Source organism: Notechis scutatus, chromosome 1 (assembly GCF_049901735.1).
Source record: "Notechis scutatus isolate UNSWTSFEM ecotype Mainland chromosome 1, rNotScu1.2, whole genome shotgun sequence".
Taxonomy (NCBI): Eukaryota; Metazoa; Chordata; class Lepidosauria; order Squamata; family Elapidae; genus Notechis; species Notechis scutatus.
Genome location: NC_142009.1, coordinates 228,248,727 through 228,320,815, shown reverse-complemented (window position 1 = coordinate 228,320,815; position 72,089 = coordinate 228,248,727). Strand labels below are relative to the sequence as shown.

The following is a 72,089-nucleotide window of genomic DNA, read 5'->3' as shown; positions in this document are numbered from 1 at the left end:
TGTTCTGTGAAACTGGTAAGATTGTGAGTTTGAACCATTTGTATTCCTGGGGAGATCATTGCTCAAGGATAATGCAACTGAGTCTTTAAAACCTAGTAGAGAAATTCTCCACCACAATTCATACTTGGGTTAAATGGAATTACTCTGATCTCTTTCTCTTGCTTCCCCCATGGATTTAAGTATCTGTTCTGTAGCAGCCCTGTTGCCCCACTTAACTGCCTTGCTGTTTCCTCTGTTTTCCCATGGTCTGTTAGGCATTCCTCCAGGTGTATGTAGAACTCTCCATAGATTGTATCATAATCCTGCCCTGAAAAGTGAGCAAGTTGTGATGGAATCACCTGCAATTCTTTAAAATACACAAATTGCATCAGTGGTGGGATTCATTTTTTTTTTACTACTGGTTCTGTGGGTGTGGTTTGGTGAGCGCGGCATGACTTGGTGGGTGTGGTGTGACTTGGTGGGCGTGGCAGGGGAAGGTTACTGCGAAATCCCCATTCACTCCCCACCCCACTAACCTGCTTTCCAGCTCCGTTCTCCTGGGCAAGGCAACAAAAGAAGACCCAGCCGATCAGCTGGGACTCAAGAGGCAGAGAATAGATGGGGGCAGGGCCAGTCAGGGGTGGTATTTGCCGGTTCTCTGAACTACTCAAAATTTCTGCTACCGGTTCTCCAGAACTGGTCACAACCTGCTGAATACCACCTCTGAGCTGCATGAATATCAACAAGAAACAGTTAAAAATAAAACCAAAGTCAAACCATCTTTTTATTTCAGTCAAGTATTTATAAAGCCATGTCACTCAATCTATTTCAGTTTCATAGAACAAAACTGAACAATAAAAAAAGACCCTATGCATCATTAAAAAATAAGCCAATACATAAAAAGGGCAACCTGAACAAGACAAGTCAAACATTGACAGAGAAATGCCATTCAACTGAACCTGAAGGCTTTGTCTTCACTGATTTTCTAAAGCCTTGTCGCATTTTGGGGAGAGTTTCTTCCAGAGCTGAATGTGACCCTAGGCTGGATGTTGTGCACATCATGGAAGTATAGATGTCATCTATATGTATGCTCCATTATTGTCTTCCTATGGAATTAATCTTTTATTCAAATCCAGGAATAGCTGCAGTCTAAAACACACTCAAGTCTGAAGAGTATCACAGCCTCTCTGGAGACTGGGAGGGATACTAGGATCCTTCAAACACCCAGAGACTGGAGAGATGAGGTTGGTGCTATGGGGAAAGACAATTCTGCTTGGATTTACATATAAACCAGACATTTGATGACTCCAGTTCATGTATCTGATAGTGAGCTTCAGGGTAAGAATGTTTTTGCTCTGAGAAATGATATGGCTGTCTCCTTGAAATTCTGTTGCATCATACAATTTCACTCAGTGTCTATTTCATCAGATTTGCTGTCACTTCATTTTCTGTTTTGGGTAAGTACTGATGTTTTTAAATGATATAACAGTCATGTAGTTGTGTTCACTCCACACACACACACACACACACACACACCAGGCCACCACTCCAAACCAAAATAAGTCTCACTAGCCCTTACATTTCTATTTGGTATATAAAAAAATGTATGGGCTTGTCTTGAATTCTGGAACTATTTTGAGCTCTGAAGTATTTGGCAGTCTGTTCATCCCTGTGTTCATTGATTTTATACACGTTTTATACAGAGATACTGACTCCCTATTGGATGAGGATTAGGATATTTCTATCTAAGAAAAGCCTTTGTTCTGAAGTTGAGAACGAGCTTTGAATGGAGAAGAGATTATGCTTCCCAGTGGTTCAGTCATCCAACAAGCAGGATTCTCTATAGTGAATTCAAAATGGCAGAGTAGGAATTCTGCCTATAAAAAAGATCTGCCAGAAGCTAAGAGCTAAGCTAAACTTGGATTTCATATGAACTGTGCAGGGGCTTCCTTTTTATCTACTCAGTCGCCCAGATCAGACCGGGATCCTCAGGAGAGCTCTCTACTCTCAGTAAAATGATCGTGTATTCAATTATCTGGAACACCAAAATATTGTTTATCAGATTATTATTTCCTTTAGTCCTTTGCATTGTAGAAAGTCTCATCTCTATAAATTTTAAAAAGTGAAAAGAGAATATTACTTTACAAAGACAATATTTATGTACAAATATTTGACAGCTGTCAAAGCAACATTTAAATGTCTATCAAAACAGGTGTATGATAAATAGCTTGATCATGTAGCTTGAATTGTAAAAAAAATATGGAGAAGGTTTTGAACTGGAATTCAAAGACAAATAATTGGAATGGCTAAATTCCTACCTTCCTTCCTGTTTAAAAAGCACAGTGATATTCATACAGCTGAATAATTACTGGTATATAAAAAGTAACAGTGAATTATTACCATTTCCCACTATGGCCAATTTTTTTTCCACTGACAATATTTTTGAAAATCTCCTTCCAAACATACATTTAGCTTAAACATGGATGCTTCTTCCACCAAAGCTTTCATACCCTCTCCAGCTACTCCAATCTTTACAAACCTGATGGCTTTTGCAAGTTTTTACTTTTTACTTTCACTATCCCCAAAGAGTATGCCAATTTCCTTGCACTTCTATATAACTCAAGCCCATGCTCATCCCTACATTTAGAATCCATGAATTCCCTAAATCACTCATATAAATTATTTAAAAAAATATTGCTTTTTCTTTGTCTGCCATATTTTTTGCAAACCTTGCAGGTGTGGAAGGAAAATGACAGAAGAAAACAGCACCACAAAAGTCAAGGATTTTGTCTTTGTAAGCTTCATCAACAAGCCTGCCCTGAAGATCATCCTTTTTTTGGTGTTCCTGATCTTTTACATGGCTACATTGGTGGGCAACATAGGAATGATTGCTTTAATAAGGATCAGCCCCCAACTGCACACTCCAATGTACTTCTTCCTCAGCAATCTGTCCTTTATAGATTCATTATTCTCCTCTGTGGTTGCCTGTAAGTCTTTGGCGAATTTCCTGGAAGATGAAAAATCCATTTCCTTTATTGGATGTGCCATGCAGATGTACTTTGTCATAGGCTTGGCGAGTGCAGAGTGCTTTCTCCTTGCGGCAATGGCCTATGACCGATACGTGGCTATCTGCAAACCCTTGCTGTACCCAGTCCTCATGTCTCCCAGAGTCTGCCTTCTTCTGATGGCAGGTTCCTATCTCCTGGGATTTTTGCATTCCCTTCTGCATACCATTTTCACTTTCAGATTGTCCTTCTGTCGGTCTGAGATCAATCATGTATATTGTGACATCACAGCCCTTTTATTGCTCTCCTGTACTGACACTCACCTAAATGAACTTCTCATTTTTTATGTGGCTGGACTTGTAGAAGCAACTACCTTGCTGAGTGTTTTTCTTTCATATATATGTATTCTGGCCAACATTGTGAGGATCAGTTCAGTTTCAGGCAGGCTGAAAGCCTTCTCCACTTGCACTTCACACCTAATTGCAGTTGCTATCTTCCACGGGGCAATCCTTATTTTACATTTCCGACCAAAATCAAGCAATGGAACCCCCATCCAGGACGTGAGTGACAAAATTCTGGCTGTTTTCTACACAATTGTTATCCCCCTGCTGAACCCTTTGATTTACAGTCTGAGAAATAAGGAGGTGAAGGATGCTTTAAGAGGTCTTTTTTTTAAAAAGTCTCAGTCTGAATTAGTAGATTTTAAAAAAAGATTTCCTGATTTTTTGGCGGGGGTGGTGGTGAAGAGTATAAGCAACTTTTTCCAAATATTGAAATGGAATATTCTTTCCTGTAATTAATATATGTTCTTTAAAATGCTGCAATATATTCTCAATATTCTGCTTTACATGTACTTGGCAAAAGACTAAAATATAATGGAATTCTATTTAAGTGTATTTTTGCAGTTAAATGTTTGTGGCAGAATTATTTCTATGGATTTCTTATTCTTATTCTGTAAGCACACAATGGCTCAGTGACTAAGGTGCTGTGCTTGTCAATCATAAAGGTCAGCAGTTCAGTGGTTTGAATTTCTAGCGCTGCATAACGGAGTGAGCTCCCGTTACTTGTCCCAGCTTTTGCCAACCCAGCAGTTCGAAAGCATGTAAAAATGCAAGTAGAAAAATAGAGACCACTTTGGTGGGAAGGTAACAGCATTCTGTGCACCTTCAGTGTTTAGTCATGTGCCAAAGGTTTAATCATGCCAGCCACACAACGACAGAGACATCTTTGGACAGCGCTGGCCCTTCTGTTTTGAAATGGAGATGAGCACTGCTCCCTAGAGTCAGAAACAACTAGCACGTATGTGCAGGGGAACCTTTACCTTTACCTTTATTCTGTATCCTGTTTTGGTCCTACATACGTTGTTTAAAGTCACTTGATCAATGGGCACAGTGGCTCACATGGTTAAGATGCTGGGCAGATGATTGGCAGGCTTGTGTTTGAGACCCATTGCTGCCATGTGACATGTGAGCTCCCATCATTTGGTCCAGCTCCTGCCAGCCTAGCAATTCGAAAGTGGGCCACCATGAGTAGATAGATGTGTACCACTTCAGTGGGCAGCTTAATGGGGACACGAAAGGAGCTCCCAACTGGGCTTCTCCCTGGCAGCAGTAATGTCACCAGCTGATCCCTTCAACCCAGAAGATCTTCAGCGCTCCTGACGTGGCTGCAGTAGTAATATCAATGGGCAGCATTAAAAAAAATAAATCTATTTATTTACATCATTGTGAGTTAAAAAATTATCTGATGGATCCTTTAAGAACTATGTCTATGCTTCAGAGCGCTGATGATGTTACCTAGTCGGGTAATGAAGTGTTTGTAAGAAAACAACCAAGGTCAGAGAACACCAAGAACCCCACAGTTCAACCCTGAGCTGCAAATATTATCTTCTATTGGTATGAATGAATTAAGGATTTACCCTTCATACCTCTGTACATTATAATGCCTGTATTTGCTTAACATGAACTCTGGGTAGATACTTCCTTCTGCCTTTCTTACCAAGCACATAGGCATAGAGCACATGCTCTTGGACTCTTCTTCTCATAAAATGTAGCTAGCAATGTGCCAATCTTTGCCTATCTCTATATTATATTGCCTGTAAATTACTGGACTATTGAAAAAGCCTCAGGGGCACAGCTATTATAATCATGTCTCTGGGTTTGCAAGTTTTTCATGGTGTCTTTGGCATGCTTGATTCCTGGTACATATGATTCTTTATATTGCATATTTTTGGTTTTCATTTTGTTTTTTTACTGTTATGCATTTGTTTTAACTCACAATGGACTTGGGGAATTGCACATTCCTCAGTGTCAGTTAATTATAACAATCGATAAGTCCTGTAGGCCAGGGGTCCCCAACCACCGGTCCGCGGACCGGTACCGGTCCGTGGAACAAGTCCTACCGGGCCGCTGGCTTGCTGGGCGCCGCCATCTTGTTTTGATGAAAAAGTGAGCTTTTCCGGGTAGAAAGCTCACCGGAAGCACTTTTTCATCAAAACAAGATGGCGGCGCCCAGCTGATGTCGGTACCGGGCCGCGCCATAAAAAAGGTTGGGGATACCAGGCTGCGGCGTAAAAAAGGTTGGGGATCACTGCTGTAGGCAGATAAATTTTAAAAAATAACTCTGTATATTATAGTTAAAAATATTTCAGTACTCGTTGTTTAGGCTCAACTCTCAAAAACACTCACATGCAGAAGCAGCATACTTCAACCTCCAGTAACAAACACATAAACAAATGCAACATGTTACTTCTTTTGTGTAACTGTGCCTTTGACTTGGTCTTGACTCCTAAGGACTGCCTGGACAAGTCTGTGCAATTTTTTGGGCAGCATTTTTGGATGTGGTTTGCCATCCTAGAGCTGAGAGAGAAGGACTGGCCCAAGGTTACCAGCTGGTTTTGTGCCTAAGGCATGATAGAGCTCATGGTCTCCTGCTTTCTTTCGCCTTTACACTGAACTGGCTGTCTTCAAAATGCATTAACAGCATCTAAATCTCCCGAATTATTATGAGTATCGAAATGGCTTCTGACTCATGTAATTTTATATTAAAAAAACAAAAAAATATTACCAAGATGAATATTATAGTGGTTGTTTGCAAGAATTTGAGAAAAAAGGTTAGGAATACTCCACATTAACAAAGCAATCACTGAAGATCTTAAATATTTCCTAGAACCTTCCAAGCCCATTTCCTTTGAGTTTAAAATGAGATTAAGATTTTTTTTTTCCAAGTACATTGGATACCTCAAAGAACGTTCAGAAAGGTTGGCTGTCATTTTTCTTATCTTGGAAATGTAAAATCATGAAGGGCATCCTTATGCATAAGATATTGACTTGCCTTACTTTCACCCTGTTTAATTTAATATCCCTCCATTCGTTAATCTGGTTTTGTGAAGAATATCAAGTTTTAAAAGATAAATGTCATTTTGAATAGCATATCAAAAATGTAGAATCTGTTATTATATGAAGAACTGTGAAAAATATTGTACAATGAAAAAAAAAACCATATTATCCCAGATTTACAATCTTGGCTTAATTAAATGTGTTCACTCTCTGTTTATGAACTGGCTTTGCATTTAGGATAAAGGAAAGACTATCTGTGTTTATTTCATGAAATTAAGGTTTATTGCTAGGTTTAAAATCAACCAGGAAATGTTCTAAGCTTTGGCTAGAGGTTCTAGAGTTTGGAGGGACTTAACATTGGATTGAAACATTTTTCTCCTATCTTTGTATAAAACTATTTAATTCTTTCTTGAACTGGTGTCTTGTACTGGCCAGGGATGTGATGTCACAGTAGCCAATCCAAATCCCACCCCATCATTATACCATTATAATTATAATTCATTATTAAACAGATTAATGCAGTGTGAAATAAGCACGGGGTTGGTTATATGCTATGTTTTGTAATTGGTCGGGTACACGGGATATTCAGGGTTTCTGAGAAGTGGAACCATTGAATATGGTGATATACAGTACCTTCCATTGAAATTCTGATCAATAGGAGTTGGATAGGGGATATTTAAGTATGAAATAATGATGATGAGCCATGGTGGTGCAGTGCTTAGAGTACAGTACTGCAGGCTACTTTTGCTACTTTCCGGCTGCCTGCAATTTGGCGGTTTAAATCTCACCAGGCTCAAGGTTTACTTAGCCTTCCATCCCTCTGAGGTGGGTAAAATAAGGACCCAAATTGTTGGGGGCAATATGCTGACTCTGTAAACTGCTTAGAGAGGGCTGTAAAGCACTGTGAATCAGTATATAAGTCTAAGTGCTATTGCTATTGCTAATACTAAGTAAATGAATATTTTAAAAATACTTCAATAAATATTGATAAGCACAATGAAATTTAGTTACAGTATATTGTTGTTATTTGTTATTTTTGCTTTAGTGGCAAAGAAATCATTTGTCTCCTTACAGAGAGCATCTCTGTGATGACTAGTTCTTACATAATCAAAAGTAAGAACTTGATGATACATCATGCCATTACCACAAAACCCTGTATTTCCCATCCAGGACAGAGTTACTTCTTGTTTAATTTTGGAGAAGGCAGAAGAGGCTAAAAAAAAGTTCAATGTAATTTGTTATAAATAAAGCTTCCATTTGATGTGCAATACTTGTTGAAATTCTTTCATAATTGCTTTAACTCTTTTGTGGGAAGTTTAGTGCCACAAAATGGCACTATGATCAGCAGTCTGACATATTGACTGATATTGTCCATCAAAAAGCCAACATGGTCATTCTATTTTATTTTTATTTTAACTACAAATTTCTGCTTGTCAGCTTGCTGATCATCAAAATCAGAAAGAACATTATAGATTTGAGTTAACAGAGTCAGAAGTCAATTAGGAGTACCATTCCCAAAGGTTTAAAAGCAAACAAACCCAAAATTCTCCTGATATAATCATCATTTGGGAATCCCTCATTTTAAGATGACTAAGAGAAGATGTCTATCTCCAGCCTGCAAAACCATACAACCTATATTTTTTACACCTAAACAAAGTGAGTATGGATTTACTGTTGTGCCTGTTGGCTTACAGAAATCAGGGAATGGAATTGTGGGGTAGGAATTATAATAGCCACATTTCAAGATAGCCATTTAACATCTGTTTTTTTTAATTGCTGTAGTCATGTCTCTTCTGATTTAATAAGAGAACTGAGCATGTTTTCTCTTTCTTATTGAAGTCTGTATTATTTACAGAAATGAAAGGTAGGAACTGTAATGAGCTGAATCAAATATAGTTCAGAATTTTGGTAACTGTTTAAGCCTCCTCTAATATAGGCAAAACATTCAGCAAGTTATAGTTCAAAATACATCAGGAGGGATTCAATTTCTTGTTGTTGTTTTTTTGAGGTAGACTAGAATATTGAGTCCTTTTATTTAATGTTTTGAATGACCAATATTGTTAAAATGTGTACATCACCTTTAATCAAAAACAACTTTTTGTGTCTGATTGTAGAGTAGTATGTATAGATATTGACTGACAGATTTGAAGTTGCACCAAATGTTCTTGCTTCTAAATTATTATTTCTTAAGCACTACATTTAGTAAGCCTGGTTTTCAACTAAGCTTATGGTACAGATGTCAGAATAATCAGACTTTAATATCAATTATGTTTCTTTCAAAAGTAAAAATGAAGTCTAATTACCATCTAATCCCTGGATTCATACCAACCAATCCATCTGTTCAGTAATACTGGGTGTCTTTTTTTTAGCAAAGCTGCAAGATTGTAGGGGGATCTCAAAAACAAAAATGAATGTTATATTATATGAATTAAATCTTGAATACAGTAATTTTGTACTTATTACTAAACATTTTAAACAATGAAAGTCAATACTTTAAACAAGTCAGCAATTATATTCCATTTTCTGTAGAATTGATGATTTAATGATTTGAATTGCTGCTATGATTTCAACTATTTGCATTCTGTTGGAGATCTTAATTTTATAATGCTCAAGACAAAACCAGATTGCTTTGACACTGTAGGAAGAAAACTATTTAAAAAGTGAAATTCTTATCCCAGGCTATAGAATCCAATATTTATAAATTAGTAATCTAACTACTAACTGCTTTTTATGACACAAACAAACTTTGCTTTGTAAGGCCATTTCCACATACTGTCTAATAAGAGAAAGAACATTACATTATTCAATATTTATAATGTAATAATAATTTATTGCTATGTAGTTAGAATCCTGGAGCTTATAGAATGTTGCTTTATATGGGTTTCAATTGAATAAAACATGCTAATAACCTCTTTTCTTTTCTTTTTTCCCCCCTTTTCTTTTGGAAGATTTGCAAAAGATTAGATATTTGCAAGATTGGGTGTTTATATGCTATTGTTTTGGATTGTGTTGCTTTTAATAATTGCTATAAATGTGTGCTGCTCTGAATCAGATGCTGAGTAGAACAGTCATTATAAACAATAAATAGGGCTAGTTTTGGATAAAAGTCAACAAAGGTAAATCTGATCTGGTTTCCTATAAAAAATAGATTACACAGACAATATGTGCAAAGATGTTTGTGCTTCAACATTCTGTCCTCTTTATCCAAATCTGTTTCTTATTTGTAATAGCTATCTACCCAACCATTAATAAAACCAAGTAATAGTCTATAATGTTGTTGTTGTTGTTGAAAATCAGAGGCAAATGATTCCCAAGACATGACAGGACATAATTTTATTACCCACAGAAAAATGCCTTGCAATATTGAAAACAATCTTTCTCATATTCATGAATTCCAGATTTACTGGAATAGAATTGTCATAATCTGCAGACAGGATGAGAAATGCCATGCTGGCTAGGATGATTTGAGCTGCAGTCGAACAAATTGAGAAAACATTGGGTTGCAGAAGACTAATTTAAAGTATTATTCCATGCCATGGTTCCACAGTTACTATAAGGTTCCTCTTTTACAAATAAGGAAAATAAGCACAGAGGTTCAGAGGGGGTATTCAGCAGGTTCTGACCAGTTCTAGAGAACTGGTAGCGGAAATTTTGAGTAGTTCTGAGAATCGGCAAATACCACTCTGACTGGAGATTTGACAGTATCCTTCCCCTGCCACGCCCACCAAGCCACGCCCACAGAACCGGTAGTAAAAAAAATTGAATCCAACCACTGCAGAGGTTCATTTGTCCAATCTCATATAGAGACATTCTAAGGAATTCTCAGACAGATAAGTCTCCTTTCTGTTTCCCTCTCACACATAATAACATATTTCTTCAGGTGAATACCATAACATCATTTTTCTTTTTTAGACTCCGTATTTCATAATATACATCAAATAGATGGCTGGAGAAAATTGTACTCTGATGGAAAACTTCATTCTTTTGGGATTCACGGATTGTCTTGTCCTGAAAAACATTCTCTTTGTGATCTTTTTGCTCATCTATATTATCACTGTTGTAGGAAATACTGTTATTATTTGGGTTGTGAAAATCAATTCTCACCTTCAAACCCCCATGTATTTCTTTCTCAGCAATTTGTCTTTCTTAGATCTCTGTTATTCTTCAGTTGTCACCCCCAAAATGCTTATAAACTTCCTATCACACCAAAAAATCATTTCATATACTGGGTGCATCTTGCAACTTTACTTTTATGCTGGTTTGGCAACCACAGAATGTTACCTTTTGGCTGTGATGGCTTATGACCGATACTTGGCTATCTGTAACCCATTCATGTATACATACATCATGTCTCGAAAGATCTGTATCACTTTGGTCACCTTGTCATATTTGGCTGGATTCCTGAACTCTACAATCCAGACAGGATTCAGTTTACGAGTAACATGTTGCAAAACCAATGTCATTGACCATTTCTTCTGTGATGGACCTCCTCTGAGTTATCTTTACTGTTCTGATATTTCACTCAATGAACTTTTGCTATTTACAATTGTTGGGTTTAATGAAGTCACTACCACATCATTGGTGTTTGTATCCTATTGCTGCATCCTCTTTACTATCCTCAGAATGGACTCCGTAGAGGGCAAATACAAAGCTTTCTCTACTTGCACATCTCACTTGATGGTTGTCACCCTTTTCTATGGAACTCTTCTCTTCATGTACTTGCGTCCTACAACTAGTTATTCCATGAACACCGATAAAGTAGTGTCAGTCTTCTATACAGTGATAATCCCAATGCTCAACCCAATAATATACAGCTTGAAAAACAAAGAAGTTATAACTTGCATGAAGAAAATATTAAAAGGAATGGTATTTTTTAAATGAATTTTGTTTATATTAAAAAACAGACAAGACAGGACACTACAATACATACATGTTAACAGGCTAAATTTCCATTTTTCAAAACAAAATCCATTGCTTCTTAAACACAAATAGGAATAGTTTGTGAATCATATATTTTTCAAATAGATTGTGCTTTTGAAAGTTATTATTATTATTATTATTATTATTATTATTATTATTATTATTATTATTATTATTATTAATTTCTTGAATGTCAACAAGCAAAACAGATTCTTCTTTTTTTGTGACATCTTTTATTAAGAAGCATTTGTTAACGCTGGCTGAACTTCCACATACCAGAAACTTTGAAAAAGCTTCTGACATCTTCAAATAATTATTAAGCATTCCAAGTTTTAGAAAATCAATGGATCCAGCTTTTCAGAAATAGAAATATTTATTACAATTTAAGAATGAAGTTAATTAATTGCAATTGTTTTATGTTTACTGGAGCATCAAATAATGATTTTAAAAAGTTTGAATATCTGATTTTTTTGTGTGTGTGTTGGCACTGTAAGAAAATTGAGGGGCAATGGCAGGTTGTTTCATTTTTACTCATATGATTTGATTCTATCCAGTCATAATTCCCTTTTGGTTTTAAATTACAAATTATGTTAACACAGTTCTATAGATGTGATGTTGAATTCTATATCTAAAAACAGGATTTGACATTTTATGAAGACTTTTGGTTTTACTAAGCTTTGGGTTCAGCAAAGATAATAATTTTACACAGATGAAAGAAATGTATTTTCCTGAAGTTAAAGAATGGATTCAAGATATATGTTTGCTATCAGGTTTTGAAATGCCTTTATATACTAGAAATGAAAGGATGGAGCAATGAGTTCTTATGGTCTAGATTTAATGATTAGTTAAGGGATTGAGTTAATCTTACATTGATACTATATGGATTTTATTTTTCCCTTATTTTCATTTTCATAAGTTCAATTTGTTTAAATTACTGGAAAGTATTTTTATTTTACTATGAAAGAAACATTTTGTTATTTCTGAAAGTTCACTAATTTAAAAAAATGTCTACAGGGTATCACTGAGAATGATCTTAACAGAACCACTCATTGCTGTGCAGTCAGAAGTTCAATAACATTTTTATCCCACCTTCTTGGCTTTAAAATGAATTTTCCTCAAAGTAAGGTGGCTATTTTTTATACACATTCTTTCATTTGAATGTGTTACCCTCTGCTGTTATGCAGGTAAATTCTCTGGTGCTCTATATGATGAACATCTCTGTTCATGTTTTTGTGAACCTACTGAGTCATGTTCTTTCTACAAGGACTCCTAGTGCCTCTTCTAAGAAAAAATGCAGGAAAACTAATACCTTTTTATGTTATATTAACCCTAAGTGGATTTTCTGTGAATGGGATTTTTCCACGTATTTTCATGGAAAACCTAGATAAGACAGGGTGGAACAGTATGCACCCTCCTAATCATACCAATGGCCATTGAATCCAATGGTGATGTCCATTTTGCTCTCCGACTTCACGGAGAACTAACTCTAAGTAGTTTTTCCATGAATAGGATTTTCCCATGTATTTTGAAGGAAAATGTAGATAAGACAGGGTAGAACAGTATGCACTCTACTGGATATGCTTAAGAGGGTGCATACTTTCCAAGCCTGCGTTATCTACATTTCCTGGCAAAATATATTGGAAAATCCCATTTGTGGAAAATCCACTTAGGATTAGGGTTAGTTCTCCATGAATTTGGAGAGCAAAATGGACATCGCCATTGGATTTCAAGTCCCTGTGTATGGTTAGGAGGGTGGAAACGTTTTGAGCCTGCCTCATGGACATTTCCTGGCAAAATACATGGGAAAATCCCATTTGGGGAAAATCCACTTAGGGTTAGGGTTAGTTATCCATGAAGTTGGAGAGCAAAATGGACATTGACATTGGATTCGGAGTTGCTTTGTATGGTTAGGAGGGTGAAACATTTTCAGCCTGCCTCATCTATAATTCCTGAAAAAAATACATGGGAAAATCCCATTTGCAAAAAATCCACTTAGAGATGTCCATTTTGCTGTCTGACTTCATCAAGACCTAACCCTAACCCTAAGTGGATTTTCCCCAAATGGGATTTTCCCATGCATTTTGATGGAAAACATAGATAAGACAGGATGGAACAGTTTGCACCCTACTGGGTATGGTTAGGAAGGTGCATACTTTACAAGTCTGCATTATCTACATTTCCTGGCAAAATACATGGGAAAATCCCATTTGCCAAAAAACCCACATATGGTTAGGGTTAGGTCCCCATGATGTCGGGGAGGAAAATGGACATTGCCATTCAATTTGGAGTCCCTGTATATGGTTAGAAGGGTTCATACTTTTCAACTCTGCCTCATCTACATTTTCCTTGCAAAATACATGGGAAAATTCCATTCACGGAAAATTCACTTAGGGTTAGGGTTAGTTCTCCATGAAGTTGGAGAGTAAAATGGACGTTGCCATTGGATTTTGAGTCCCTGTGTATGGTTAGGAAGGTGGAAACATTTTGAGCCTACCTCATCTATATTGCCTGGCAAAATACATATTAAAATCCCATTTGCAAAAAATCCACTTAGAGATGTCCATTTTGCTCTCAAAATTCATGGAGACCTAACCTTAACCCTAAGTGGATTTTCCATTAATGGGATTTTTCCATGTATTTTTCCAAGAAATGTAGATAACGCAGGCTTGAAAAGTATGCACCCACCTAACCATTCCCAGTTTCTCTGAATCCAATGCAATTTCCATTTTGCTCTGTTAATTCATGGAGACCTAACCCTAATTCTAAATGAATTCTCAGCGAATAGGATTTTCCATATGCATTTTTCCAGGAAATGTAGATGAGGCAGAGTTGTAAAGTATGCACCCTCCTAACCATACACAGGGATTCCAAATCCAATGGAGTGAATGGAGAGCAGAGCCTCTCCAGTGTTCCCTGGTGGAAGGCAAGTGGTGGTGGTAGGGGAAAGGTGACCGACAGCGGTGGCAAAATGCAAGTGGTGGGAGGGGGGAAGGGGCAAAACATAAGGCAAGTGGTGGTGGAGGGGAAAGGTGACCAGGGCTTGCACTCACCCAGGGAGATCATCAGATGAGGCAGGGCTGCAGTGAAAGGCAGGCAGCAATGGCTGGCCTGGCAGGCGGGCAAAAGCAGGCTGCAGGCATGTCATGCATGCACATGATGTTGTGCATGTGTGATAGGGACTGATGGGGCAGGGAGCGGAGAAGTGGGCAGAGAGGGGTGGGGCCAGCCAGAGGCCCAATTTAGCGGTTCTCCCAACTACCGAGAATTATAACAACCGGTTCTATTGAACTGGTCCGAACCGGTAATATCCCACCCCTGGTTAGATCTCCATAAAGTCGGAGAGCAAAATGGACATCGCCATTGGATTTGGAGTCCCTTGTTATGGTTAGGAGGATGCATACTTTTTGAACCTCCATTATCTACATTTACATGCGGAAATCCCATGTAAATCCCATGTATATATGGGAAAATCCCATTCGCAAAAAAATCCACATACCATTAAGGTTAGGTCTCCATTAATTTGGAGAGGAAAATTGACCTCTCCAATGGATTCGGAGTGCATCGGTATTGTTAGTGTTCCGGACTAGCAGGCTTGAAAGCCTGCAAAGCGGATTGGTCCGCTAACAGCGGGTCGTGATTGGTCACTCCAGACTGATCCAATTGGCTAGTAAACAGGCTGCCACGATTGGGCAAACCAAGCGCGGCAAGCTCAAATCACTGTCATTGGCCATTTAGCCTCAGCCAGCTCTATAAAAGGGGCTGCTGCGGCTAGGATATTTCGCTCAGATCGGCAGTCACTAATAAAGAGCTGTAGTTACTTTCTGAGTCTTGTCTCCATTCTTGGACCCATCCTTCCAGGCATAACACTGGCGACGAGGATGGGATCCGGAGACAGCAGAGCTGACTGAGCACTCAACGAAGATCAACAGAGCACGTGGCTGACAGCACGCAGACGTCGGCAGAATGGCCAGCAGTGCTATACCACCCGCCCCGTTCGATCCAGCCAGCGAAGACTGGGACTCATACATGGACAGGTTTCAAATGTTCTTAGAGTCCAACAATCTGAAGGATGCCACTCCCAGCAAAAAACGAGCAGTTTTCCTGACGCATTGCGGACCCGCCGTTTTTAAAATGGCCAAAGCGCTTGCAAAACTGGCTGAAGTCAAATCAATGGACTGGGATACCCTTGCTCCCATCCTTCGCAACCATTACGCCCCGGCAGTACCGACTCTCATCCGCAGACACGAATTTTACCAAAGGGATCAATGCGAAGGTGAGAGCATCGGGGATTTTGTAGCTGACCTAAGGAATTTAGGCGGTTTGTATGGCTTTGCAAATCTAGAAGAAGCCATGAGGGATCGAGTTGTCCTTGGCCTAAGAGACCCAACGGTCCAAAGCAAAATCATGGCCAAAGGAGACATCTCCCTCGCAGATTCCATAGCCGACACCACTGCAGCTGAAGCCACCCGTAAATCAGCAGCACGGATGCGCTGGACAAATGGGGCCAGCCGCCAACCCACCAACGATACGGCAACGCCATCAGAGAAATACACGTCAGCCACCCATCATGAAGACATCGAATCTTCATCAGATAATGAAGAGGAAGAAGTCCACAGACTCCGGTCAGAGCGCGAACAACGAGACCAGAGGGGTCGTAAATCAAATTTCCAATGCGCCGGATGTGGTGGAAACCACCCACGATCCGAATGCAGATTCCTAGATGCCATCTGTCGTTTTTGTGAGAAAAGAGGGCATATTGCTAAAGTATGCCGAAACAAAAGAGGATCCAGTCCCAAATGGAAAGAAAACAGTCTCCGACAAACAGATGGCACCCCCACCACAAATTGGGACCGCCCAAACAACCAGTGGAGCCAGTACAACAGAACCCGGAAGTTTACTGGCGCACCCAGATGGGAAGAAGCACATCAGACTATCACCATCGGCCACGCTTCATCCTTAGACAACAGAAAAATCCGTGTAGAGGTCACCATTGAAAATCGACCGTGCATCATGGAAGTGGACTCCGGGTCTTCCCTTTCCATGGTCTCCTGGAAAACCCTGAAGCAGCTGATTCCCAACATCCGCCGCCAAGACCTCAGCACTCAGAGGCTTATATTAAAGGACTACTAGGGCAACCGGATTCCGGTCGCTGGTTCCAGTCATTTCCAGGTCTCCTTCAAGGACCACACCGCAATACTACCTCTTACCATCGTTGACAGAGACCGACCCAGCCTACTGGGTCTACAGTGGTTCGCGCCATTAGGAATCGAAATGGCAGGCATCAATCAGACTGTAGACGAAGACTGGGAAGCGGCCCTCGTCCGGGACTTCCAAGAAGTCTTCAGTGAAAATCTAGGCAAGTACAAGGGGTCCCCTATCTCTTTTAATCTCCGCCCTGATATCGCGCCCATTCGCCTAAAACCATGCCGAGTCCCTTTTGCTCTCAAACCAAAAATTGACGAGCAACTGGACAAACTAATTGCACAAGGCGTGTTAGAACCCATTGATCACGCCCGATGGGAGACCCCAATTGTAACTCCCATAAAACCTGACGGATCTTTGAGAATCTGTGGGGATTACAAGGCCACCCTAAACCATGCGTTACAGCAGAGCGCCTATCCGGTACCCGTGGTCCAGCATCTCCTTCACTCACTTGGGGGTGGCAGAATATTTGCAAAGCTTGACCTGGCCCAAGCTTATCAACAGTTGCCAGTAGATGCTGAAACCGCCGAAGCCCAAACCATAGTTACGCACAGAGGCGCGTTCAAATGTAACAGACTCCAGTTTGGAGTAAGCGTAGCACCAGGCATCTTCCAAAGTCTGATGGAAAGGTTGTTGCAGGGCATTAAAGGGGTCGTGCCCTACTTCGACGACGTGTTAATAGCCGCCCCAACAAGGAGTCAGTTAGAAAAATGACTGAGAACAGTCCTACAAAAGTTCCAAGACGCTGGCCTCAAGGTAAAGAAGGAAAAGTGCCAGTTATGCACTGAAAGGGTTGAATTTCTTGGTTACCTCCTTGACAAACAAGGAATTCACCCTACAGAAAAGAAATTGGCTGCCATCAAAAATGCCCCGAGACCACAAAACAAAACAGACCTTCAAGCCTTCCTGGGACTCATTAACTTTTATAACATTTTCCTACCCCAGAAGGCGACTGTCGCTGAACCCCTTCATAGACTCCTCGATAAAAAGGCTTCCTGGATTTGGGGATGACGGGAGGAACATGCCTTTCAACAAGTAAAGGACCTTTTAACTTCGGATGCAGTGCTCATCCAATATAATGAAACACTTCCATTAACTGTGACTTGTGACGCCTTACCTTTCGGGGTAGAAGCCATCCTGAGCCATGTCCTACCAAACGGTACAGAGGCGCCTATTGCATTTTTTTCAAGAACTTTGTCAAAAACAGAAAGGAACTATAGTCACCTAGACAAGGAAGCCCTCGCTATCGTATCTGTAATCAAAAGGTTCCACGAGTATGTGTATGGGAGATCATTTTCCATCATCACAGATCATAAACCATTACTCGGCATCTTGGCAGGTGACAAACCTACTCCACATATTCTATCCCCTAGAATGACACGATGGTCGGAGTTCCTAGCCGCCTACGACTACCAATTGAGGCATCGCCCGGGGAAAACCATTCCCCACGCAGACACTTTGAGCCGCTCTCCATTGCCAGAACTCCAAGATGACCCGGCTCCCACACTATCAACACTACAAATTGAGACACTTCCCTCACCTCCACTAACAGCTCAAGACATCGCATTGGAAACCAAAAAAGACTCATGCTTGGCACGAGTTCTTGGCTGGGTGGAGAGGGGATGTCCAGAAATCGAACCCAACGAAACCTTTAAACCCTTCAAGAACAGACAAACAGAACTCTTCTCACAAAAAGGGTGCGTATTGTGGGGAGACCGAGTGGTCATACCAGCAAAACTACAAAAAAAAGTTCTACAATTACTGCACGATGGGCACCCGGGCATCGTATGTATGAAAGCGCTGGCGAGGAACTACGCCTGGTGGCCAGGTATGGACAAACAAATTGAAACCTGGGTCGCCACCTGTAGCAAATGCCAAGAGACACGCTCGGCCCCACCGAAAGCCTCACCAGCCGAATGGGAAACGCCCAGGGGTCCCTGGTCGCGCATCCATATCGATTTTGCGGGACCTACAAAAGGGCATACTTTCCTAATAACAGTAGACGCATACTCTAACTGGCTCGAGGTTAACAAAATGAAGACTACCACCACAGATGCAGTCATCAAGAAATTGAACAGACTTTTTGCAACGCACGGGTTACCAGATGTCCTGGTATCCGACAATGGCCCTCAATTTACCGCCTTAGCCTTTGAACAATACTTAGCAGACCGTGGCATACGACACGCATTGACATCACCGGCTCACCCGGCGGCGAATGGTAGAGCTGAACGAATGGTTCAGTTCACAAAAAGAACACTACAAAAAATGGAACAGGGCAACATCCACGATAAAGTCACCAGAATGCTCCTTCTCCAGCATACTACACCAAACAGTACGACCAACAAAAGCCCAGCTGAACTTCTGATGGCCAGAAAACTCAGATCGCCTCTAGACCGCCTACACCCTGCATACACCCCGGAAAAACCCCTGGGCTCCAGCAGTAAACACCGCGCCTTTAAGGTAGGAGACCCTGTATTTGCAAAGAACTTTTCAGGAGACCCATTGTGGATCCCTGCCAAAATAACTCAAATTACAGGCCCCCGCTCCTACCGGCTTGAAACCCCAGATGGGAGAGTGTGGAAACGCCACATCGACCAGCTGCGATCCAGGCTGACCACATCTCCCATCAGTGACCCCAACCACGAAACCAGAGGGGGAAGGGAAACCGGGGGTTCTGAAATTGAACCAACATCTGGCATAGAAGAACGAACCCCACGATCACCACATCAAAGCCTACAATACTCACCAGCTGATGAAGAGCCTTGGCAATTGATCGTCTCACCTAGTAGCAGCAACCGAACAGGTTCAGCGAACCCTGAGAGCCCAAGCGGTAGCAACGAAGGAGGCGTGTCAATCATCCCGAGGTCACCTGAAGGGAGTCACAGCTACGGAACCGGCTCACCGTTCCAGGCAATTCCGGCGAGCAGCCCGTCGGAACCCGAGACCGAGCAAAGACATTTCGAACAGCGCAAGTCAGGTAGACAAGTGTGAAGACCCGCCTACCTGCGAGACTACATAACCCCACCCCTTAGACGGAACCTAGAGGGGAGGGGTGTTCCGGACTAGCAGGCTTGAAAGCCTGCAAAGCGGATTGGTCCGCTAACAGCGGGTCGTGATTGGTCGCTCCAGACTGATCTGATTGGCTAGTAAACGGGCTGCCGTGATTGGGCAAACCAAGCGCGGCAAGCTCAAATCACTGTCATTGGCCGTTTAGCCGCAGCCAGCTCTATAAAAGGGGCTATTGCGGCTAGGATATTTCGCTCAGATCGGAAGTCACTAATAAAGAGCTGTAGTTACTTTCTGAGTCTCGTCTCCGTTCTTGGACCCATCCTTCCAGACATAACAGTTAGGAGAAAGCATACTGTTCCACACTGTCTTGTCTAGGTTTTCCATGAAAAAACATAGGGAAATCCCATTCAAGGAAAATCCACTTAGGGTTAGATCTCCAAGTGGATGCTGAATGGCCCCTCCCATAGGGAATAAACAGGAGGAAAAAGGGGAGGGATGTTTGCAGGAGACCATTAGTTTGCTTATTATTGTGAAGATTTGCTTATCTAACTTCAAGCCTCACAAAGACTCCATGCCAAATATTTCCTTTTACAGCATTGCAACTGGAAGCTCTTGTCCTGGCAACTATCCAAGGATTGATAAGGTCTGTTCTTGCACTTAAACATGGGAAGGATTATTGTTGGGACTTTTCTGGGTGTGAATGCCAGGAATTCACATTAACCAAATAAAAATGGGGTTTTCGGGGGACAATAAGTCTGTTTTGTGATTCAGAAGAATAACAGCCTATCCAAGTGCTAACCAAATCTGAATCTGTTTAGCTCTGCTGCTCACATATGGCCAACCAGATGCTGTTCCCTGAAATATATCAAAGCATATTTTCATTGTATTTCATTTTATTGGTTCAGACAATCAGAAACACTACTGGGGAGGATTTCAAACTAACTATAGCATTTTGTAATAAACCACTTTAGTTCAGGGTACCAGAAGTTTGTGAGTTGTAGACTCCCTTCACCATAAAAGCCAGCTGAGTGACCTCTCAAAACCCAACACACCTCACAGGGTTATTCTGGTGGGGAAAATGGGAGGCAAAAGTATTAGATATGTTTGCCATCTTACTTTAACTATTTTTAAACATATATAAATACTATAAACATGTGTGTGTGTGTGTATACACACATACACACACAAAATCACATTAATGGCATGTTATGTTTAGTTGTACATTTGTCATATCCAGTATGGAATACCGTTTACAGTTTAAATCTCTTTGCCCTAAAAAAGTAATCACATTACCCTAATTCCTTCTTAAAACCCAGAATTCTGAGCTCCCAATACATGGATGGCAACAACTGGACCACAGTGAATGAAATAATACTTGTGGGATTTACTATCACCATTACACATCTTTTTTTCTTAAACAAGTCTGGTCTATTCTTTTTTCTGCAATTGGTATACCTGATTGTGTCCCTTGTCCAGATTTTGGAGTTTCTTATTTTGTTGACTGAGTCTCAGAATGGATAGACTTGCATCTTTATTTATTTTTTCTTCAAGTAATTCATTTACATTTGGTACATGTGTCCTTCGCTTCTTCTATGGACATGCATATATACATGGAACATATTTTGCAAATCACAACACTGTCAGACTCTTTTCCCATGATTATGTTTTTAGGCTCTATTTTTCTTCTTGCAATTGTCAAAATTTTAAAAATTTTAGAAGTTCATTTAAAATTTAAAAATTTCAAACATTTCAAAAACATTGATTTTTTTTCAATAAATTTAATTTAAAAAAAAATCAATTCCTCTCCTTTTAGGAACCTCTTGTGACTAGTATTGAAGCAGAACTTAAATGCAACTGAGGCTGCCCTCTAGATATAGTTTGTAATTCATAGATGTATAAAGAATGATAGATGAATAAAGATTTGAAAGAATAAAATCTAAGTTGAGAGGAAAAAACAAAATCTCAGCTGAAAAGAAAATATGAAGACTCTGCTCGCACTTTGGGTCTTTCCTTGGCACCTAACAAGACTACTGCAGGTGGTCCTCAACATATGACAACAATTGAGACCAGAATTTCTCTTGTTAAGCAAGACAGCTATTAATCATACCCAATTTTATGACCCTTATTGCCAGAGTTATTAAATAAATACTGTAGGTCTTAAGTGAATCAGAAAGTTCATTAAGCAAATCCAGATTCCCCCGTTGAATTTGCTTGTCAGAGGACAGCTGAGAAGGTCCTATTAATATTATGATTAATCATAAAATTATCATATTACCCTAGAGTGCTGCAATCCGTGCTGGGATTCATTTTTTTTTACTACCAGTTCTGTGGGTGTGGCTTGGTAGGCGTGGCAGGGGAAGAAGGATACTGTAAAATCTCCAGTCAGAGGTTGTATTTGCCCGTTCTCCGAACTACTCAAAATTTCTGCTACCGGTTCTCTAGAACTGGTCAGAACATCCTGAATACCACCTCTGGCTGCAACTATCATAAATAAGAGCTTGTTGCCAACTGCCCAAATTTGGATCAAGTAACTTTGAAGATGTTACTACAATCATAAAAATGAGAACTAGTTGTATGTCACTTTTTTGAACGATGTAAGTTTAAATGGTAACTAAAGGAACGATAGTTCAGAAATTCTCCAGTCTTCTCCAGAATTCTCTGAACTAAATCCAGATGACTGTTTCATCCAATATTTTCCAGAGATGCTTTCTTAAGGGCCATCTTATTATGAACTGCATTGACAACAATAGTAACAGTAGCACAAAACAACAACAATAATGTTAGATGTGCCAGAAGATGTAACTGTGTTAGCAGCTTTGGTCACTTTCTACAGTACCTAAAATGCAGAAAAATGCTAAAAATGTGGAGAGAAATGCCATCTGCCTGAAGGACAATGGTGGAAAAATGTTCCCTTTGGTGCTGGTATGAGAAGAGAAAATCCCCAGACATTTCTTAGATCATTCTTTTCCTAAAGGAAATCTATTCCTCCTCAAAAGTGCAGCACTGGGACAGGGGAATTACTCCTCTTTCATGCTGAGAGTAAATAGGAAGGTTAACTTTGTATCACAGCCTTTCAGGAATATGAATCCCAGTGGCTGAAAAACAAAAAGCCAATAAACACCATGCTTCCTGGTAGACATAACCCCTTCTTCAGGTGGGAGTCCTCATTCTAAGCCAACTGAGGTCATTCTGAAAAGAATCAAAGAAGTATATTTTGTTTCTCCTGAAGTATTTGTAGAATGCCAAGGTAAGTGCACATTTATTTCTTCATCTAATGTGGCATTCAGTGTCTATTTTGACAAAGACATCAATCAGTCAAATTAAGGAATATAATAACAAAGGTAAACTCTACTAAAATATTATAGTGTTAGTAAAATAAAATGTATTCAATACATTTGATGAATATATCGATGAACTATTTTTCAAAAAATATTTTACAATTTTTTGACTCTAGATCAGTGATGGCAAACCTTTTCGGCACCGAGTGCCCAAACCAGAACATGCGTGTATGCATGTGCATGTGCTGGAGCACCGGAAACCCGAAGACTAGCTGGCCGACGCACACATGCCTGTTTTGGGCCATTTTCAGGCTGTCTTTCAGGGCATTTTTGGCCTGAAAACGGCCTGAGAAATGGCCTGCTTTTGGCCATTTTTTGGCATTTTCTGGCACTCTGGCACCTACAAAGACCAGCTGGAAACCAGAAGAGCAGCTGGCAACTGTCCATAGAGAGGGATTTGTGTGCTACCTCTGGCATGTGTGCCACAGATTCGCCATCACAGCTCTAGATCATTTATAAAAGAGCCAGTGATTACATTTCAGAAAAGGTTTCTTTGCAATGCTTCTTCAGGATTCCTCACCCCCACCCTCATTCATATCAGTGTCCTCTAAAATATTGCAGCTGATGTTCTTATCAAATTGGCTTTTGTCAGCAATAGAACCAAAATCACACTCATTTAAAGAACTTCAATCTCAGATAAACCAGTAAGGTAGAATATGATTTGTGTGTGTGTGTGTGTGTGTGTGTGTGTCATGATTTTCATCATGCCAGATCAGAAACAAACCAGTAATTATTTGACAACACAGTATATGCATCTTATAACTAGCCCCAGTTAGTAATTTGATCTGCAATATGTATAACCTGAAGTCTCAGAATTGATTTCAAGGGCAGTCTTTCATGCAGTATATTCTATAGGACATGTGGGATTTGTATATTATTATTGAATCTGACAGGTCCAGGAAAAAACATTCTAGTCGTAATGAAACAAAGAATCTTCTGAGCACCATCAAAAACTGACCATGCAAACTCAGACTTCCAAATAATGAAAAAGAAGTTTCAAGAGAAGAATTACTTTGCCTAACACAGATAGAATCTCTGTTTCCTAAACTCCTTTTTGTCTGGCTAAGAACAAGTTCTGTCTTATCTGTATTAGATGCAGTTTCTTTCTGCATCTAATAAGTCCACTGCAGTATTAATCTCAGCCATTGCAGCAGAACTTGGATTTCGTTGGAAAAACATGGAAAGGGCTGTCAGCTTCATACAGGGAGTAGCAGTTTCAAAGCTGGTTTTCCATGTCCTCAATCACTTTTCCACTCTGCTTATCTCACACTCTTTAGAGTTTCTTCTAAATATCCTTAACAGAACTAGAGTCAAGGGTCTTCACCCAATTTGCTTAGGTAACCACTATTTTGTGCACAGATAGTCCTTTTTTTTTGACATTCTCTTGTGCATAGTTGTTTTGATATTCTCCTCAGAACTTCAGAAGAATGGAGTATTTGAACTTATCATTTTCTATAGGTTTGTCTCCCCATTCAGCTTTTTATGAATTGAATAATCTGGTTATAAACCTCATGCTAAACTCTTTCATTGTAGCCACAACAGATGAACTTGCTCCTAAAAAAAAAATTGGGAAAAAGAAATTGAGGAAGAGGTTGATCGCTAATGTTTGTTTTTCAAATGGGTAGGAGCAAAAGAGAAGACTCCGTTATTGTTGCTGCTTATGGTCTCTTGTCATTTTCCTTCCCAACCTAGAAAAATGAAAATGAATTTTCAAAGGGGAAAAGAAAACAAGAAAATGTGATCTAATTTTCTTAACACAAACATTCATAATACTGAACTCCACTGAGAAAACCTATAGGCAAAATATGAGTTTGCCGAACTGTTTAAAGATAAAGCCTAATTGATATACAGTATAATTGAAATATATTGAATGCAAAAATGGAGCTGACATAGTTTCCTGGAATTTAATGTTTGACCCCTGAGAAAGTTCCTTTCAACTTTGGGAACTAATTTTACATGATTTTCTCTTTCAGTGAAGAATCAACTAAACTAGTGAGATGATTGGAGGCAACTGCACTGAGGTGGAAGAGTTTATTCTTCTAGGATTCACAGATCATGTAATGCTACAACATGTGCTCTTTGTGATATTTTTACTGATTTATGTTATCACTATTGTGGGGAATATTGGGATCATTGTGGCTGTGAAAAATGATTCTCACCTTCAAACCCCCATGTATTTCCTTCTGAGCAACTTATCCTTCTTAGACCTTTGCTACTCATCTGCTGTCACCCCAAAGATGCTGGTAAACTTCCTGGTACAGAGGAAAGTCATCTCATACACTGGATGTTTCTTACAGCAATACTTATATTGCTGTTTTGCAACTACTGAATGCTATCTTGTGGCTGTGATGGCATATGACCGATATGTAGCCATCTGCAACCCACTGAAATATACCACCACCATGTCCCAAACTGTCTGCATTCTACTAGTGATGATCTGCTATATATGTGGACTTCTGAATTCATCCATACAAGTGGGATTTCGTTTAAGATTAACCTGCTGTCATTCCAACATCATCAACCATTTCTTCTGTGATGGACCTCCTCTGACTCATCTTTATTGTTCTGACATCCAATTCGTTCAGATTCTACTCTTTGCTTTTGTAGGGTTTAATGAGGTTGTAACTACATCCCTAGTGGTAACCTCCTATTGCTGGATCATTATCACAGTCCTCCAAATGCGTTCACTTGAAAGTATTTACAAAGCATTCTCTACCTGCTCTTCCCACCTGATTGTTGTCTGCACTTTCTATGGGACTCTTCTCTTCATGTACCTGCGCCCTAGCTCCAGCTATTCCTTGGAGCAAGACAAGATTGTATCCGTCTTTTATGTTGTGATCATTCCTATGCTGAACCCCATCATATATAGTTTCAGGAATAGAGAAGTTAGAAATGCCATGAAAAAAACATTTCAAAGAATAGCCACTTCCAAATGAGTTGCAAACAAAATTTAGAAGAACATATTTATGCTACTCACTTGTCATGAGTGTATTATATCACATTTATTTAAAAAAAATTTAAGGTAAACTTTCCTCCCTTCTGGAAGCTGTCTTGTTTCTGAAAGGAAACACCCGTTTCCCCGTTTGGGACAGCTACTCACTTACCATTTTCTTCCCTGTTTTAACTTGTGTCCCTAATCTGTTTTTTTGTGGTGCTATTTTTAATAGGCTGGACTGTTTTTTCCCCTTTGTATAAAGAAAGGTGCAAAAAATGAATTAAGTAGTTCTGCTTTCTCCCTGTTGTTTGGCACCTTCTTACCACTTTCTCTCAGCAATGGACCAATTGTTTCCTTGATTTTTTTCTTGTTTTTAACATGTTGGAAGAAGCTTTTTTTCTTATTTTTTTACTTTTGTCACAAGCCTTTGTTCATTGTGAGCCTTAGCTTTCCTCACTTCATCTTTGCAGGCTCGGGCTATTTGCTGATATTCTGCCACAATTAAAAAACACAATTAATTCAGCATTCAAGAGTAGGAATTTATAGTGGACAATCTTTGTCTCCAAATTATGGACACTGGCAAAACCTGAACTGAGTTTGTCTTGTATATTAAGCTGCCTCAAATGTAATTACAGTACTCAATATCTAAACTGAACCCCACCCACATGTTTGGGTTCTAGCGGAAGAGTTTAGTGAAAAAGGAAGAACAATTAACAGTTGAAGACTAAGTTTTTTCAGAGGTCTTTTGGGGCATGATGCTGTATGTTGTATTTTGGTTTTATCTGACTTATTTTATTTTATTAAGTACTAGGATTCCTGAGAGTCGTGGATTGCAACAATATACAATTTGTTAAGTAAGTAAGTAAGTAAGTAAGTAAGTAAGTAAGTAAATATGTACATACATGCATACATATATGCATACATAGTTACATACTGCATACATATGAGACATGACGTCTTTTCAAAATAAAGGTGTAGGTTAGATTTCTCTTCACTGCCCTGGTCAAACTGAAACATCACTATCCCACATTATCAGCCACAGATCAAAAGAAGACATGATCAAGACTTGGCCAGACCTGAAATATTAATGTTCATTGACTTTTTTTTTAATGTCATGGAGTATGGAAGGTGTTTTTTTTAAAAAATGTATTTTTATTCTCTTGAGCAGTAATTAAAATACAAAAATAATAACCAGAGGAGAATGGTATGTTTTGTTGTTCAGGTCATGAAGTACCTTTCAGTGATCATTTAAGATTCTATTTAGAACTCTTTTATAAAATTATCCACCACAGACACTTTTTCTCTATTATTCTTTGGTTATAACATTACTGAGTATTTACTTTTAGAAGTTGATTAAAAGTAGCTCATAATTGAGGCTTCCGGTTTTGCAAAGCTTCAGCAGCGGCAGGAATTCGCGATCCTCCATGATTCCTGCTACACTCGCTGCCGAGGTTCCTCCGATCCAAATGGATCCGGAGGATAGGGCTGCCCCGTAGAGGCAGCTGAAGAGAGAGGGGATCTGGATTTGGGTTTGGGGGTATCGCAAACCCCCCTCCTCAGCCGGCAAAACCCCTTTTTCCCAAGGCGGTGGAGCGGCGGTCAGCAATGGCCGCCACAAAGAAGCCTGCAGCCGGGTAAGATTTGTGCAGGAGGAAGCAGCTGAAGGTGAAAGTTTTGGCTGAACCGGGACTACAAGAAACTTCTAAATACCCTGGAAACTAAATCGTTTGAAGGATACATTGTCTCCCAAGGAAGATCGTAAAAGCGGCAAAAAAAAAGCTGAAAGGGAAAGTTACTTTCTTTCACTCTCCCTTCCCACAGAAACAGCAGTTGGAAATCTGGAAAACCTGCTTGGGCATAGAAGGTAAACTTGAAATTTAAAGCCAAGGGGATAAAGGATTTCTGGACATTGGAAATAAAAACTTAAAATTCTTTTTATTTGCTATAAGTGGAAGGGAAGAGGTAAAGATTTATTTTAAGATTGTACTGAAGGAGACTGCTTTGAGTTTATAAGATCAGAAATAAAAGGTATGACTTCTAGAAGATTACTTTGGAACTGTGTATTTGAATTCTACCCTAGGAAGAGAAAATATATAGAGAAAAAAGTGCTAAATGGAACTGTCTGCTTTGATTTGGTTTGCTTTGTGATTTTGGGATCTTTGTGAACTATTTTTTGAAAGATTAAAGATATTTGGGTTGTTTTAAAAAAAGGGAAAAAATGGCATTATCTTTTGAAGATTTACAAATGGAATTTCAAAAATTGAAAGAAGAGGAACAGGAAGGCATGGGCTCTTCTGGATCTATTTTCCACTTTTTAGAAATGGCGATTTCTACCTATCAAGAAATACAACAGCGACAGGAAGACTGGGACCAAGAAGAAGAAGCCATCTTTAATGGACAAATACTTTTAATGGAGGAAGAAAAGCGTAAGGGGGGTAAAGAAATGGTGAATTCAGGACTTAAAAAAGCAACCAAGAAAAAGAAAAATAAGATGAAAAATCGATATGATGTCAGAAAGCAACAGAAAAGAGAAATACAACAGAGAGGGAAGATAAAGAGAGTGAAACTTGAGAGATGGGGGGGGGGGTCAAAAAGCTAGAATTGATAAGAAAGGAAGGGAAAAAGGAAAGAGAAGTCATAAAAGCTATAAACAAGATGTTAAAAACAGGTTTTTTTCAGAGATAAGGGGTAAGATATAATTTTATAAAAATGATTCTGCAAAAGTACATAAGATTGTATGGTAGATATTAGTATTTGAAATTGAACTAGAAAATTAAAATATTACATGAATTAATAATGCATTAAAGGGAAGCTATTAAAATGTTTAAGATTTGATAATAGAGTTTAATTTACTATGAAATATTGCTCTTATTATATTATAAACTCAATATTCCTTTTTTCTTGGTTTTATTATTACTTACTAAATTTAATATTATTTGCTTGTTTTATTATTTTGAAATGTAGTACTTAGAATGTACGAAGCAGAATCAGTATGGAAAGTATGTATTATTTTAAGTGTAAAATTTAGGGGAAAGATCAAAAGTTGTCACACTTCAACCAGTGGCTACAGGAGAAATATTGTATTAGAAAGAAAGGAAAAATAGATGATTGAAAGAGAACGGACAAAAGATGCAAGTATAATTATTTAAATTGAGATGAAATAAATAAAATAGAATTAAAAGAATGAATAGGAGAGAGAAAATATATAGAAAATATAGAATGTTAAATAAGATATGCAATAGTATATTATGTGAGCACGAATTTGATTTATGTCTGTACAAAAAGATCTAACCCGGGGTAAGCCGCTTTCCAAAAAGAAGTTTAATGTATTTATGTTTTGTGTAATGTTTGTTTATGTTTGAAAGGATGTTGGAAGAGAATTAATGAAACTATATATAATGAATATATATAAATTAAGGCAAAAGAAATACAATTAAACAGAAGGAAAGGGAGCAGTAAAGAGAAGTTGGGAAAGGATATGAAGTTGAACAGATAAGATAAATATATATATATTAAATTGTGTTTGTATAGAAATGTGATAATTTGGAATTATCTTGTTTTTAAATAAGATATTCTATGTGTTTCTTAGAAAAAGATATTTTATGTTACTACATCCTATGTTTTGTTTGCTTGTGTATGTTTTTTTAAAAAAATTAATAAAATTTGTTCAAAAAAAAAAAAGTAGCTCATAATTCTCCCTACTAATACCCAGGATGCTAATGATATCTAATACCCAGGATAATGCCTAATTCCCAACTAACACCCAGGATGATTAAAAATCATTCACAAGTCTCCCTATTGTTTACATCCAGAGGCAATGCATGCAACAACATCATTTCTGGGTTGTAAATTGGTTGCCAAGAGTGTTGTTAGCTCAGCTATTCTTCTTTAAGAGACTTATTTATTAATCTGAGTAAAATATTTATTTGATCAGTATTCTACAATCAGCAGAGAGTAAGTGGCTTTAATATATCTGAAGCCAGAGAGCTAATTTTTTAAATATGCCTCTGCCAAAATAGATCAGGACAAAATAATTGATTATTTTGATATGTTGTATCTGAGGGAACTGGCCCTAACAAGATCATCAAAGTGGGGAATAAGATAGAACTACATAAGTAAAGGGTTTTACATGCATGCACACATCTCAGAAACGCAAAATAATATGTGAGAATTGTCAAGAGAATACTAAAGCTTTAGAAATCCTGTCTACCATGAAGATTGTCATCCCAAGTCACTGATCACCAGAAACAAAGACATGTCATTAAAATCCATGATCTGATCTTGCAGAGGCTAATATTATCTCTCGTTTGAGGCAAAAGTTGTCAAACTCCCTGATACTCAATCCATACTTATTGAAAGTTGGCAATATCAGATGTACACAATCAGCCTGGTCATTCTCAGGCTGAAAAATCTCCCCTGAATCAACAAGATGCAAAGAGAACAAAGCTACATCATTAGCAATCAGAAGAATAAGGAAGTTCAACTGATAAAGTTGTCACTCTTCAAATCTTCACCAAATCTTCCATCTATTCTGGTAGTGGGAAAGCATAATTATAGTATTCATGTCTTATTACAATTAATATAATACTGAGTAAGTACATCAGGCAGCCATATCACTATATAATATTATAATTATAACATCAAAACAACCATTATAAACTTTTTCAAAAAAAGTTGGACTCAATAGAATAGAGTAGAGTAGAGTAGAGTAGAGTAGAGTAGAGTAGAATAGAATAGAATAGAATAGAATAGAATAGAATAGAATAGAATAGAATAGAATAGAATAGAATAGAATAACAGAGTTGGAAGGGACCTTGGAGGTCTTCTAGTCCAATCCCCTGCTTAGTAGGAAACCCTACACCACTTCAGACAAATGGTTATCTAATCTCTCCTTTAAAACTTCCAGTGTTTGGGGCATTCACAACTTCTGGAGGCAAGTACTGCAGATATAGTATTTATTCTATAGTATTCAGAGACAATCACATGAGAGAGATATATAAACAACAAAAACAAAATGGCAGCCACAATCAAACATTCAAATCTCTGCAAGCAATGCATCTGAGAAGGGACAGAGTTTTGATTAAAGGGTTGCGGCCAAATTATGACTATTTTGACCTCACCTTCTTCCATGGCTGTCTGATACTAATCTATCCTTAAGGTCCCTTTCAGGAAAACATTCAGATTATCTCAAAACACCTTTTGTTCTGAAAATGTTAACCAAAGACTGCTTGGTTCAGCAGTACAGGCTGTAGGGAAGTCTGCAGATTATGGATACTGTAGCATCTAAATACTACTTGTTACTCCTATCAACCAACAGGACGATCATTTATGGCTGAGAAATACACTTATTTTCTGACATGCTTCCTCCCTCTTCTCTTTAGCCATGAAAATTGCATGGATATATCAGATTACTGGATCGGCCTATATTGCAGAAATGTACATTTTATAGCCTCCTCCTATTTCTCAAATTTAGGAATGTGTTATTTTAATATTTTAAGCATACTCCAAGCCTTAACAAATTAAAATGATCATAAAGGAAGGAAAAGTGACTCCTAAGAGTTGTTGCACACACTGGCCAAAAAAAATCCATGCACAGTTTTGGTTAAGAGCCCCAGGTTATCTCAACAGTTAAAATAATGCCCTTCTGCTCCAGTTAAAAACAAAAGATTCAAATGCTTTCTAAAACAGAGGACATTTTTCTGGTCTCTGCAGCTCCAAGATATCAGCAGAACATCTTCTTAAGGGTGATGATGCCCCTAAGAAAGTCAGAAGCAGATGCTGATCCTTGGCACTCAGCTAAAATTGGTCCCTTACCAAATCCATCCTGTTTGTAAATTAGAAATAAAGAGGCGACATATGAAGATAGAGAAGAGGAGGCAGCAGAATAAGCAAGGAGAAACTCCACTTATTATTAATGGTTCCTAGTGTTACCCAGAAAGAGCTCATCAATACTTATTAACAAATAGATGTCAGAGTGTATGTAGGAAACATTTCCATTGCCTGCCTTATCAATTATTTCTTTTCAGGAAGAATTTGTGTGCCATCTCAAGCCTTCTTAGGGACACGACGAGCCTTATGAATCCATAGTTTTATAATAAATGAGACCATCATGGGGGAAAACATCCTGATTTTTATTCTGGTATACTTTAAGTAATACTTTCTCTACCAGTAGTTTTCAAGAAATACATTACAAAGCTACACAACCACAAATATAGAAATGCCGGAATTTCCTTTAGGTTTCCTTCTGAGAAATGCATTTTGTCTATCAATGCAAATGAGCCTTTGAAAAGCTCCTTTTACTTCCTTGTTTCTCAGATTATAAATCAGAGGGTTCAGCATAGGGATAACCATTGTGTAGAAGACAGAGGTAATTCTGTTTGAATCCCTTCCACGGATTGCATTAGGCTGGCAGTATATTAGGAGAATTGTCACATGGAGATTGCTGTGAAGTGAGAGGCACAAGTGGAGGAAGCCTTGTATTTTCTCTTGCTGGAGTGAATCCTTGAAACACACACAATAATTAAAATGTAGGACATGAGAATAATGATGATGGTGCTATTTTCCACAAAGGTGGCAAAAATGAAAAGCAGCATCTTATTGAGCTGGGTGTCTGAACAAGACAGAGTTAAAACTGGCACAACATCACAAAAGAAGTGGTTGATGATATTTCCACAGAACGGTAGCCAAAAAGCAGAGACTTTATGAACTAGAGCACAAATAGTGCCCCACAGATAAGAACTAAGCACTAGAAAGATGCAAACATTTCTGGACATAATCACAGTATATAATAAAGGATTGCAAATGGCCACATACCGGTCATATGCTATTGCAGCCAAGAGAAATGATTCAGCAACAACAAATATGATGAACAGGTACATCTGAACTGCACATGCAAAAAAAAAAATGCTTATACCTACAGAGGCAATACCCATCAACAATTTGGGTGTTATAGATGAAGAGTAACAAATGTCAATCAAAGATAGATGGCTGAGGAAGAAATACATTTGGGTATGGAGACGAGATTCAAACTTGATTAACAGGATGATCCCAAGATTTCCCACCATGGTCATAATGTAGATCACAAGAAACATCAGAAAGAGAATGACCTGTAGATCTTCTGGGTGGTCTGAGAAACCCAAAAGAATGAATTGGGTCACCAGTGTGTAATTTCCTTTCTCCATTCCTTTCAGATCACGAACTGGAAAGTATTACATTTGATACCATATGAAGAGACATTTGACCTAGAAACCATCTAAAGAAAATGATGATTATTTCTGCATCATATTCTCTGCATCAGAGAAAAAGGGAAATAAAGAAAAAAGCAATAAAGGAATCTTTATCAACATTTAAAAAAAAATCGGCTTGTGGCTGCCAAACCAATCACTTATTAAAATCCATCAACATATTTGAAAAGAGATTTTAAGCAAAACCCATCATAATATTGCAATCCCAGTTGCAGTTATTTCTCTATAACCTATCAGTAATAGAGAAATATAAAATCTCTCTCTCTCTCCATCATCTATTTATCTATCATCTATTTATTTATAGAAGTATCTCTCATCAGCCATAAAGTCAAGACACCAAAAAGAACTCCATGGCTAATTGGATGTGTAAGACTGTGTAAGAAAGATCTACCAGGACCAGCCATCATGGGGAAATAATTTCACATTAGAATAACCGAGCTATTCTTTTATCTGATAAAAGAGAGATCACAGCAGCCCTAAATATATATATATATATTTATTATTTATTTATTTATTATTTATTATTATTTATTTTTATATATATATATATATATCTTTGAAGTCTGAAGGTTGAGTCATGGCAACTGGACTTGTTTTCTTATTGGTTTGAGACATTTCACCGCTCATCCAAGCAGTAGCAGCAGCCAGAGCAAGCTCCTTTGGAACGTACCAACTCTTTCTTCAGGGAGGAGATCCCTGAGGTTGATGCTGGAGGAGTTGGTACATTCCAATGACTCTGCCTAACTTGCTCTGACTAAGGAACCTGCTTGGATGACCAGTAAAACGACTCTATCAAGAAAATAAGTCCGGTTGTCATGATTCAACTTTCAGACAGGTTTACCTGGATGACTGAGAATCTTTATCAACGTCCCTCTGAAGCATTCTGGCTTACAGTGATATGATTACATTTTCTCCATTTCTCAGAAGGCAGCAGGGAATCTTTATCTGCTCTGAGCTGAGGCTGAAAAAATTAAACAGGCTCAGATCAATTAGTCCTTCAATAGGAGACCACTGACAACACTGGGAAATCTGAAGTCTTATAGTTAACAAGTCATAAGATTGGGAAGTTGGAAAACATCATGGAAGAAGGCAACAGGAAAGAACTTTCTTAGTGTTGACATCCTTTAAGAAAATCCTATCACACCTCACACAGAGAGTCTATGAAGCCATCAGGAATCAAGCTTGATTTGAAGAAACCATTACTTTTGCTTCTTTCTCCAGGAGCTCAAGGCAGCATAAACAGCATTTATTCTCCTTTCCCCCCAAAACTATATGTGTTAGTCTTAGCTGAATGATAATGACTGGCCCAAAACCAGTAAGTTTCCATGCCTGAGAATTACTACCTGGTCTTCCCAGTACAAGTCTAATGCCTTAACCATTAAACATATTGTCCTCTCAATGACTTGTTTTATTTCTTTGTTTGATTGCATGTATGTCTGACAATACTCAATAGTCTTTTCTTTGTGGTTAAATGTTCAATAAAAAATATTTTAAAATACATTTCTAGATCACCTATAGTCTCCAAACACTTCCAAGCTTAGTGTACTTTGATTTATTACCAAAACCAGAGAAAGTGAATTTTTATAAGTGGCCTACCTCATTCTGAAAATAAACTAATGGGGTAATAATTAAGTGGCTCAGAAGAAAATAGCCATGCCACATCAAGGAAGTTCTCTTGATGAACAAGCGATAATATACCTAGGGTTAAAAAAAAATAGAGCCGAATAATCCTATAGGATAAAGAGAAAATTAATGGCAGAGGAAACATCGTTTTCTAAATTAGCTAGTTCAAGGCTGGCCAAAGTAGTTTGGCTTGTCTTTCCTCTATCACTGGAAGCAGCTTCAGCTGCAGGATCATAGTTTTCAATGTTAAGTTACAGCCCTAGCTGCACCATCAAGGCTGGTATCATAATTACCTCTGCTTTGCTAGAAAAGCCCTTCAACCAGGGGTGGGATTCAAATTTTTAACAACTGGTTCTGTGGGTGTGGCTTAGGTGGTAGCCGTGGCTTGGTGGTCATGTGACTGGGTGGACATGGCTTGGTGGTCATGTTATTGGCTGGGTGTGGCCAACTCAATATCACTCACATCGAGGCACGCATCTCCTCGCCTAGCCTGTCATGACTGTGAGGATGCTGCAACAGTCGTAAGTGTGAAAAATGGTCATAAGTCCATTTTTTCAGTGCCATTGTAACTTTGAATGGTCACTATTATAATTTTATTAGCAAATGTTGGACTTTATTGACTGTTTTTAAAGGTTTCCTTTTTCTCATTTGTCAACTGGTCTTGCCCACAATGATATTATTTCCTAGCACACAGTAAACAATTTTGTGCCACAAGCAGGGCCCAACAAGATGCATAGATGAAGTTGCAATGTATGAACCTCTAGAACATTTCACTGGTTTTCCTAAATGAATCTTCCCAGGGTCCCTTCAGCAAACAGTTAAATCACAAGTTTAAAACTATTGGAAGCAAGACACAAGCAAGTTTAAAACTGAACATTATTCTTGTGTCCCCAGAGTGAGTGAAGTCATGATTTATTTATTTACTTATTTATTTATTTATTTATTTATTTATTTATTTATTTATTTATTTATTTATTTATTTATTTATTTATTTATTTATTTATTTATATTTTATTTGGTTTGTCAATTGCTTACAAGATAATAGGTATAAGTAAAAACATAGTTATGAATACATGGATACATATAAGAAAAATAAAAGAAACAATAGGACAGGGAGGGTAGGTACATTGGTGCACTTATGCACGCCCCCTACAGACCTCTTAGGAAAGGGGCGAGTTCAGAATTACTTGGGGAAAGAATAAAATATTTTCAGCAATTCATAGTTCCAGATAAACAAGTATATAACAGTAAGAAGCAGAATTTCATTGCGAGGTTAAAAAAAGAAGACCTGTTCTCTCCATTCATGCCTGTTCCAAGGAACTTCCCCTTTTTATCTGTGGCGTCTGATACTGTTTCCTCTATTAATCAGTTGTACTGGGTGATGGCTTTGCACATTTAGAAAGATATATTTCTTATGGGAGAGAAGGCATTCAAGAGTCAAACTTCCCCACTGCCTCCCATACATTTCTACATTCCATTCCATACTGGAGCAACTTTTCAATAAAGGGGAAAGATAACTGAAAATTGGAGGTGCATCTTTTGTGAAGCAGAATGTTTCCTTTTATTTTAGTTTTAACACTAATTGTAAATAATTATAATGATGTATCTATCTTATGAAATGTACAGCTGAAAAAATTATGTGACTTTAAATAGCAAGGAAGAGATTTAAATTAGGGAGGAGCAGATTTATTATTTATATAAAGGAGGGCTGAAAGAGGAAAATAACAGTTTAGAGAACTCAGATTTATGTATATCAGGAATAGGATGAATGTTTAGGAAACAAACATCTGAAATTATAATCTTGAATAAATAACTAGATTTGGCAGTGGCTGGGCTACAGGAGAAGGAAGGATATATTGAACTGCGATTGATTCTAAAAGTTCATGTTAGAATGACAATGGAAATAACCGTGAAAACAGTCTGTAGTCTGTTATTTTTAAATGTTTGCTATTTTTAAAAAAATGTGCTTCTCTCTAGTTTCAGTGGTGTCATCTGAAAAAAATCAAAGACTGGCATGCAACCTTTTCATCAAAGAAATGTCTGAAGGAAATGTCTCTATGGGAAGTGATTTTACTCTTGTGGGCTTTACAGATCAGTATATATTTCAAATGCTGTCTTTTTTGTTTTTCTCAGCTGTTTATATTTTTACCATTGTTGGAAATCTTGGCATGATTTTTATTAATCAGGATTGACTCACGACTCCATACTCCTGTGTACTTCTTCCTGAGCCATCTTTCTCTTTTAGACATGTGCTATTCTTCCACAATTGTTCCTAAAACGTTGGTGAATTTCTTAGCAGGCAGAAAGACCATTTCATTTGCTGGATGCACCACTCAGTTATTCTTCTTTGCAGCTTGTGCTACCATTGAGGGCTACCTCCTGGCTGTCATGGACTAGGATCGTTATGTTACAGTTTGCAAGCCTCTGCTTTACACAGTTGTCATGTCACAGTTTGTGAGGGGTTACTGGCTGGAGCATATGTCATAGGTGTGATGAGCTCAGCTACACATACCATCTCTATATTTCGCCTCCCATTCTGTCATTCTCATAAGATCAACCACTTTTTCTGCGATGGGCCCCCACTCCTAACCCTAGCCTGCTCAGACACTCATTTCAATGAGAGACTTCTTTTTGCTGTAGTTGGGTTCAACATCTTGATCAGCACTGCAGTCATTCTAGCATCCTATTTGTCTGTTCTCATCACAGTGCTGACTATCCACTCTACTGAAGGCAGGTGCAAAGCCTTCTCCACTTGTGCTTCCCACTTGGCCACTGTGCATTGTTCTATGGAAGTTCCCTTTTTGTGTATTCATGGCCAAGTTCCAGCTATTCCCTGGATCAGGACAAGGTGGTTTCTGTGTTGTACTCAGTTACAATCCCCATGCTTAACCCACCAATTTACAGCATGAGGAACAAGGAAGTGAAGGATGCTCTTAGAAGAACAAGAGGCAGATTCCATTCTTCATGGTGCCAATGGCACCAAGTAGTGCAATCTCAGCAAATACACTATAGATAAATCTTTTTTCCCCCACAATGAATGTGCAGGGTAGTTTACCAAAGGTTTGACAGGAAGAATATGGGAGGATATGTCCTTGAGGTCGACTTTATTGTCTTTGAAATGCCACCCTTTCAAACAGCCATGTTTCTATTTCGATCTGCTTTTGACTTAGTTCAGCAACATTGGTGCAATTCTTTTTGACCTCTGTTGTATTCCCTGTTAAATTTATAGAACAGTGTATCCTCAGTCTGTATGACAAAGCCCCTGTTAAGCCTGAATTCCCCAACAAGTGTTAAGGAAAACAAACTAAACAGAATGTGTAGCGTAGTCAGATAGGCAGACAGGTAAATGTGTGAGATAAGTTTGTATTTTAGTTAACACGCAGTAAAATACAGATACGCTTGTGCTATCAAAAATATAGTTTATTCCATTAGGAATTATAGCATAGTCAAAATAAACGGTCCATTAGTCATGTATCATTTCAGTCAGTCCAGTCGGGGATACTCAATTTGCAAAGTCCGTGTTGAATAGCCAATATCAGTTCACTTACAATAAATCAGTCCGTATTATTTCTTCTCTCCGTTGAGAAATCAACACTCCTTTCTCTCCTCCGTTCCAGTAAGGAAAAACGCAGTCATCAATCCATCCAGTAATTAGGGATCATTAAGCCATAGAGAGAGAGCTGCAATTGACTTGCTTCTTTTATGGTGCTTTTACAACCACACCCTTAATTACATTCTTGTAGTTAAACTTACACACACTTTAACCAACAAACCATGATAACTTATTTATTATTTTTTACCCAAACCAGTTAGGGTAAACAATGTTATCCCTAACAGCCCCTACAGAATTTAGCCTTTCATTTTAAATTAACTGAAATTTTGCTGGAGTTTTGTAGAATATAAATGTAGCCTGTGGAAGAATCTTTTTGCAAGATGGGGCAAGGTAAAAGAGAATTTGTATGAGGCTTAAGTGTATTCCCTACAGAATTGAAGAAATGCCTACATACTGTATAAAAGCTGCTTGTAATCTATAATCTGAACTTCACCATTAAGGAAACAACAAGGAAGTAAACTGCTTTTTCTGAGATATTCAATCATTTAAACATTTTTATTAAATATCATTATCATTGTAATAATAATTTAAAAATACAAAAGTCTAAAGTTCACATATTTCAGATATTATGAAACTATATGGCTTAAGCTAGGCAGGATAACAGTTAGAAACAAGGTGATAATTGGAAACACAACCTGCCACGTGTCATTAAAAAGAGGGGGAGAAAAAAAACTTCAAAACTTCTAGTGTTTTGCTTTATTTTTAAACATTATATCTCTCAAGTTAGTAAGTTAAATTAGTAATTTAAATTATGTGCTCCCATAAGAATACTGACTGAAAGTTTTTAAAGCGCTAGTTAATAGCAGGAAGAAATGATTCTCAGGTTGGACTCAGAAAGTAAATGTGACCTAAAGATGAATAAGCTTAGTCAAACCTTCTAGGAACACAGAGCGTAAGGTATACCATGTGAGATTAATCGGGCATCATAACAACATCACTGAAACAATGGATTTGGAGCTATCTAACAGGTAACCCACTGTCCAGTTAATTTCTTCCTGGTCCTAAAGGTGGGAAGTGTTATTGTTATTCAGGTTAGATAAATTTCTGTTTTTTCCATTTGCTTATTCATATGTTCAGAATATGGAAGGTAGCTAAGGAAGAAATGCTGGATGCACAGTGTATAAACAATATACCAGATGATAATATCTAAATAAGGAAGAAGAAAAACTACCACCAGCTGTTTGACTGGGCTATTTGTACGATGACTTGGGTTTGTGTGTGTGCATGGACATGGACATGCACACTGTAACAGCCAAAATAAACAATGTTGGAAAATCCATATAGATAGATAGATAGATAGATAGATAGATAGATAGATAGATAGATAGATAGATAGATATAGATATAGATATAGATATAGATATAGATATAGATATAGATATAGATATAGATATAGATATAGATATAAACACATAACTTTTTGTCACCATGCAAAAGGGAGCTCTTTACAATTCTGTTCTATATTCTCAGGATTCCCTACCCCATTGCAGGACTGTTCCATTTACAGAAATTAACTGAGAATTCCATACATACAAAAAAGCTCCTATTCTTTTTGTGGCATAAATAATACTATCTAATCCTACCCAATGCAGTTATCCTGTGCAATTAGGTTTTGCAAATGACTTCCAAGGGAAAAACACCTTTCTACTAATCCAAAATTTACATAGAAGGAAACAAATACTGTAGTAACGTATATCTGCTAAAATGCAGAAATGTACTATTCCTCTTTATTCAGGGGCAATCAGAGAATGGTGTGCATAACTACAGTATGTATATTCTCTTCTCATAGATGCATGTGATACATCCACACGGCCACATAATACATATAATGCAATAGCCAGATGGAAGGAAGTTTCTGGATCCAACCTTTTCCTTTTACAGTTTAGGATCTTCTCCAAGCCTATGAGCAAGGGACAAACTTTTCCTATCCCCACCAGTTTAAAATATCAACTGTGGTATTGGAACATTTATGAAATGAGTTTTAAAAAATCAAGATAAACATGTTCACATCTGGAAATATTTACCAGCAATAATTAGCACTGACAGTTCTAGAATGTATATGCTAATAATCTTTTCTAAGGAAAAGGGGAATCTGATAGGGAACATGAAAGATTGATTAAGTGATTTCCACTAGTATATCATACAATACGGACACTTGAACGCATCTTCTAGAAAGAGATATGGTGATCATCCATGTACCATCTTTTATTGAATATGATGAGAATTGTTTTTTAAAGTATTTTAAACTGCCTGGAATAAAAATCAAAAAAGAAATTCATAAAATAATATATTGCTGCATATTACAAACAAAATTACCCAAAGCTCATGATTATTATACTTTAATAATATTTTCCAAATATGCAAACTGTTAAAATACACCTGACTTTACAATGACATTGATTTTATATTTGCAGATGGAGAAAGATTCATAAACATTATTGTCTCTATACTCTAAAGTGACAAATTAGGATTTATTGGCAGAAAATCCCCTTAATAGTATCATATTTAAGAACCAGTTTCTCTGTTGATGATGTAGGATTTGGGATGGAGTTTTGGGAGAGGTTTGTTGTTCTTGTATAGTTTTCATTAGTATTATTTAAATAAAATGCTTAATTCTAACTTTGGAAGGTACATGAAGATCCATATCTATTCTCCATGAACATCACAAGAATAATTCAGAAACAAAGATGTCTATTGAAAATCACACTGCAGTGTCTGAATTCATCCTCCTGGGTTTTGCAGAAAATCCCAAACTGAAAGTTCCAATTTTTATATTTTTCTTACTAATCTATTTTATCACAGTGGTAAGTAATTTGGGCATGATTTTGTTGATTAGAATGGACCCTCAGCTTCATACACCCATGTACTTTTTCCTCGGTAACCTGGCTTTCATAGATTTTTGTTGTTCCTCCAATATTATCCCCAAAGCCTTGGAAAATTTTCTGGCAGAGAAGAAAACCATTTCCTTCACAGGATGCATTATCCAGATTTATTTATTTGTTGCTCTCGCAAGTACAGAAATCATTCTGTTTGGGTTGATGGCATATGACCGTTACGTGGCCATCTGCAATCCTTTGCTGTATCCTTCCCACATGTCCCATGCCCAATGCCTCAAAATGGCAGGAGGAGCCTTCATAGCTGGCTTCCTGAACTCCATTATTCATACCACTCTGGTAGGCACTTTATCTTTCTGCCACTCTAATGAAATCAACCATTTTTTCTGCGAGATCCCCCAACTCCTCAAACTCTCGTGTTCCAAAACCTTTTTAACTGAAATATTTATTTTTGTTTGTGCTGGAATTAATATGCTGGGCTCTCTCCTGATAATACTGAGTTCATATATACATATTCTTTACACAATATTTAAGATGAATTCTGTGGTTGGCCGTCAAAAAGCTTTCTCTACTTGTATTTCTCATTTGATTGCTGTATTCATATTTTATGGAACAGGCCTCTTTATATACTTGCAACCCAGTTCAAACTATTCAGAGGATCAGAATAAAACTGTTTCTTTGTTTTATGCCTTCATCATCCCAATGCTTAACCCTTTAATCTACAGTTTGAGAAACAAGCAGCTGAAGGATTCATTGAAGAGAACAATGGATAGAAATCTATTTTTGCATTTGAAATAATTATTAAGTCGAGAAGGTTTCAGCTCACTTAGATATGCTCCCCCATTTGTATTTTACTGTGTAACAGTTGTATTATACTTTGAAATTGTAAAATACTTTAAATATTGTCAATAAGTCTAAAATATTGTAATTTATTATTAAAACGGTAAATAAATTTAATGGCCTCTTACTTTAGAAAGTATCATGAAAGAAAAAATTGATGGAGAATGGTGGAAAGTATTGTGTTTGCATATCCCAATGAAGAAAAGGTACTTTCTTTTAACATCTCAAGGCAGATGCGGTATTCATCAGGTTCTGACCAGTTCTGGGGAACCGGTAGTGGAAATTTTGAGTAGTTCGGAGAACCGGCAAATACCACCTCTGACTGGAGATTTTACGGTATCTTTCCCCTGCCACGCCCACCAAGCCATGCCCACAGAACCGGTAGTAAGAAAATTTGAATCCCACCACTGTCTCAAAGGTTATCATATAGAAAATGGCACAGAATTGTTCAGAGCTGTCCATGAAGATGGGACAAGAAACAATGTGTTTAGATTACAAGGAAGCAGATTTCAGTTGGACATCAAAAATAAATTCCTAAGGACTTTTCAGTAATAGAAGCGACTACCTCAGAAGATGGTAGAACTTCCCTCCTTAAAAATGTTTAAAGGCATCCTGAATGATCATCTGTTCGGAATGCAATACTACTTGATTCCTGCACTGGGCACAGACGTATTGCTAGATGAGCCACTAGGTGTCCAACATTGGCAGACGTGTGTAGCCAATGATGGTGATCATGTAACGACATAAACGCAAATAACAACATAGCTAATTTCAAGAATTCCCAGTAGTTTCTTGCTTCATTTTTTTAAAAATATCCCCATTTGAAATAAATTTATGGAGATATAGGCATGAGTTTTCATTCAACCTTCAATGGCAATTTGGAAGATAGTAATACTTAATTCATTGAACAGTGACAATCAATCTAAAATTAGAGCAGATAGTTAGCCATTTACCATGATCCTTTGAGTAACCAATTAAGAAACTAAGGAGGGAGCTTTTGAATATCATATGATGAATTTAAACTGTCCCCACTGGGAGGCCTGTAGAAATAGCCTCCTTCTGGCTATTAAAAATCCAAAAGTTTTGCGAACTATTTTCTAGCTGTTTAATAACACCAAATTCTGCAGAGAGATTGGGCCATGATTCACATTATCCTCAGTTACCATAAATTTTGAACTCCCAACCAGATTTTTTCCCCCCTGAAAGTTATTTAAGGGAACCAAGGAAGGAAGCAATATTACTTTTGTTAACTTGCTGTTTCAGCATAATAACATCAACTGTGCACTCGAAAGGGTACTGTGACAGGTTCTTATGATAGATTAAGTGTGCAAGTACAATCTTTGAGACATAGAAAGAAAGTGCTTCTGGAAATAATTATGAGACATTTCTATTATCACATGAGTTACCTCCTGCTCATACAGGTAGGTTGTTACATGCCTGAGAATGGGAGAGAGAGGGAAAGAAAATAGGGAGATACAAAGATAAATTATCTTTGTGATAGAGCCTGATTGTTTTTGTATCATTGTATCAGTGATGCAGGGATATTAACACAATTTTGGGGTGAGAATGATGAATTTGATGACTGATACATATATACATTTGATGCGGGGGGGGGGGTATCTGTGTGAAAGTGTAGTATATTTGTGAATTGAAAATGACCTTCCTCCTCCTCCTCCTCCTCCTCCTCCTCCTCCTCCTCCTCCTCCTCCTCCTCCTCCTCCTCCTCCTCCTCCTCCTCCTTCTCCTTCTTCTTCTTCTTCTTCTTCTTCTTCTTCTTCTTCTTCTTCTTCTTCTTCTTCTTCTTCTTCTTCTTCTATATACTGTGGTACTTTCCCCATTTTTCCCCACAACAATTCTGCATTACATTTACTCTTAACAAAATAGTGGAATTATTGGAATATCTCTATTGTCTTTCAGTGTTCTTGTATCCCTCTCATAATCCAGGCATAACCAGGTTAACAGTTTGTTTCTGAGACTTAAACAGTGACATATACCCATTGTGTCTTTACACATCCTCATGAAACAATTATAGAAAGAGACTGTTCTACTCTTTTGCAAAGCTGCCCCAAATATCTAAATTAATGGCAATTCTTACATAGAAAAATACAGAACCCCCATCAGCTCTCGGGGTTGCATCTGTGAGCAATCTCTATTTAAGCTGACTTTTTTTTTGAGGAACGCTAGAATGTAATAAAATAAACAATTATATGAACTCCAGGCATTTGGTGAAATGGAATTTGATCCAAGAAAGCTGTATTAATAAACCTTTAAGATATTAGATGACTCTTCAATATTCATTGAAACTTTTCTGAACCACAAAGAAACAGTGGTTCTTCTACAAACCAACAGAGGAGGACTTTTCTCCCATCCCATAATTTCACAGGATATCAATATCCTTTTGAGAAGAGTAGCAGATGCAGGCTGCCTGTCAAGGCTGTCCTGCCTTTTCAGAACTTCTCTTTCTCCTAGCTGGGCCCTTAGAAATCACGCTTGCCAGGCTTGTCTTTATTTTTTTCCCTGATTTAAATGGGGGAGGGGAGGAAGAATGTTTGCAAAAATCTGGCTTCTTTATGAATCTTAAACAGAAAATTATTTCCCTCAGCAAACAGTAATTTTTAGAATGATTATGATTATTACGATTATGATTACGATTACGATTATTATTATTATTATTATTATTATTATTATTATTATTATTATTATTATTATTATTATTATTTAATCTTTAGTGAGATTCACAGCCTTTGGGGCTGCTTGATAGTTCAACAGCTCGAGTCCTTACCAAGGACCTAGGAACTGTTAAAGTAGCATCGGAGGATATAAGCTGTTCCAAGTAGGGTGGTTTTTTGTAGAATCAGGGTATTCAAGTCTGATAAATTCAGAATTTCCAAATAGCGAGGTGGCCCTTTAGGTATTGCTCCAAGGGCTCCAATTACAATTGGGATAACACACGATTTCTTTTTCCAAAGTAGCTCAACTTCAATTTGTAAGTCCCAATACTTTGTGATTTTTTTCTTGCTGCATGTCTTCACCAGATATTGTAATGTCAATGAACCAAACCCTTTTCTTTTTGATTGTTGTTGTTGTTGTTGTTGTTGTTGTTGTTATTATTATTATTATTATTATTATTATTATTATTATTATTATTATTATTATTATTATTATTATTATTGCTGAATGAAAAGTAACTGAAAAGAAGCAAACAAGCAAACAAACAAAACCACTAGCAAATTTAACAACTCAATTGACTTTGGTTCTCTTTGAGTGCATTTCAGCTGCTCCTCACAAATAATCAAATATCAGTTCTATTGATCAATAAACTCAGCTTTTTAAAAGATGCATCTAAGCATCACAACTTTCTTGCTACACAGAGAACCTTACCAGGAATTTCATATCTCATGAAGCTAAGAGAAATGATATGTTCTTCCTGGGGATAAACACAGCTGCAAAAAATAATTCCTATAACTCAATATTAATTTTCAGCCTGTTCTAACTAAACTTTTTTCCTAGTTTTTTCCCAACATGTAATCAGACAATTGTATTGGGCTATTGCTATCACTGATTTATTAAAACAAATCAATACACTTGTACTGCTGCTCAATTACCTTGAAATGCCTCTTTAATTTGCAGTCTCACTGGAATTAGTTTTTCTAAAAGTTTCAGTAGGAAAAAAAAATACTTTTGGCTGTTGTATCCTTTTGTTGGACAGATATCCCAATTATACAACTCATTGAATTGCCTTGCTGCATCAGTTATCTATTTTTTGGACTCTCTGTGTAGGTTATCAAACTACATCACTGAAAATAAAACAACCACATTCTTAGAATGCAAGCGAAAGTTATATTTGTTGATATTAAAGCAAGCTACAGTGACATCCATGGGGGTGCATCATGAAATTAGTATCAAGAAGTTGCAACACAAGCTTGGCCCCTTGTATGTATAGTGACATGACATGAAATGGACATAACTTGGATTGTGATGTGTCATTCATTTTGTCAAACACATGAAATTGTCAAATTCTATAATCACAGCAGAGTACTGTATGTAGATTTTTTATTCATAATCTCTTTACACCATATAATGAGATTTATTTTACATTATGTTTTTCAGCAAATAAAAGAATAAAAGTATTTGTTCTACAAAATGAAATAAACAGCTGAGTTATTCCACAGTTTTTTGCATTATTGCTTCTGATGTCTAACATGTATGGAGACCCATAATCATAAACAAGACAGGATAAATTCAGCCACAACGATGTCTGGGGAAAATCACACAGCAATATCTGAATTCATCTTCCTTGAATTTGCAGAACAACCAGAAATGAAAGTTCCTCTTTTCATGTTTTTCCTCCTGACCTATGTTATCACAATAGTAGGTAACTTGGGCATGATTTTGCTGATCAGAATGGATCCTCAGCTTCATATACCCATGTACTTTTTCCTTAGCAACTTGGCTTTCATAGATTTTTGTTATTCTTCTACCACCCTCCCCAAGATTTTGGCAATTTTCCTGTCAAGAAGGAAAACCATTTCCTTCACACGATGCATCATCCAGCTTTATTTATTTGTTGCTTTCGCAAGTACAGAAATCATTCTGTTTGGGTTGATGGCATATGCAATTGGCCATCTGCAATCCTTTGCTGTACCCATCTCTCATGTCCCATGCCCAATCCTCAAAATGGCAGGAGGAGCCTTCATAGCTGGGTTCCTGAATTCCATTATTCATACCACCCTGATAGGGACTTTGTCTTTCTGCCAATCCAATGAAATCAATCATTTTTCTCTGTGATCTCCCACCACTCCTCAAGTTCTCATGCTCAGACACTCTTGTCCCTAAAATATATGGTTTCACTGGTGCTGGAACCATCATTTGATATATTTTGTAATTATTCTCATCTCCTACCTGTGCATCTTTTCAACAGTGTTCAAGGTTAACTCATTGGGAGGCCAGCAAAAAGCTATCCCTACCTGCCTCTCCCACCTGGTTGTTGTGACCATGTTTTATGGAACAGGTTTGTTTATTTATTTGCAACCCAGTTCAAACTATTCTGAACGTCAGCATAAAATTATGACTGTACTGTATGCCTTACTCATCCCTATGTTAAATCCCTTGATTTACAGTTTGAGGAACAAGGAGGTAAAGGATGCCCTGATAAGCGCAATGAATAAGAATGATTCACATGTAAGATAAATATTTTCATCTGCAGACTGCAGTGAATAGGAATTCAGTTTAATAAAGTGCCAGGAATTGTGTCCTAGTTCTGTGGAATATTTAAACTGATGTTTTCTGTTAAGCGAGACATTTGAATGTTCACTCAGCCATTGATTGTCATCAAGAACCTGAACTAAGCTGAATTAAAACAAAGCTGAATTATTATTTAAATTGGGGATAAATAACATTTCTGAGGCTAGAGGCCCTCCTTTAAAATAATCTCTCATCTTGAAGAATATAATAAAATGACACAGTGGTATTTTAGCCTTTCTTGTTTGTTTTCTTTTGTGTGCATATCATGGAATTGGGAAGTCTAATAGTAACCCACCTCCAGTCACATGTCACAATGCCAGTTTTTCACCCCAACTCCAGAAGAAATTTCCATATTAGATGGAAAGAAAGTAGGCAGGAAGGTAGAGAGGGAGAAAATAAGCAGTAGAAGAAAAAGGATTTAGAATCCTGTTCCTTGATGTGCTGAATTTATATTACTGGTTGTTTTTTTTAAACACCAGGATCATTCAAAATGAAGTCTGCCACTTGCTATCTGAAATTGTTTTGAACCTGTTCACATTTTAACTGTGAAAGCTTCATATTTTCAACAAAACAAACTCCTCAATAAATGTTAGTATTACTGAATCTGGGGCCTTTTCAAAAAGGATGTAAAAGGATTCTTTCACATATTGCAAAAACTAGTGGGTGGGATTGGAGGTTAAAAAAACTTTAATTTTAGGCAAAATATATCTTAAAAGCTTATTTCAAGAATAACATCATGGAAATCTGTATTTTAAAAAAATTCTTTCAGGAATTTATGTTAAAAGCTATGCCAATTAGAGAAAGCTGTGTACAGAAGTTTTGTGTGCTAGAAAAATTACATATAAAAGAGGATGCATATTCTTAAAATGAATTTTTAAACATTGTTAAAAGACCAATGAGTCAAATACCTATTTTATATTACTGTAATTTAAAAGAATAAAATGTTGGCGATAGGAATCCAATGACAATGATTCATAACTAAATGACTGCAAGGTATATAGAGTGTTAAATATTCATTGTTTGTACTGTTGACACAACACTTTGCCTTTTTTTTTTGTCTATGAGATTGGGATATCACTTCCTTCTCCCTTTTTTTCCCAGGCCTATGTTCCTTGACTATTCTTCTGATAGGATACAGTGGGCTTTGTTTACATCTGTATTGCATTTGTTATAAATATTCTTCTCCTTTCCTCATTGTTCTACAACCTACAGTACTTCACTAATTATTGCTCAGATCGGATTCCACTCATATATACCAACTTCCAACTTCCAATTTCTATGGCTATTTGAAGTTTGCATGGGAAGTCAAGCCAAAAAGAAAAAAAACAAGACAGGTATCTTGGAGAAGAGAACATTTTAAAGCTCCATCTGCTCAGTCAAAAGACTGAAAAGGGATGTATTCAGTATCTGGAGGAACAAGTTGAATTATGATTGCTGCAAAGCCAAGGGAATGTAATTGTGCTGGGAATTCATCCTCACAGGATGAGGTAATGCTGATTTCCAAACGCAGAACAATAAATTAACCCCAACCCCTGATGACTCCTCATCAGGGCCACCCAATAAATTTAAAAGCAACTTTAATGAATCCAGATTTTTACTCATCTGCAGGCTCTTGTTTACAAAATTTTCCAATAGTTGCTGAATCTCAAAAGTATATAAATGAAGAACCCTCTTTTGGGCATAATTATTCCAGCCAAGAATATTTAAGGTTGTTTTGCAGGATTATTGGCATTCCTAAGAAATTGCCAGGCTGAACTTTATTATGAAAAAAATGGTTTTAAGAGGTTCTGTACTGAAGGCATTAAGCAAGGAGAATCCTAAGACATATTGCATATAAATCTCTTGGGCTGAACATAGCATCTGCTAAGCTATAAAACTCAGCCTGAGACCTGTCTTTTTTTTTCTTCTTTAGAGAATTCTTTCTAGATGGGATGTGGTCACTTCCTTTTACCCATTTCAAGCATTATAAATTATACAATAATCCCTTTTTGTCATCCAATCATGAGTTATGCCCTTGGAGCTGATGTATTATAAAGCATCACCCCAGAGATTTCATAGAAATAGCTGTTCTTGTCCAGCATTTTCATGAGCAAGCAGTTGTCCTTTCTTCATTCAACTGAGACTGAGGAATGCCAGATATTTCATACTCATCAGAATAGCCAGCTGACAAAAAGCCAGCTCACCTAGGACACTTCAACTACATAGGAGTTCAACCTCCATGATTACCAGCCAACACTGGTATTCAACCTGTTTATTATTATTATTAGAATTATGCTTTGACTGGGAGTGAACCCCAAACTCAGGCAAGGGAAGACAATTTGGGATAGTTGTGTTCAGAGCGGACTAGACAAACAGCTCCAATCCAGTCTGCCTGACTTAAAAATCCCTTATTAGAACTCTGCCCTAAATTTGTCTGTTATTATTGTGAACCATTTGCTTGCACAAAAGCCTGGGAGTGAAAAAGAAGGAAGGGAAATATTGGATATTGTGGCTGACAAATACTTTTTAAATTACACTTAATTGTTAGAATTATAGACCAGTAGAGTTGGAAGGGGTCCATAAGGATCACTTAGCCAAACCTCTGCAATGACGAAATCAACCCATTTACTGAGGCACAGATGACCAGGCTCAGATTATCTGACTTTGGGTACTTGATACAAAGGACTGGCTCTTCGGAAAAAGTGAAAAGGCAGAAGATGATAATCAGCAGTAAGTTAAATGGAGTCAGTTTCAGTGGTAATGGGTGCACTGTTAGAAGATCTGAAGGACCAGGTCACCCTGGAGAAAATCTATCTAAGTGGCTACAGTGAGTGGACATAAACTTGATGGTGCATAATCACTCAATAGAATTTTCTCAAAGCAACAATTATTAGCATCTTTACTGAAGGGGGAAGCATTATAATCTTATCAGACACATTTTTTTTCTAGTAGTTTTTTTTTTAAATTGTGATTCTCTTCCATCTGCCGGTCTGAAATATGCTGTATACATAAAACACCTTTGGATTATATATTTTAATTAAGAAAGATACAATTAATCCTTTCTCTTTCCAAATAAATAAAACTGCCTTCACCTGAAGCTATGTTCAGAGTATTTTTTTTCTTGAACAATTCTCTCAAAAGAGATTTGGAAGCATCTGATTAGAATTAACTAGCAGTGTCCACAAGCAATCTCGCAGCTTTGTGCCGCAAGTGTGTGTGCGTGTATATTTTCCAACATTCAACACTTTTATTTATTAAAAGCTCTCCAATAGTCAGTTCTCTAGCCAGTTTACAAGAAAATTTGCTAAAAATGCAATTTGATACAATACAATCAATAAAATACAAAACAAAGAAACCATACCAATTAGGCTGAAGCAAGACAGCCAGCGGAATTTGAAACTATATGAGTTAAAATGCAATTAAAATATGACTGAAGAGCTGGGGAAATGAAGGGGTTTTTGTAGTCTAATATGGCTACAGGCAAGACTCTCCAGGGTGGGCATTCTGTCAATGGGGAGCCTCCCCAAGGCAAAGATCTCTCTCTCTCTCTCTCTCTCTCTCTCTCTCTCTCTCTCTCTCTCTCTCTCTCTCTCTCTCTCTTGCAGAGACTTAGAGAAGGGGGATGAGGCCTGCATTATACAACATTTGCAATAGTGCTTGTGTCAATTTTATCCCACTTGCCCCCCTATGGATGTTGCTGAACTTTAAAGTTAAAATAATTCAAAGATTGAATTTGATCATTTAATTCAAGGGTGTGTACATTTCAACTGAATCCTCTTCCGACTGAATCAACCTTCTGAAGTTTTGCAAAACCTACAGTCTGATGTGGCTGAGCATATGCCAACATTCTCTGCCTATGTTTGTGAGTGGATGCGGGTTTTTTTTGACAATATTGTTTTTAATAGCAGTCAAAACCAAGCAACAATTTATGCTGCTCTACAATGTTATGAGAATGTAGGTACACACACCGCCTCTGGAAAAATAAAACTGCAAGTTTTTACAAAGTAGACAATCTATATGTTTTGCCCCCAAAGCAAAGTTTAATAATTGATTATTCTGCACATTTAACAATCTTCCCTTGCTTAACCACTTTAAGCTACTCCAGGGATCCTGGTCTCTGGTATCAGAATGGTAAATTCAAAATCTTTAAAAGCAGCCGTTTTTGTAACAAAGCATCCAATATTTCCACCCTGCCTCCCTGGTACGTCAAACCATTAGAGCAAAAACAGAATCTGAAGACGGAGCTCTGAATATATTACGAGCAGTGATATAGCAGGAATTGGTGACGATGCTCCTTGAGAAAGGATGTGGATGACTCATAGGGGCATTTGACTGGATTTTTATGATTAGGTGACTTGTATGCTCTGGACAGAAAAGCAGGATACAAATTGATAATAATTTAGAGACAAATATTTTAAGCCTTGGGAAATAAAATAGAAACAGCATTTACCACTGCAAGGAAAACAATAATTATGGAATAATATTATCTGTATAATTTCATTTACTTTTCAATGCTGTGTTGTTTCAATTCTGGAAGATAAGCAATAATAGGTTTAGGCATTGGAAGAAGTGGGGTATACATTTAATGTGCACTTATTTAAACACTGTGAACTAATTCCATTGAACAAAATGCTATTGACTTTCAAAATAGATGTTTACCTTTTTCACTTTTGCAACACCATTCTCCTGGCAAAAGGCAGCATACATAGAAGGGAAAATAGTATTATGCATAGAAATGCATACATTTGTGAAAATAAGTACCAGAAAATATTACATTGGGATACTATTTATTTATTTTTTTGAAAGGAAGGGTTTAAACGGGAGATCTGTTTTAGATTTGCTGATACATTTGAATAGGAAAAAATTTCCTCCCTTCCTTCCTTCCTTCCTTCCTTCCTTCCTTCCTTCCTTCCTTCCTTCCTTCCTTCCTTCCTTCCTTCCTTCCTTCCTTCCTTCCTTCCTTCCTTCCCAACTCTGTTTTTCTATCTATCCGTCATACTTTAGCAGTTAATAAATCCAACTTAAGGATCTCCATCCCTTCTGTTATTTATTTATTTATATCCCACCCAAATTGTTGGGGACAATATGCTGACCCTATAAACCAGGGATCCCCAACCTTTTCGACGCCGCGGCCCGGTTCCGGCATCAGCTGGGCACCGCGGCCCGGTACCGGCGTCAACTGGGCGCCGCCATCTTTTATGACGAAAAAGCTCTTCCGGTGACGTCACCGGAGCGCTTTCATCAAAAAGATGGGGCGCACGCTCGGTGAGCTTTTTCGGGTAGAAATGGCTTTCTACCCGGAAAAGCTCACCGAGCGCTTGCGCCGCCATCTTTTATGACGAAGCGCTTCCGGTGAGCTTTCTACCCGGAAAAGCTCACCGGAAGTGCTTTTTACCAAAAAGATGGTGGCGCCCAGCAACCAGCGGCCCGGTAAGGCTTGTTCCGCGGCCCGGTACCGGTCCGCGGACCGGCGGTTGGGGACCCCTGCTATAAACCACTTAGAGAGGGTTGTAAAGCAGTGTGAAGGAAGTCTAAGTGCTACTGCTACTGCTATTATTATTTTTACAATAACTCAAGGTGGTGAACATATCCACCAGATCTTCCTCTTCCTATTTTCTGCACAACAACATCAGATGAGGTGAGTTGGGCTGAGAGAGAGTTCCTGGCCCAAAGTCACCCATCTGTCTTTCATGGGTGAGGCAGGACTTGAACTCACACTTCCCAAGCCTGGTGCCTTAATCACTAGACCATACTAGCTCTTAGTATGATATCTGACTTAAAATATAGTAGAAAAGACATACGTGCAAAAATAAGTATACCAGAGAGGAAAAAAAATCACACAAAAATGTATATTTTAAACCTTGTTTAAAATTGCAAACGTATACTGCAGCAGGAGTACATGAATTTAAGGTTGAAAAAAAATCACGCACCTCTCTAAATCAGATACAGTAATTATTAATAGATGTTAATTCCTTTTCTGTCATATCCATCCTTTCAAGCAAAAGTAAACAATACTAATTACTCATACTAATATTAATAAACTGTACTCGGGCATGAAATTATATGCTATATCTTTTCTGGGCCATCTCTTGCATTTTTTAATTTATTTCTTTGTTTATTAACATTCCTATCCCATTCAAATCCAGAGATTTCCAGAAAAAACTGCAAATATAATTGGCCTTAATACTCACTCATGTTTTGGTTTAAAGCAGGTCTATGATATTTTTCTCTCTTTTAAACTGTAAACCATTTAGATTTTTAAAGACATTAAATGGTCACTGACTAGCCATGGTCTTTCTTGCTAGTTAGATATAAAGGAGACAAATGAGACATTTGTTTTCTTTTACTATTGTGTAATGTATTCTTTTTCTTTGGTTTTCCTTTTGTATGCCACCCAGAACGGTTGAGAAATTGGGCAGCTTTAGAAACAGGAGTTATACATATATAAATCCACCAACATATCAATAAATAAATATGAAAATCAATACAACAATGCATAGATCAGACTGACTAGGGACAAAATTTGTGTCTCCAACCATGGCAACTTTAAGCCCCCTCCCCTTTTGCTCCTCTTTTAATCCCTATGGGAGGGCCCATTCACCGTCCATCTGTGACCTTCCTTATTCCCATGTCAACCCTTAATTTGTAATTGTTCTTTTTTTTTTTTTTTTTGGCAGCTCTGTGCATGCATGGACTGGAAACCAGCTCCAGCTGCTCCCCCACCTCACTGCTGTCCAACTCTGAAGGCAGCTGATGACTGCCAGACTGCCCTGGCCCCATCTCTGCCTCTGACGCAGAGCCTTCAGCTGAGCCTTCCTAGCCTCCAGGACTGGCCCATGTTCCTTCCCAACCTTCTCACTGTCCGACTCTGCTGACAGCTCCACTAGCCACCGGCAAGCCACAACACCTATAAACTTTGATTTATCAGACTGTAATACAATGGATTTCTTATGTAGTGGATCAAATTTCCTTGGCAATTTTCATCATTTGGTAACATTACTTGGGTTGAAGGCCAAGACTTTTTCTAATTCTTGAAATTAAATGTTAAACCTTCAAAGCTTAAATGTTAAAACTTCCGAAAGTAACATAATTTCTTTATCACATCTGAGGCCAGCAAGCTCAATTCCAGCCTTCTACACACACACAGTCTACATCTACCAGGGCATACCATGAATAGTAGAGATCTATATCTCCAAAGATACAGATTGGACACCTGCACTGAAATAATGAATGTCCCCATTTTTCTTGTGTGCATCATGCACTTTCGCCAAAGCACAAAATGTTCAAGGCTGAGGAAAATGTAGAAAGAATAAGAATATATACTGTATACACATACACACACATACACCCCATGTAATTCATGTCTACCTATATGGAGAGTTGTATACAAATTGAATGTTAGAATTCATCCTTTAAATACACATCCAGTATTTTCTGTAAATAACCACAACCATTCTTCAAAATATTGTTTCTATGGTAGAATCATATATGTAGTTTTCTTGTCCAAACATGTTTCTTTTCAGATGGTGATTAAGCCCCCCCCCCCATAAGGGACATTTCAGAAAGAAGATTCCCCTTATAATGAGCCACGGTTGCACAGTGGTTAGAATGCAGTACTGCAGCCTACTTCTGCTAACTGCCAGCTGCCTGCAACTTGGCAGTTCGAAACCCACCAGGCTCAAGGTTGACTCAGCCTTCCATCCTTCCAAGGTGGGTAAAATGAAGGCCCAGATTGTTGGGGGCAATATGCTGACTCTGTAAAACTGCTTAGAGAGGGCTGTAAAGCACTGTAAAGCAGTATATAAGTCTAAGCGCTATTTCTATTGCTATTCATTCAAGCCGTTTTGTTTTCTCACCCCCACACCAAACATCCATTTGTTGGCATTCAAAATAATTGCTTCTACTGTAATTTTCCACTGGTGGTGCCACCATTGTTTTCATGAAATTACCCATCTGGCCAGTGACAATGACATAAATTTGGTTATGTGACAGCATCATTAGGAACTAACACTAATTTAAAAAGAGAAAAAGACAATCTGAAAACAAGAGCAATTGTGCAAAAGTGGCTCTTTGTGGGATTATAAATATGATTGCTATATCATGAAAGACAAACACTTGGAGGTCACTTAGGAAATTTTTAATTACAAGTACCTAGCCAACCTTAAATGACCTCTCCCAAAGCTAAATATTGTCAGACCTAGTTAGCATTTGAGTAAAAGTGCATGGGAAATTCCTTAAATAAATATTAAAAACTATTCAAAAAGAAAACAATGGTAAACAACTTCCATGTTACTTCCTAGAAAATGACATAGACCCTCCCATAAAGTTGACTTGAAGCAATCATGTACATTAGCAATAGCAATAGCACTTAGACTTATATTCTGCTTAATAGTGTTTTATAGCTCTAAGTGGTTTACAGAGTCAGCATATTGCCCCCAACAATCTTGATCCTCATTTTACCCACCTTGGAAGGATGGAAAGCTGAGTCAACCTTGAACCAGTCAGGATCGAACTGCGGCAGTCAGCAGAATTAGTCTGCAATATGCATTCCAACCATGGTGCCATCACTGGTCTCTAAATAGCAATAGCATTTAGGCTTACATACTGATTCATAGCTCTTTAGAGCACTCATTGGGTGGTTTACAATGTAGAAGCATGATTTGCATATTGCCCCCAACAATCTGGGTCCTCATTTTACCTTACTCAGAGGGATGAAAGGCTGAGGCAACCTTGGGCCCTGTCAGGATCTAACTCCAGGCTGTGGGCAGAGTTAGCCTGCAATACTGCATTCTAATCACTGCACCACCGGGGCTTATTAATCTTACAAAGAAATAATCCTCATCAACATCTTTCCAGAAATGTCATGTTATTAACATGGAAAATTTATAGTTGAAGGTATTTAAACTATCAGTTTTCGAAAAACAAAAAAAAATCAATGTAATTGGCATCCATGATACAGTTAAAGGGAGCAACAATCCATGGTCCACTTAATCCATAATATTGACATCAACAATAGATGTCTTTGAATTTATATAAGATTGCAGATAGTGATATATTCGTTTAACCATAATAAAATGAGCTTGTGTAAAGATCATACATAATTTTTACAATGAATGGATTTCAGATTGCCAATGATAGCATTCATAATTCAGTTAAAAGCCCTCAAACCAAGTTTATTGCTATAATGGTTAATGCCTTCCAGGTCATTTGGACTGTAAGTCTTCCTTTTATCCATCTTAGTTTAATTAAATTTTCCAAACTGTTATATTATCTAGAGGTAGAATCACCTTGTGTATAACATACCCATTGATCATTTGAGCATTTGATTCCTTATGTTATAATACAATAAAAGTACAATACTCATCTGAGCACAGAAACAACCCTTAAATTCTCTCTAGCAGAGAAGCTTGAGGGCACTCCTTTCTCTATCAGAACTGATGAACATGGTATGGAACTGAGACAAACCCAATTTTTTAAATTGTGTTTTATATTATGGCTTTTAATGCACAAAGATTAGCACTGTTACATTCCTCATTCTCTCATAACATTTGCTATGAATGATCATCAAATGAGCAAACTTCCCTAGTGATCTTTCCCCCAAATAGGGCTAAATAGATGGCGGGAGAAGACCTTCTTCCAAATTAAAGCATAGATTATGTTTCCAAGGGGAGCCCATGCAGATGAGGCTGCTATCCCAGACCACAGAGTGATAGAGAACTACTATATTTAAGGATCCTCAGCATCTAGAGACTTGTGAAATTGCATTCCATCTTATGGGGCATTTTTATGTAAGAATAAATTTCAAGGTTACTTTCTTGCATTGGGGATAATTCGTTAATTTGTCTTTGATGAAAAAAAATCACAGTAGCTAAGAAATAGTTTATAGCACAACAAATATGTTTATGAGATTTGTTTTTACTAAGTAGAATTTATCTTCACGAGATGAAGCTTTATGGCTGTGATCCATAACTTTTCAAAATAGAAGTTTAAGTTATTTATGAATCCCCATATAAAAGTACTTTATTGCATACAATCATTAAATATTTGAAGAACACTAGTTAAACAAAATCTTTTTATATGAAGTGAAATGAATATAGCTGAAATTAAGTCAATGAAATGTAATCACAGGGGTTTGTGCATGTGTGTATTCCCAGTTTCAAGTCTACGTTTATTTTTGCTAGTGCAAACACTGAAAAAATCTCCTAATCCTTCTGAGTGCAACCAGTTTTCTTTGCAATAATTTATTGAAGGCATCCTTTACTTCTTCATTTCTCAAGGTATAAATCAAGGGGTTTAACATAGGAAAAACCACAGTATAAAAAACAGAAACTATTTTGTCTGTATTCAGGATATAGCTGGAGCTTGGCCGCAAATAAGTAAAGAGAAGGGTTCCATAATACAAAGCAACTGCTGTCAAGTGGGAGGTACAAGTTGAAAAGGCCTTCTGGCGGCCTTCAGCTGAATGGATCCTCAAGATGGTGCAAATGACATAGGTGTAGGAGATGACAATCAACAAAAAAGTGCTCATTTGGATGAAACCACACAAGGCAAAAAGAAGAATTTCATTAATGTGAGTGTTAGAGCAGGAGAGAGCTAACAGTGGAGGGATGTCACAGAAGAAATGATTGATGATGTTGGATCCACAAAATGACAAATGAAATGTATAATAAGTGTGAATTAGTGAAGTCACACTACCAATAAGATAAGAGCCAACTACCAACCCGAAACAAACTCTGTGGGACATAAGAGTGGGATAAATTAGTGGGTTACAAATAGCCATGTAACGGTCATATGCCATGGCAGCCAGAAGAAGGCACTCAGCATCTGCAAAAGAAGCAAACACATACATTTGTGTAATACATCCTGCAAGTGAGATTGTTTTCTTTCCAGTTATGAAATTGAGAAGCATTTTAGGTGTAATGGCAGAAGAATAACAGAAGTCTAGGAAGGCCAAGTTGCTGAGGAAAAAGTACATTGGACTGCGGAGGCATCGACTGATCCAGATTAATATGATGATACCAATATTTCCTACCAAAGTGACTAGATAGATGGCTAAGAAGAGAACAAAGAAGACAACCTTGATCGTATGATGATCGGTGAAGCCAAGAAGAACAAACTCAGTCACTGTTGTTTGGTTCCATTTGCCCATTTTTTCTGCTTCTTTATTCATTTATTCTGAATAAAGTGGAGCCTGGGATAGCTGATGAGTTGTTGCAAAAACTTGTTTCCTTCAGACTTCATGCACTTTCTGAAAGAGATAATTAATACTGTAATTAATCACCTGCTCTAAACTTTCAATTAAATTGTTGCAATCTATCAATGTAAGAATCTTCTCTAATGTTCCCATAATAGCACTAATGGTCCTAAGTGTAACATATCAATTAGATATATTGAGAAGAAGATAATAGATGTAATAATGTGATAAATGATTATATTCATATTGATTGACTATATTACTGAACGTTTACAAAATAAAAGCGAATTAAAGAAGAAGAAGAGGAAGAGTTACAAAATGGTGATGAATGGTGATTTTTGTTGCAACTGTTTAAGATATTAAATGATTCTTAATTGCATTTAACATTACAATCTGAACTTCTATGTTGTTTTTTTGAACATGTTTAACATGCTACTTTAACACATTTTAACATGTTCCTATAAAGGAAGATACTTTTAAAAAAAAGTCTGACATTGTTTAATCCTTGGGACTATTCTTTTCACTCTGGCCTATTTTTATTTCAGGATGATTAGGAAATTACTAAAATTCATAGCTTCCAATTTGAGGCTAAACTAAAAAGATTTCAGTCCTTGAAAGGATTTTTTTTTACTGATGAATCATTAGGATATGAGGAACCCTATCTGAGTACCAAAAGAATCTGAGCCACCTTTCATCCTGAGGGAGCACTGCTGATTAAAAAAAAAAGCCATTACTTCCATGAAAGCAATGGCAGACTGAAGATGACTTCTCTTTTAACAGAGCTGATGATGATGGCAGAAACTGGATCCAGTGAATGACTCACTAATATCCCATAGTATATGTGTCATAACTTCACAATGCATGTTCCATTTATTCATATCATACAGATACATAAGGGATGGGATTTTTATCTCATGACATCACCACATTTCATTACTTACCCCTTGGCCCTTCCAAAGATGCCCGTGTAAGGCACCACTCAGTACAAGGTTTATTCAAGAGCAGCTTTGCCCAGAGCCTGTGAGGGAGATGGGCAGTTGATTAGAGAGAGAGAGAGAGACAGAGACAGAGAGAAAGAAAGAGACAGACAGACAGACAGAGGTAGGTAGGTAGGCAGGTAGGCAGGCAGGCATGCAGGCAGGCACGCAAGCAAGCAAGCAAGTAAGTAAATTCCTTTCTTTACAAGTTGTACCCTTCGGAGACACTGCAGACCATTTACAATTAGACATCGGCTGGTACTTTAAAATCTGGAAACTTTAAAATCTTTAAATTCCGGGTTGCTAATGACTAAACCACCATCTATCTCTAAGTACTAATTTCTGGTCTTGGTAATCTAGATGATATGTGGACCCCTTAGTTCTTAAATTATGCTTATGTTAGAACTAGATTCTGAATCTTGAGCCTTCCCTGTCCTTGTGAAGAGTCTACTCACTGATGTATTAATCTGATTTCATATATACTGTATATTCATGTTTATTCATTCTGTTTTGATCTCTACCCCACCTTGAACCTCCACTCTACTATATGGATGAGAATGAATATGAACAAGCAGAATAGGAATACCATGAAAGCAGTGAAGGATTCTTTGGATTTCTCCCTTGTGTTTGAAGACAACCTGATTAGAGAAGAGAAAAATCTTAAATCAAATGTTCCCTTCAGTTTTTTCTCTAGCATCTATCCTCAGCTTTTTCTATTGCTGAGAAACCTTGTGACCAGAGTGAATAAAGTGAAGCTTTGAATCTAATAAACCAAAAGCCCTTCTCTTCTACTATATTTCCTTCCCTTCAGGAGAAAATTTAAACCAAACATTGTTTCTCCATTATCTTTATTCTATTGGTATTCCACAGCATATTGATTCCTTTAGACCAATGCCATATTACAAGAGAAGTAACTCTTTCCTCCAAATCCTTCTCCAGGTAAAAGGTGTGCCAATTACTGCTATGACTAATATTGATAGGCTAACAATATTGGAGGAGGAACGAGCGCACAGAAAATAAGTTGCCTATTTTGCACCATATATGGAATATGGCAAGGACTGGATACTTGCTTTTGTCTTTAAATTAAAGCCAGGAATATGAGAATTATATACCACTTGGAAAGCTGGGAACCATTGTATCTTCTTAGAAATCTGTAACTATAAAATGCTAAAGCAAGGCTGGTATGAACTGAATGCATTCAATCTGGACACATTTCTGATTCATTTCCCCTCCTATAAAAATACAATAGCAGAACTTGCTTATGGGAAAGAATAAAGGGGAAAAAAATCAAAGTATTCCAAATCCAAGACTGTCAACATTTTCCTCACATTCTGAAGGAATATCAGAAGGTGGGGAAATTTGAATTGAGGATCTACAGCTGTTCTTCTCTGTCTTCCTATCTAGAGTATATATTTCACAGAACGTAAATGCCACCCTAGTCATTCACATTCATCTCTTCTTCTGAAGCATGGAGGTTCAAACATCATATGGCTTTTTAAATAGTCACTCAAGAACCATAGAATTAAACAATAAAAAGTAGAGAGTAAATCTGTTTTCCAAGAGAAGCCACCTGACTTCATTTGGTAGCACCTAACTAAACTACTACTAAAAAGAAGAGGTGAGTTTATGTATGCATAGCTATATGTGCAAAAATATTTTGCATTTAAAATGAAAATAATTAAAATTAAATTAATTGGAAGGACAAGCACACAAAAAAGAGGCTGCCTGTTTTGCATATATATAGAATTCAGATTATGATGATAATGACTAATTCCAAAACATCTAACTGATCAAATGTGATAATCATTATTATGACATGGCTATCAAAAACATGATGTAGAAAGTGATGTGTTCATATTCAGTATATCACTGCTGCTATTAAGTAAGATTCCTCTAAAAGGACTGTCTTCAACCCAGAGTTCTCAATCAAGACACACATGACCAGGGTCAAATTATCCTACTTTGGACATACTATGTGAAGACCTGTTTCTCTGGAAAAATCTCAGATGCTAAGAAAGATGGAAGGAAAAAGAAGAAGAAAGTGACTAGAAGCAAGATGGATGGACTCAGTTGCAGTGGTGATGAAGTGCCTGAAGGACCAGGTTAGATGTAGATCATCATGGAAAAGATCTACCAATGTGATCACTGGGGTCAACAGCAACTTGATGGCACATAATCAATCAAGCAAAAGGGCTGTCCAGTAATCAAATTAGAGGTACAATTTATCTCAGTCCCTGAACAAGATTCAGAAAGCAGCCTGGGGGTTCTGAAAGGTGTGTATCACTCAGCCTTCCTCAGCGTTTAACTAAGGAGGTCTGTGCTTTGATTTGTCAGGTTGAATGTTTAGCTCATTCATTCCAGATTGATGACATTGTCAGCTATTTTAGATACTTTTGTAAAAAGGACATAATGACAATAAGGTGGATTGTGGTGCGTGAGGGACTCTTTTTCCAATTCCTTTTTTCAAACTTATACTTGCCAGTGCCAACTGTTGCATGGAGAACACAAATGTGAAGACTTCCTCCACTATCTATTCTCTGTCAAATTCACATTCCTACTGAACCATTATACATTTAAAAAGTGGCGAAATCTTTTTACTATCAAAAAATTAGAAAAGTCAGTCCAACTGCGACAAGCCAGGGGGCCTGGGGCTCACATTTGGTCTCAGCTAAGGCCTCAGACAAGACAGTTTTTCAGACTGAAAATGGAAAGAACTGTTAGAATACTAGTACTAGACAAAGAGTGAAAAGTATTGTGCAGATAACAAGATTTATATTGTGAATAATAAATGCTTCGAAATATACTTTCTTTCATTTTCATGAAAGAAGAAAACATTTCAGATGTGCCCTATTTAATAAATAAATACATAGCAATGACAGAAGAAAAAGAAGTCATATTTGCCTAAGTGTTTGTAAATGCTTTCCTTTATTAGTTCTCAGTTTTATCCCACTTGTTTTTTCATTTAATTAATGTAATACAACTAGCAGCTTACTATAAGATAAATCATAATTTAATCACTTTAGAATTACTGAAATACATTTTACCTAAAAAAATACACTTTTACTTCCACTAAATTTGACTCTTCTCTTTCACAGAGTTAAGTTAGTAATCTAGCAAGGCAATCTTACTGAAATACACTTTTGAGCTGCTTGTGGCAAGCATTAAAAAAGAATATAAAAGTGCAGTAGTACTCTGATAATACATTTCAAAAGTGACTGCAAAAAAAGTCATCACAAAATCTTACACTGCATGATTACAAGTTATTTCAAAGCTTCACTGGCCTGTCACTTTTATTTTATCATAGAATAATGGTCATACCTTTTGGATGACAAGCATGGTTATCCAATTTCATTGCTGATGATGGACAAGAGAATGTTGAGAGTTTCTTTCCATCTAACATATTCTCACTTTGGGAAAGGAAAAAAAAAGACCTCAAAGATTTGCCTTTGAAGAAAATTAGGATAATTAAAATAAAAATTAGGATAATTGTGTCTCCTGGGGTGGAGCTTAATGACATGTAGAAAAGTTGTCCTGAATAACTGAATGAAGTTTCTAATATTTTCTCAAACTTTTATTAACCATTTCAAAACCCAAGTACTTTTTTTCACAAAACCCAAGGAAGTTGTATTTTAGCAATGAGGAACAATAACGAATCCCTGTTTAAAATTTAATTGAAACATCATAATTTTGTTGCTAGCAAGATGCTTAGCATGGGTAGGAAGTAAATTTGGTGAAAGGCCAAATTTAGGGTTGGGTATCATCTTCTAGATAGAAATTTGTAACAATCACAAATTCATTGCTTTAATTATTCTTAACAGAAAGTTAGTTTCTTATACAGAATAGGCCATGTGCATGCCTCTTGGAGAAAACAGGAGAAAACACAGGAAAAAAACTTTCCCTGTATACTCAACAGTTGTATTGCTGATAGCAGAGTAACCAAGCTACTCAACCAGATTCACAATAATTAAGGTAAATCCACAAATAGTCTTAAACTGTTGAGCCTTTAGAGCTCAAAATCAATACTCTGAATTGTGTCTGGTAGGCAATTCATAACCAGTACAAAACTTTCAGTTCAGGAATCATATGTCCTCATATGTTGCCCTTATCAGTTGCTTAGCTACTATAGTGGCATGAGCTGTGATAGACAAGCCTACCTAGATTTGTTCACCTAATGCACCTTCAAGTGAGCTCTAAAATGTGGTGATTCATTCAGGCCTTGGGTTAGGGTGTTTGGCAGATCCCTTCCAATTGGTGATGATATGAGAGATTTGTTCCCTCACAGAGATTATTTTTTGCTTTTAATTTTCTGAAGCCACCAAGTGTCATTCTGGGAGCTGGCCTAGAAATTTGGGTAACGAAAAATAATTTTAAAAATCTGCAAGACTGTTTTTGAATTCTGCTTATGATAAGAACATTATCACCAGCATGGTACACTTGGGCCAGCATGACACATGCATAGCCAAAGCCTAGTTTTGTTTTGCTTTTTCCTAATTGTGCTCATACTGTTTTATGTAATGGAGGATCTCTGACCTAGAAACTTGCAAGGCCAGTATGCTTTTACCCCATATTCCCCTAACTAGGAGGTTATGTAATATATTGCTCTACACAGGATAATTACTGTTTGTTGTAGCATTTTTAATAAATATATTAATTCCAGTGTACAGAACTGCAGAGCATTCTGTGAAGAACTAGTTTTGAAGATAATTCAGAAGCTTTGAACATATGTAGTATTTATTTATTTATTTGTTGAATTTATATTGCCACCTATGTTGCCCATGGCAACTCAAGGTGGCTTACAGTATATAAAATCACATTTAAAACAATAAAAACTAACAAAAAGAATCAAATAAATTAATGTAGTATAATATAACAAAATCACTTTTTAACTCCCACCCCCTGCTCCAGTGACAGCAGATCACGTGAGCCATTTAATGGGCTCCATCCCGCTCTGGGTTCCCCAGGCCCACTGTAGAACCATGTCTTCAGTGCCTTCTGGAAAGTATTAGAATGGGGGCCATTCTAATCTCTGAGGGAATGATGTTCAAGAGAGAGGGAGCCACCATAGAAAAGGCCCTTCTTCTGGATCCCATCAGGTGTATCTCCCTCGGGGATGGGACTCACAATATTCCCTGCCTCCCCGCTCTGATGGGTCAGGTGGATGTGACTGGCAAGAGACAATCCCTCAGATAACCTGGTCCCAAGCCATGAAGGGCTTTAAAGGTGACAACCAGCACCTTGAATTGCACCCAGAAGCAAATCAGCAACCAATGTAGCTCCCACAGGAGAGGTGATACATGTGCACACCTGGGTCTGCACAAAACCATGTGGGCCGCTGTATTTTGCACCAACTGCGGCTTCCGGATGCTCTTATAGTATAGTTGTCCATTGCTTGTGGAAGACAGAGAGAGTCTATTGGACCATGTAAAACAACTGATTCTCCATATTTAGCAGTATTTTTAAGCTGGTATCAGTATTTTTGTCATGTGAATCATTCACTATGACATCTCTTTCCTGTTCCCACCAGAAAAATCAGATCTCTGCTTTATCATCAAAATGTTCAGTTCTATCTCATTCTCTGAAGTTATTATCTATATGAATTCAGTAACTTTAAAAGCCTGAACAAGAGTTATTAAAATGATAACCTCCATTTATTTCTGTGTTAATTTCCTTGCCACTGTCTCTTGTTCACTGAGAATAAATTCAGCTTTTGACTATTCTTAGGTTTTAGCTCCAAGTATTGTAGTGACTGTATACAGGTGATTCCTCTTTTCTCTGTCTTCTCAACTTTGGAGACCATAATTAAAAGACAAACATACTGAAGGGTGCCAATTAGGACAAAACTGGTCACATATTGCTTCCTGGTGATCAACATAGGATAAACACTGTGTAAAAACAGAGAATCCCCACCTCAGAAAGGAACAGAGGGTAGAACTCATGTGAAACCTTGTACATTACATAATGTATTATGTAACATTCGTACTTTTCTGCTCTGGTAACTTAAAGAAAAATGGACTATAATATCATAACAACTATATTGACTGTAGTTCCTTTCCAGATGCCATCAATTAATTTCCAGGCATCTGTTATTATTTTTCACCCCTTCCCCCCCAAATATCTACAGACTGGTTTATTTCACAGATTGTCTCATTCCATGTAAACTGTCTGTCTCTTTGCAGATATGATTATCTAATACTGAGAATCTTCATAGGAACGTGTACGGAGAGATTCATTCCTCATTCAAAAGAGAGAAAGAAAAAAAGAAAAAAATATTTTAAAAAATGATATAATGCAACAACCAGGATCATTTTGAGATCAATTACAATCCTCTAAATATGTACATCTGGGAGGAACTTTAATTACCATGCTTTAGGGATGTTATTGAGCATTTCATAAGTTTTGATATAAATATTTCAGAAAACCCAGCCTTCAGCCTTATTGCTTGAACTGAATGCTTTTTAAATGCTAAATCCTGCTTAAAGGTAGGCAGTGCATCTTTTATTAGTTTGATTCAATTTTGTCTATTTCTCACAAGCAATCTTCAGAATAAAACGATCTATTCAGATTCAAAGTTCATTAGTCATATGTGAGGTATAAAAGGACCTGTAAATAACTTTGCTGCAACAGTGTCTGATTTACTAAACCTATAATGTGCCATATATGACTTGTTCTTTAAGAAGTTTGCACAGATTATACTGACAAGGTCCTCTTCTTATTTAGATGGGCATCATTTTTTCATGCTTCAGCTACAAACTGAATTGGTGCATTTGATTCTGTTGTTTTCAAATGAAGAACATCCTTGGAGTTGGCTTGATTTCTTTTCCACTTAGGGTAGGGAAGAGACAAACACATCCCATGAATACTTCTATAATATTTCCATAGTCAAAAGAAAGAAATAGCTTGGAAGAGAGCCCAGCTGCTATGTATGGCTTCATTTTAGATTAAGAACACTTTTTTTCCTATTGATAATGATTGTTAATATGACTTCAGGTCATTGTTTATTTTTGACAATTGCATAGATAGATTTTGTTAATGTATATCCCTAATTTCTTCCTTTAGGACTTCCAATGGTGCATCCATCACTCCTGTAATGGCGTCCATCCACCTTACTGCTGATTGTCCTCTTTTTCTCTTCCCTTCCACCTTTCCGAGCATTACAGCCTTCTCCAGAGAGCTGAATCTTCAGAGCATTGCCCAGAGTAGGATAATTTGAGCCTGAACGATTGTGCCTTTCAACCTGGGTTTCCAAGGAACTCCAACCCTAGTATTAGTCCTTCAGAGGCCTGAAAAGACCTGCCTCACCACCCAGGCACTGGACTAGGTAGCCCAGGAAAAGTAAGGGCAAGAGGAGTCTATTTGGTGTGATGTTGTGCTTGTAATATGTGGTGTCATGTGGTTGATTTTGTTTTGCATATTCTATTTCTATTTAATATTAATGTGAGCTATTTAGGATTATTTTATATATCATATGCACTATAGAAGTTTCTAAATGAATAAATATTGGATTGCAAAAATAATGGGGGATATTACATAACGCAAAAATAAATAGTTGGACATGAGCTGATTCTGTTTAGAACTCCCAAATGGTGCATATGTCTCAGATACAATATCCTTTAGGAACTGGTTTAAATTTCATTGCTTTTGGAGATTACAAGAAAATGTATATGGGTTTTCAAGTTCATCTCTCTTTTCTTAACTATGTTTATATTTCCTCAAATAAATGTAATTTTATTATATTTATTATGGCTAACATAATATAGCATGTTAGTCAAATCTTTATATCTAATTATTCCCCCGTCACATATATACAAAAAAAACCCGCTCACACAAGATATTATAAACATTATACCTGCAAGAGTTTCCATATATTACTGAGTACGCAGTTTCTTTGACTTACTAACTTGGTACTTATTACTTGCAGTAATAATAATAATATTTCCAGAGAAGCTTAGATTTCTTCTGTCATAGGTTGAGTATGGATAGGAACAAAGCCAGAGATACAGACACCACTAACAAGTGAATAGAGAACTATTTGTTACTATATAATTTTAGATATTACAATAATTCTAGGCATATGCGTCTGGGGATATTTGTATGAGAGAGAAAGAGAGAGAGAGAAAGAGAGAGAGAATCAAGTGTATACCTAAGTATGTACACTAACAAAGTCTAACTCTAGGGAATATTAAAATAACTAAATGTCAAAGGAGTAGAATCAAACCTTTACTCCACTCCTTTCCTTGATAATACAAAACTTTTAGTGGCTAGTTTCTTCTCTCCTCTTACATGGATTTACCAAAACCTTAAGAATGCCAGTAACTTCTCCTGTCTGCCCAACCATGAATATATCAAGGTTTATCCTTCTTTACTTGCTTGGTCCAGTTCTAGCACCTGACCCTCCTGCTTTGCACCATCTACAATCTCTGGCTGTTTTCTTCTTTGGCTCTCTCTTTGCAAATTCCTCCTCTGGTTCCTGGTGCCACAAACTCCTTCCCAGTCTTTGCATCTTTTGACGGGGGATAGTCTGGTTCATGGTTCTCTCAGTCACTGCTTCCTCTCCTCCATCTTCTATTCTGTTACCTCACATTCCAGCAGCATATCCTAGAGAATAATACACACAGAAACACACACACATTTGTCTATCTGCTTTGGCTTATTTGCCATTTCTTTCTTTCAAAGCTACATTCCAGTTTGCAGGTGATTCTAAGAAGTTTAAATGTTTCCCTTCCTTTCTTCTGTAACTGCCTATGTGCCTAAATTTACTCCTGCCAGTCAGACCACCAAAGAGAAACTGCGATCTTGAAAATGTCATAACATTTTTCTGTTTCAGGGCAGTTCATCTTTCTATACCATAATGTATTTTAAGCACTGCTATCTATGATTTTAGTGAGATGATCACCCCACAGATTTGAGGAAACTGTTGTTCTTCTGCAGAACTTAGGTGTGAAGGCAATTGATGAAGTCCACATGGAGCACACTAGGCTTCATTACATTACAAGGAACTTCATGGACATTGTTTTTGCAATCCAGAGAATTTTTTATTATCTCCAATAACAAAAAAAATCTGTATAATATATCACATATTCAGTTCTCTTAGTCAGGCCAGCTGTATGAACACTTATATTTATAATTAGCTCGATACCCGTGCTTCGCTACAAAGCTATGTGGTCGGGCTTAGTTTTTGGGGAGGAAAATAAGGGGGGTGGAATCTGCCTCTGCCTACCAGAATCCATTGGTATTCATCTGGCTAGTGTCCTGACAGTGTGAGAGAGTGTTGAGGGCTGTTTGAAAACTGAAACAGTATTTGCTGTGTGAGCAAGAAGGAGATAGCAAAGAGGCTGGACGCTTAGCTCAGCTGTTCTGTACTAAAGCTAGTTGCTGCTGTGAAACTAAAAGTGAAACTGAAACTCCTCTCCTCTGCTTGTGTTTTGCATTTGGAACATATTTCTTTTCAGGTGGGAAGGGGGAGTAGAACTCCTTAGCATCGGAGTGTGTTAATAATAATATATGAAATACTAATGCTCTGATGGTCATTTTGAAAAATCATTTTTTAGTGAGCACCTAGAAGTCAAGAGGAACATGTGTGCCAAATTTCAAGTTTGTAGGCTTTCTGGTTTTGGAGATTTTGTGATGATGCGTGAGTAGTATTTCGCTTTTATATATATAGATATATTACTGTGTGATAACGTTAAACTTCTGAGACAAAAAAGTACATTTTCAGTAAGAAATATACTTCAACAAATCTACTGTATTTATTGGAAAATCAAAAATAAATTTAAAAAAACCATTAGGGTATATGTTAAAGGCAAAATAATCCTAAATTTAAAATAATTGTATTGACTTTTTGACTGTTGTTGCCAGAATCAAAGTGAAATGTTCTCTCAAAGATGTCCTCTTCAAAAAAATAAGATCCCTCTTCTTGCAAGCAGAATAATGGCATAGCAAAAAGGTAAAGAGAGGAAAACTACAATCTCCTTTCCCCACCCTAATTCATCAATTAAACACTCTCTCATCACAAATCCTATATTCAGGAGAAAGGGAAAATTGAAGCTACCTGCTCAGAGTTCTGCAAACTGTATGTTTTTGAGAAATATTTTTCTTGATTTTCTTCACAGGAAAAAGGGAATGAAACCAATGCCTGGAACAAATTACACTTTGGTGACCAACTTCATTCTTTTTGGACTCACAGAACACCTGGAAATGCGACAATTGCTCTTTGCAACGTTTTTAATCATCTATATTGCCACTCTGCTCGGGAATCTTGGGATGATTTTATTAATTTGGGTTGTTCCCCAGTTGCATACCCCCATGTACTTCTTTATTAGCAGCCTATCCTTTTTAGATGCCTGTTACTCCACTACCATCACACCTATAATGCTGGTGACCTTTTTAGTGGATAGGAAAACCATATCTTATGCTTCCTGTATCACACAATATTGTTTCTTCGCAATATTTGCCACAACTGAGTTCTTCCTATTGGCTGCTATGGCATATGATCGCTATGTGGCCATCTGCAACCCTTTGCTCTACACTTCAGTGATGACTAAGAGGCTTTGTATCAGATTGATAGTTGGCTCATATCTATGGGGAGTTGTGAACTCTATGATTCAAACTTGTGGTTTGTTAAGATTGTCCTTTTGTGGCTCCAGCAGCATCAATCACTTTTTCTGTGATGTCACCCAGCTTCTGAAACTGGCTTGCAATGACGTATCTATGAATGAGATGCTGATATTCACTTTTGGCAGTTTGTTTGAGATGAGCACCTTGCTGATCATTATTACTTCTTATATATTCATTATTACTGCAGTTCTGAGGATTCACTCCACAGAAGGGAGGCATAAAGCATTTTCTACCTGTACATCCCATCTCACAGCAGTGGCCATATATCATGGAACTATTCTTTTCATGTACTTCCGGCCCACTTCTAGCTATTCCCTTGACACTGACAAAACAGCATCTGTGTTTTACACAGTAATAATACCCCTGTTGAATCCATTGATCTACAGCCTGAGGAATAAGGATGTAAAATATGCCATGAAAAAAGTGTTTGGAAGAGAACTGGGGTCCCAGTAAATATCTCTTTTACTTTATCTTCAGAGTGAACAAAGAAAAATGGCCACATTTCAGAAAAAAATATGAAGTCTTAACAAAGAATTTCTTAATGTAGATTATATCTCAAAATAAAAACAAACAACAACAAATGATGTAAATTTGATAAAATATCTTTTCCAGAGGAATTTCTGGACATAAATTGCAAGGCAAACAGCAGGATTGGTAAATGATCTTCCCTGGTCCTTGATTTTGCTTAAAATAACTTAAAGGAGAAAAGAAACATCTTTATAGCCACTCAATAATTTTAAATCTCACTTAGTTTTCCTTCTGCCCTCCTCTCAATCATATATACACTCACATGAGCAATGCACAATTTTATTCTCACTTTTGAAAGTTTCCAATATTCCACTTTAATTATTCCAACCCACACAGAAACATCTGTTAGCAGAGATCTCTAGTCCTTGGAAATGCGTTTTGAAGATACACATCTAATGACAGTATGAGAACGGTGTTTTCCTCTCTACATGGTTTTCCATGGAAGAAAGGGTTCTCTCTGAAAATAAGTGTTTGCACTGTAATAAAGAATATCCAATGCAATTGTCTTTTCATAATAGACAGCTTGTAACTCATAGAATAAAGCCATACAGGTAAAACTTGAAAAATTAGAATATCGTGCAAAAGTTCATTTATTTCAGTAATGCAACTTAAAAGATGAAACTAATCTATGAGATAGACTCATTACATGCAAAGCAAGATAGTTCAAGCCATGATTTGTCATAATTGTGATGATGATGGCTTACAGCTCATGAAAACCCCAAATCCACAATCTCAGAAAATTAGAATATTACATGCAATCAATTAAACAAGGATTGTACATAGAACAATATCAGACCTCTGAAAAGTATAAGCATGCATATGTACTCAGTACTTGGGCCCCTTTTGCAGTAATTACTGCCTCAATGCAGCGTGGCATGGAAGCTATCAGCCTGTGGCCCTGCTGAGGTGTTCTGGAAGACCAGGATGCTTCAATAGCAGCCTTCAGTTCTTCTGCATTGTTCAGTCTCATGTCTCTCATCTTTCTCTTGGCAATGCCCCATAGATTCTCTATGGGGTTCAGGTCAGGCGAGTTTGCTGGCCAATCAACCACAGTAATCCCATGGTCATTGAACCAGGTTTTGTGCTTTTGGCAGTGTGGGCAGATGCCAAGTCCTGCTGGAAAATGAAGTCAGCATCCCCATAAAGCTTGTCTGCGGAAGGAAGCATGAAGTGCTCCAAAATCTCCTGGTAGACGGCTGCATTGACCCTGGACTTAATGAAACACAGTGGACCAACACCAGCAGATGACATGGCTCCCCAAATCAACACAGACTATGGAAACTTCACACTGGACTTCAAGCATCTTGCAGTGTGTGCCTCTCCATTCTTCCTCCAGACTCTGGGTCCTTGGTTTCCAAATGAGATGCAAAAGTTGCTCTCATCAGGAAAGAGGACTTTGGACCACTGAGCAACAGACCAGTTCTGTTTTTCTTTAGCCCAGGTAAGACGCTTCTGGCGTTTGTTGTTCAGGAGCGACTTGACAAGAGGAATATGACATTTGAAGCCCATATCCAGAATCCATCTGTTGTGGTGGCTCTTGATGCACTGACCCCAGCCTCAGTCCACTCCTTGTGAAAGTTCCCAACATTTTTGAATGGCCTTTTCCTGACAATCCTCTCCAGGCTGCGGTCATCCCTGCTGCTTGTGCACCTTTTTCTTCCACACTTTTCCCT

The 72,089-nt window shown here is 37.5% G+C and overlaps 6 protein-coding genes and 3 pseudogenes across 6 annotated transcripts; 7 read left to right on the top strand and 2 right to left on the bottom strand.

Annotated features, from left to right (window-relative positions):
* The first annotated feature begins 2,728 nt into the window (after nt 1–2,728).
* LOC148133221 (olfactory receptor 5AR1-like) lies at nt 2,729–3,784 on the top strand. Its single transcript, XM_087944299.1, has one exon. It carries the CDS (start codon nt 2,729–2,731, stop codon nt 3,782–3,784), a length of 1,056 nt encoding a protein of 351 aa, XP_087800425.1.
* A 3,534-nt stretch (nt 3,785–7,318) lies between these two features.
* Nucleotides 7,319–11,203, top strand: LOC113424761 (olfactory receptor 5AP2-like). Its single transcript, XM_026686616.2, has 2 exons — nt 7,319–7,334; nt 10,275–11,203. Exons 1-2 carry the CDS (start codon nt 7,319–7,321, stop codon nt 11,201–11,203), a joined length of 945 nt encoding a protein of 314 aa, XP_026542401.2.
* Nucleotides 11,204–24,788: 13,585 nt separating this feature from the next.
* On the top strand, nt 24,789–25,727 carry LOC113429255 (olfactory receptor 5AS1-like). The gene has a single exon (XM_026691776.2). The coding sequence runs from the start codon at nt 24,789–24,791 to the stop codon at nt 25,725–25,727; it is 939 nt and encodes a 312-aa protein (XP_026547561.2).
* Nucleotides 25,728–31,921: 6,194 nt separating this feature from the next.
* On the bottom strand, nt 31,922–32,907 carry LOC113424778 (olfactory receptor 5L1-like; annotated as a pseudogene).
* Nucleotides 32,908–36,629: 3,722 nt separating this feature from the next.
* Nucleotides 36,630–37,609, top strand: LOC113424777 (olfactory receptor 8D1-like; annotated as a pseudogene).
* Nucleotides 37,610–40,893: 3,284 nt separating this feature from the next.
* LOC113424758 (olfactory receptor 5F1-like) lies at nt 40,894–43,867 on the top strand. The gene is made up of 2 exons (XM_026686610.2): nt 40,894–41,825; nt 43,843–43,867. Exons 1-2 carry the CDS (start codon nt 40,894–40,896, stop codon nt 43,865–43,867), a joined length of 957 nt encoding a protein of 318 aa, XP_026542395.2.
* A 2,267-nt stretch (nt 43,868–46,134) lies between these two features.
* LOC148133220 (olfactory receptor 5F1-like) lies at nt 46,135–46,668 on the top strand (annotated as a pseudogene).
* A 10,612-nt stretch (nt 46,669–57,280) lies between these two features.
* On the bottom strand, nt 57,281–58,252 carry LOC113424776 (olfactory receptor 5AR1-like). The gene has a single exon (XM_026686631.2). The coding sequence runs from the start codon at nt 58,250–58,252 to the stop codon at nt 57,281–57,283; it is 972 nt and encodes a 323-aa protein (XP_026542416.2).
* Nucleotides 58,253–69,393: 11,141 nt separating this feature from the next.
* On the top strand, nt 69,394–70,341 carry LOC113424760 (olfactory receptor 5J3-like). Its single transcript, XM_026686615.2, has one exon. It carries the CDS (start codon nt 69,394–69,396, stop codon nt 70,339–70,341), a length of 948 nt encoding a protein of 315 aa, XP_026542400.2.
* The last annotated feature ends 1,748 nt before the right edge of the window (nt 70,342–72,089 follow it).

Bases quoted from the DNA above. Each gene is read 5' to 3' on its own strand.
- LOC148133221 (XM_087944299.1), top strand. From the start codon at position 2,729: ATGACAGAAGAAAACAGCACCACAAAAGTCAAGGATTTTGTCTTTGTA.
- LOC113429255 (XM_026691776.2), top strand. From the start codon at position 24,789: ATGATTGGAGGCAACTGCACTGAGGTGGAAGAGTTTATTCTTCTAGGA.
- LOC113424758 (XM_026686610.2), top strand. From the start codon at position 40,894: ATGTCTATTGAAAATCACACTGCAGTGTCTGAATTCATCCTCCTGGGT. The intron at 41,826-43,842 runs GCATTTGAAATA...CCAGGTTAACAG, and splicing joins ATGGATAGAAATCTATTTTT to TTTGTTTCTGAGACTTAAAC.
- LOC113424776 (XM_026686631.2), bottom strand. From the start codon at position 58,252: ATGGGCAAATGGAACCAAACAACAGTGACTGAGTTTGTTCTTCTTGGC.
- LOC113424760 (XM_026686615.2), top strand. From the start codon at position 69,394: ATGAAACCAATGCCTGGAACAAATTACACTTTGGTGACCAACTTCATT.